Source organism: Cupressus sempervirens, chromosome 11 (genome assembly GCF_028749045.1).
Source record: "Cupressus sempervirens isolate cs-2001-9-10 chromosome 11, ASM2874904v1, whole genome shotgun sequence".
In the NCBI taxonomy this organism is placed as follows: domain Eukaryota; kingdom Viridiplantae; phylum Streptophyta; class Pinopsida; order Cupressales; family Cupressaceae; genus Cupressus; species Cupressus sempervirens.
This window is the reverse complement of record NC_143128.1, coordinates 689454319-689526407: the sequence shown is the minus strand read 5'-3', so window position 1 is coordinate 689526407 and position 72089 is coordinate 689454319. Positions and strand designations below refer to the sequence as shown.

Genomic DNA, 72089 nt, shown 5'->3' with positions numbered 1-72089 from the left:
GAAATTGGATCTTTCAAATTTTTTGTCTGACTTCAGGAAAGACATTATTAACAATGTTGCAACCCATTTGGATACAATGCAAGCTAGAAGGAAACATGAAGAAGGTTATTCTATGTTAGTTGAGTTTTGCCCTCATTGTTGAGAGAAGAAGAGGAATTACAAGTGTAATATGGTTGCTAGTTTGGAAACTCAACCACATCAGATGCCAATGGAGTTCAAAGAAATTGATGAAAATGGAGATATATTGTACATTTCTCAAAGAAGACCATGGGCTCAGAGACAAGGTATGCCTCAAGATCCTCTCCAACATTTTGGGAATTTTAATCATAAATGGAAAATTTCTAATGGAGTTCAAAGAAATTGATGAGAATGGAGATATATTGTACATTTCTCAAAGAAGACCATGGGGTCAAAGACAAGGTATGCCTCAAGATCCTCTCCAAAATTTTGGGAATTTTAATCATCAATGGTAAATGGTACCCTCCTTGACCTACTCAATATCAACCCATGTGGAATGAACAACCTTGGAAAAAACCTCTACTTGACCAATGGTAACAACCACATTGGAAAGCCCCTCCACAACATCAAAATTGGAAACAACCCAACCAAAATTGGCAAGCTATAATCCAATCAATGGAAAGCCCCACAAAATAATTGGAAATAGTCATCTCAATGGTGGCCTAATCAATAGTATAATTCCATGCAACAACCTTAGCAACAAGCCTTAATGCCACCTCCTCCTATAGCCAATACCAATCTACCCAGACAAACATAGTTACCTTCTTAGTCAACACCAAATCCGAATAACAAGCCTGCTCAAAATCAATTGTAATCTTCCAATGATACTTAGATTCAAACCTATTCAATCAATGATATACACCTTAGTTTTGGAACTACTCTTTCAAATCCTAAACGTCTAGTAATAATTCAGGTTACTTCTAAGGATGCCTCGAATGAAGAATCCCTTCCTATTCCACCATATTTTCCTATAGCCAAGTCATTGCTATTTCCACAAAGACATTCTCACCCATCAATCCCTCTTGAGAATCCTATTGTTGGAGAATTACTAACTCAATTGAAATAAATTTTAGTCAAAATACCATTGCTAGATTCCCTTAAGGAAGTCTCAGCATATACTAAAGCCATAAAAGAAGCCAGCATAAAACAACTTGGTAGGAAGTGCCAAGACCCAAAAATGTCCATGTTATGGGCCAGTTGTCCAACCTCATGTTGAATAAATCTATAACCCCAAAATATTCTAATCTAGGAAGGCTAGTTGTCACAGTACATATTAATAGAATGTAGGTACATAATTCTTTAATAAAATTAGGAGCATCTATTAATGGCATGAATAGGGAGGCAATTCTTCACCTTAATATCATTAGTATTAGAGAAACTCCTATCACACTTCAGCTTGCTAATAGTTCTACAGTCAAATTTGATGACATGATCGAGGATATCATAGTTACTTTGAATTCTTGGGAATATCTAGTGGATTTTGTCATTTTATCACCTAAAGCAACTTTAGGAGGTTATCTTATTATCCTAGGAAGACCTTATTTAGCCACAAAAAATGATTGTATTGCTTTCCATTTTATAAAAATGACCATATTTAATGGTTCCACTACTAAGAATTTGGCCTTATATTCTCCTTCTAAACCACTTTTGCAAGATAATCAAGTTGTGTGGCCTAATTTAGGGGATGATGAACCTAAGGTAAATTTATTAAGTTAACTCATGATTATTGATAGAAATCACTTTATAACTCCTCAAAATGATGATGATATCCTCACAACCATCTTGTGCAGAGAATATGGTGAAGATTTTGCTCTGTGTATTGACTAGAATTGTTCATTAGAGATAATTCTTCCTCCTAAAGCTATATCTAATTTTCTTGCAACCACTAGTTACCTTGTTACCTCATGAAATTAATTCTTTAAAATTCAATGAGTTAGATATGGTTGATAAATTCACTAGAGTTGAAGTGAGCCCAAGCAAGGAGCTTAATATTAGTAAGAGTCTTACTTTTGATAACTTGGAAAGTACACTTAAGCTACTATAGGAAAACCAAAAAGCATTTTCTTGGGACTACACAAACATGAAAGGACTAGACCCAAAACTCTGTACTCACATAATTTACATCACACTTGAATGTAAGCCTGTCAGACGGCCCCAACGAAGAGTAAATCCCACATTATGTGATATTGTGAAAATTGAACTACAAAAACTTCTAAATGTTGGGTTCATCGATCCTATTTATGATAGTCAATGGGTCTCACCTTTGGCAATTATGCCTAAAAAGAGGGGTAAATGGTGAGTATGTGTAGATTATAGGGAGCTTAATACAAAAACTAAAAAAGATCACTTTCCCCTACCTTTCATTGATTGAGTTGTTGACAATTTGGTTGGGAAAAAGTATTTCTCCTTCTTGGATGGATTCAATGGGTATAACCAGATTCAAATAGCACCAGAAGATTAGGAAAAGACAACTTTCACCTGCCCATGGGGAATATTTTCTTATTTAGTATTACCCTTTGGATTGTGTAATAGCATTGTTACCTTTCAATGAGTTGTGATAAGTATTTTCTCTGACATGTCTATTGACTATATGGAAATCTATATGGATGATTTCACTATTTAAGGATCTAATTTTGAAGAAGCTAAATCTAATTTGGAATTTTTTTTAAGAGATGTGAGGAATACAACCTTTCATTGAATAGTGATTTTTTTATATGATAATGGAGGAAGGATTTGTGTTAGGCCACTACATTTCTTCAAATAACATCCAATTTGATCCCCAGAAGAGAGAAGTAATTAGCACCCTACCTATGCCTAAAAAAAAAGATGCTAGAAGCTTTTTAGGCCATGTTGGTTACTATTGAATATTCATAAAATATTTCATCCAAATAGAAGCTCTACTATATAATCTACTAAATAAGGACTTTGAATTTTTGTGGGATTCAAAATGTGACAAATCATTTCAACAACTCAAAGATGTCCCAACTAAATCACCTCTACTCAGAGGTCCCAATTGGAATATTCTGTTTCATATTCATATTTATGCTTTAGATTATGCTATAGTTGTTGTGTTAGGTAAAAAGGAAGGGACAATAGAACATGCTATCTATTATATCAATAAAAGTCTACAAGGAGAAGAATTGAACTAGACAGTCATATACAAAGAGTTGTTAGTTGTGATTTATGCTCTTAAAAAGTTCAAATATCATATCATTGGCTAAGAGAACTTTATGCACACTAATCATGCTACCATCAAGTATTTCATAAACAAACCTGCCATATTAGGAAGACTAGCTCGTTGGTTATTTCTTATGCAGGAATTTGATATAAAAGTAATAGATAAACTAGCAAGGGCTACTGTAGTGGTTGATTTTATTTCATGGTTATAGGTACCTAATGATCCTATAGTCATTGATGATAACTTCCAAGATGAACATTTGTTCTCTTTAATTAAATACAATCCATGGTATGCTGATATTGCTAATTATTTCACTACAGGGAAAACTCCAACTCATTTCTCTCCTAATGATAGAAAATTTCTAGCTAAAAAGAGTTTCATTTTTTCTTTAGTAACTGGTTGCATGTTTTATATTAGACTTGATCAAATTATACATAGATATCTCAAAGAAGATGCAACTTGTGATATTCTGTTGGTCTGCCATGATGAACCATGTGGGGGAAATTTTGCAACTAAAAGGACGACATTCAAGATCCTGACAAGTGGATATTATTAGCCAACCCTTTATGAGGATGCAACAAAATGTACAAAGAAATGTGATAGATGTCAACGTATGGGAAGACCAACAAAATTAGATGAAATTCCCTTGTAGCCACAAGTAGTTGTTACACCATTTGATAAATATGGAATAGATTTTGTTGGACCAATAGACCCTCCATCAAAAGGAAAATCTTATATTTTGGTATGTATTGATTGTGTTACTAAATGAACTAAAGAAAAACCTATGAAACATGCTACAAATAATAATATTGTATAATTACTATATGAAGTCATTTGTAAAAGATTTGGTGTCCCTAGAGAAATAGTGATTGATCAAGGTGCCCAATTCATATCAAATCTCATTATTGCACTCTTGCATGAGTATACAATTCACCATGATAATGTTGGAAACAATTGACTAATTGTGTATTGTCTTTCATGTTACAACAAAATATCATATCATTTCCATTCGATGTTTGCTGCGCTCACTCGGACATTGAAGACAATTTTTTGTGTCTGCCGAGCATTCTAGAGTTTGCCTAACTCAAAAGTCAGTGTTTATCAAGTTCACTCGGGCGACAAAGGAAAGTCTACAGAAGTTGAGTGTTAACCTAGCTCACTCAATTAATGAAGGAAATGTTGGATGGAACTAGTGTTAACAGAGTTCACACAATTACCAAAGGAACTTTGTGAATATGCAATGTTAACCAAGTTTAATTGGTTAACACAAGAAAATTGCTTTGAGTTAGTATCTACCAAGTAGGGTTGGCTAATAAAGGATTTTATTGTTTTGGCATATTGAGTACAATTGAATTGTTCATTGGTTCTAGCTGACTGAGAAGATGAATATTAATTATTCTAAGTTTTATTCAAGACGACTTGAAAATGTGTAAGATATAAATATAAGGTCAAGTTGAGGATTGAATGTGTGGAACATAATTCAATTAGGAAGGATCAAGTGTACAAGCTAGAATTGAGATCTGCAATAAAAAATTTAGTTGCATTGGAAATCAGGTCATCTCATTGTTACCTTCTAACCATTTTAGGAGTGATCTAAATCTCTTAATAAAGTTGGCTTAACAGATATTTGTAAATCCTCTAACAAGGTGGCATTTCTATTGAAGCGTCTAAAGACCTCTAAAAAGGCCACTCCTAATAGGGTGATTAAATCCTCTAACAGGGTCACACCTAATAGTGTTTTTTGTAACCTTTAACATGGTTGGCTCATCACAAGGCTCACTTCAAAAGAGTGAAAATCAATAACTAGTTGCAATTGGTGGTTTTTCCCAAATTGGGTTTCCACATTAAATCTTGGTGTCAATTGTGTTCATGCTATTTCTTTTATGTGTATTCAACTAAGTTAAAGTACAATTAACCATAGATAATATCTTAATATTTTCACATTAAGCATTTGTCAAGTTATTTTAGTGTTTACCGAGTTACAAAATTTTGCTTGTGTTTGCCAAGTTTCACTAGAGTTCAAGTTTCACAGAGTTTGATTTATATTGACATCTAAGGGATTTGGGATTTATTTTTGTGGTAACTAATTAACCCCTCCCCTCTTAGTTACTCCTCTTATATTTCCAATAGGTAAATATTCTCCTTACCATCCTCAAGCTAATGGACAAGGTGAGATAACAAATAGAGAATTAGAAGCCATTTTGACAAAGATTGTTCAACTACATAAGAAAGATAGGGCATCCGAGCTTCTAGAAGCATTATGGGCATATAGAAAAATATGGAACACAACAATAGGGTTTACTCCATTTGAATTAGTCTATGTGAAAATAGCTATGATGTCAATTGAGTTTGAGTACAAAACACTCAACACTGCATTGGAACTCAACATTAATCTCCATGATGCTCAACAAGTATGCATCCTACAGCTGAATAAACGTGACAAGTTTCAAAAATCTACCTTGCATAATACTAAGTTAATTCAAAAACAATGAAAGAACAACATTACATATTTATTAAGGATAAGTAATTCACTGTGGTTGATTGGGCACTAATTTATGATTATAGGTATCAACACAATTCGAAAAAAATTCAAACCCGATGGTTACGACCATATGAAATAGAATCAATGTATGATAATGGTGCAGTATAGTTGGCAACAATAGATCCTATTTGATTCAAACTTCTGGTCAATGGTCATTGACTCAAAATCTACAATAAATTGTAGACTAGAGAAGATATCTTGTAGTAGTTCAATTTTGTGGATTCTCCTACAACAATGGCACTTGAGTCTTCCATTCAATGTGCCCCATTTCTTTGACTCCGATCAAAGTTCATAATAAATCATCACTTTCTTCATAATAAATACATTTCAATTTCTTTCTCTTTCACCCATCCATCTCATTTTGGCTCCAACAAACATGTATGCACTGATAACATATTTACACACCCTATAACAAAGGTTAGTACCATGCATTTTCCTATCCTTATTTATTTCCTTTAATTTCATGAATTTACATTTTTTACTGATTCAATTCTTTGCTCAAAATGCATGGTGGGACCCATGCCTTTATTTATGTTGGGAGAAGGGGGGATTGTGTGTTAAGTTTATTTTTCACACATAAAACCTCATTATCATGTGACAAGTAGTATGTTGTACTTTGAATAATTATTTGAAGATATGTGATATCATAACCTTTAAATTTATCAAGATGATGTGACGCTTGCCTTCCTTTTGGAAAGTACACACATAAAACTACATTTATGGAATGAAACAAGGTTGGAAGGTAAGTTTAATGATGACATGACATTATTTTATGGCATGTTGTTATATTGCTTACAGTTTTCTCAAAAGCTTTTTTTTTAAAGATTTTTTTTTAAATATTTGTTGCTACCTTAAAACATGCTATACAACTCTTGAAAATTGTCTTTCTATACCTGCATTTTTTTTTGGGAAAAAGAGGGGTAAAAATTTATTCAATCAAAGACCAAGAACAAAGCAAAGGCCCAAGGCCCAATGGAACCCTACAAACTCCTATCCTCTAGACTTTCTATACCTACATTTGTTCTTTGAGTGTAGAAGCATATATTTTGATGTTTTGCTGGTATAGCCATTGGGGGTGATTTGATACACCGTAAGCCTACAATTCATAGCCTTATTCTCTAAGACAATGATTATTGTCCACTATTTGAAAATTTTGGTTGACTCTAGTATTTTCAAAAGCTTACAGCTTGGAATGATGATTTTTTTTTTTCAATTCATGAATTTGTTGAGCAATGGGATAGCCATAGTTAAAGGGTTCAGGGTTGAATACAATAAGGAGATAATCATTGAAGTCTTAGGGCTACCACTAGAAGGAGATTTTTTTTACAAAGACATGGACCCATGTACGATAAGGGCTCAATTCACTTACACTCAGATAGGCCATTGGAAGTAGATAGGAAGCAAGGAACATGAAGGATTTATGTGCAGGAACCCTATACTCAGTGTGCTCTTTATATCATGAAGTAGATTAAATGTGAGGGATGATATTAGTGGTTACATGGGGTTCATTTCAAGCTTCACAACTATTTGAGGCATGATAATAGACCTGTCAACCTTCCACACTTTTGTTTCACTCTAAAGAAACAAGTCATCTATGTGTAAGAAGGTAAGGCTAACTCAGTCTCAAATGATTTCTTCATTAAATTGATAGCAGAGTGGGCTTTAGGTTAGACTTCTACTATTTCATGGGATGATTTCCTGTTCATGGATGATTTTTTTCCAACATTGGGGGGACCTTTGGGTTTAGGTGTAGGAAGAAGGGTTACTACAACAACTAGTACTATAAAAAATGTAGAACAAAATATATCTGATGAGCCCTCAGGTAGCCTTAAGTCATCTAGGAAGAAAAATAAGAAAATAGTGGAGAAATCACTATCTATCTTTGAAAAGAGAAAGTGGAAGGAAAAAATTATTAAAGAAAACCCCACTTCACCTCAATCTCAAGCTAGTGTAAAAATTAGGTCTTCTATACATAGGGTTGAAAGTGAACTAGTTTAGGAACAAGAAGAAGTTAGCTCAGATCACATATAAGAATCAAGGGATGTCCATGATAAAACTATCACTCCCTCACCCTTTTTCAAGAGAAAGATAATTTAGAAAGAGACTCTTGTAGTGTATGCTAAGGGAGAATCTTCAAAGAAAAGGAAGAAGGTTTGTAAACCTTCTGTTGAAAGATCTGTGAGGAGAAGTGAGTGGATTTCTAAGAATTATGTTTCAATAGATACCCCTATTGATAAAATTTCTCAAAAAAGTGTTCCTAAAGATAATGAAGGAATTTTTGAACATGATAACTTAGAAGAATTGAAAAAAGATTCAAGAAATAAGCCACAAAATTCTAGCTAGGCTCATGAGGATGTTGTTTATATTAGGGATGACAGTAGTGATGTGTTGATCTCTAAGCCTAAGTTTCCTATTAGTGTCTAACACTTAGTCATTTCCAAGGTAGTATTGGACAGTCATCACTATGATCAAGCCATCCAAAGAAGGCTGAGCTACAAAGTACTTGTTTATTTGTCAACACATGCCAAGCAAGTCAAATATTGCCAAGCACCCCAATTGAGATCGAGAAAGTATATAAGTCGAGTAACATAGTTGACACCAAGAAAGTAGAAAGTTAGTTATTGCCATGTGAATAGAATATATTGAGGCCATTGACAACATGAATGTTAGTTATGACCAAGCATTAGAACATTCAAGTACCAAGTAAACCAGTACTAACATATGTAGGATTAAAAATGGTATGCAAAACCCTAAACCTAAGTTTACTAGTAACTACCTTAATTGCAAGAAGAAAGGACACCGAGCACATGAGTGCAAAATAAAGAAAATTGATGCATCCACTACACCTAGATTTGAAGGACATTATTAGTACTATAAGAAATATGGACATAGAGCTCATGAGTGAAAATCTAAGGAAAATTCTAACTAGACACTTGAAAAGAAAACACATGCACCTAAGAAAGGTAACTCTTACAATTGGGATTATAACACATGGTATAATTGTCATTATTGCGAAGAGTATGGGCACATTCCAAAGAATTGCATAAAGACACATTTCAGAGGTAACTATAGGAAATGGTTGAATGGAAACCTAGTTTGTTTCAGTTGTCTTAAGGTTGAACATGTTAGTAAGAAATACAAGACCTAACCAGAAACACCAAACAATGGAAATAAAAAAGGGAAGGGAAAGTTGAGGAAAAGAAAAAATGGAAAGAGATAGTGGAAGGTGGAAGTAGTGGAGAGAGAAAAGCTAAGATCACAAAATCCAATGGATCAGGTGATCACACCTCATCTAATTGAGAAAAAGAAGGTATGTGAGGGACTATATACTTAATGAAATATCATACATCAAATATTAACAAGTAAATGGTTAAAATTCCATATTAGCATGAATCAAGACACATTAGGAAAAATTTGAGAGAAGTATTGGGAAATGAAATATGTTTTACTATCAACTATTGAGCATTATTAATTCAACCTTTACTAATGAAGCATTGCAATATGGAATGAAAACTTACATCGACTAAGCTGATGAAGTGACCAAGTGAATTGGTATTAACTAAGCAAGGTGATAGTGATTGAGTATTTGAATAGAGGCATGAAAGGGTAAGACAATTTTTGTGCACCTATTGAAGTACAAATACATTTGTTGTAGAGCTAATTGGAAAAAATTGATGGTATATATCAAATTTGGGTTTTTTTTTTCAGTTTACTAAGTGAATTCGAGAGCACAAGTGATTCAAAGATGATTAAGGAAAATTTAGCAACAAAGCAAGTGAATCACAGTGTGCCATTGGAAATTTGATATAATTTAATAAGTAAAACTTTTATTATCGAGCTAGTTGTTTTTTGAGGTTGTCAAAGAAAATTTTGTTTCAGAACCCTAGTTGAAATGCCATCATCTACAACTGCGACTGAAACGCTAAAGGAGAGCAATGCACAAATTGTGAGGAGCAATTAGTGTCCCCCACTTGATTTTAGGGATTCTTCAAATTTTGAAGCAATAAAAGATGAAATTGGCACTTTTTCATCAATTCCACCAAAGGTTCTAATAATTCAAGATGTATGAACTTGTTATATGTGCAAAATCAAAGAATTCAGAAATTTTGAGCTAAGAGCAGTTTATGAGAAGTTGAGTGATAATGGAGTACTAAAAGATGAGTATAAGATTGTTGCCAAGAAAGGGCTTTCCCATGCCCTAGGTTTTTCAAAAGTCTTCAAATTAGAGTGGATAAAAATTGTGTTGAGCCATATTCATGATATGAAGGTGGGCCAATTAAGATCAACAAGGCCATCATACGTCGAGTAATGGGATACCCTTGTAGACATTTAAAATCATCCCAAACACTATATTAATTTATTTAATATTTCCCTTGACATTGTAATTGGTTATTATTAATTAATTATATTTTTCATATTGATGCAATACGAATTTGGATGTACCCCAAAACAAGGTGATCTAGAAACCAACACACAAACACACAATGAAAAATGAACAAGAGGAATGAGATTTAGATCAAGAGAGACAATATTTCTTATATTCAAATCAAGAAGATTACATACAACATGCCCACTGTATGACCTTCTAGGTTATGATCATTACAAAGAAGAATACATCTTTGAAAGAAGAACAAATCTGCATAATCAAATGTGAACTTCTTTCTCCAAGCTAGTCAATGCTAAGAGTCCTCAACTAAAATAACTTCTTCATGACTCTCTATATTTCCTTGCTTCAACAATAATATTGCTTAATACTCTACCAAAGACCCCTTTAAATACTTGCATGACCACAAGTCCACCTGATGCAAATTACCAACTAAATAAACCCTTACATTAAATGCATAACCAAACCACAAGTCAACTCTAAAAAAAATTAAATACCCATCATGAAATTAAATACACGCAAAGTCAACCCAAATTGGAACCAAACATAAAAAACTTTGTTAAAGAAGGACCAAGATAAAGAATGACACTTGACACATAAATGACCACTCAACACCAACAAGATCACTTGACATATGAAGGAACCCTGGGCCAATACTGGATAACTCAGCAAACACTACAACTCAACAAACATTGGAACTTGACAATCAATGGCTACTGACCAACTCAATAAATGAAAGATCGCTTGGTCAACATTGGTAAAATAAATGGGATAACATGCTAACTAGTATGTTAACACGACATCAAAAGACTTCAACTTGGTCAATATTGAATATTTATTGGCACTCTGTAATGTCTATAACTTGGCAACAACCAACATAATCAATAAGATAACATGAAAAACATGATGTTCTTGCATCAGACTATGAGGGTAAATAGAAAAGATCTTAGATGCTCCTACATCATAATCCCTAGATAAATAGAAAAATGTGTCCCACATTTTGCTTCCAAAATAAAATTTTGCACTCAGCTTCATCTTCACCAAAGGTTTCCTCTCCATCAAAGAAAAGAGATCAAATTTGAAAATCAACCATCTTTGCTTCATCCATTCAAAAATAAGAATCTCCTCCAACCAATCAACATACTCATGAGAATAAATTGAAAATCATAATGTTCCACTAGTAATCGTTGCAACTTATCATCAAAATCATCCATAATATCATCCACATACATGAAAACTAGATCATCAACAATATCCAAACCATAAACCCCATCAACAACAACATATGAACTCAAATCCATAATATTAGCAGAATATAAATCTATAACATAGAAGTCCTCTACCAAATCAACAGTAAATGAATCCATATTAGGAACATGTAACAATAACCCTATGCCATCCATACTCATAACAATATATATATACTCATTCCTCCAGCAACATGTAGATTAGAAACATCATCAAAATCCACATCAGTAGTAACATCCATATCCTTCAGTATCTCAATAGTAACATATAAGTTCAGATCCATATCAACAACACCAATGTCATGTAAATCCACATCAATAACATCTTTGAAAACCTCAACCATATTACCAAAAAGTAAATCCATCTTCTTACCACAAGCAACATCCATATCAATAACATCCATAACAAAATTAACATGTAACTCTAGACCAACAATGACAACAACAGATAAGTCCTTAATCAAATCCATTTCAACATTAACATTATCCTAAATAATAACAACATCCAATTCCTTACCAACATAAGTGAAACTCTCCTCTTCAACAATCTCATTTCACACAACAAGACACTCTACAATTTCCATGTTAGATGTATCCATCTACTCATGAAAACTAAAAGATACTTCACCCATTTCAACAAAATCATCATGCACATCCATGATTTGTCTTCTTCTCTTCATAATATTTCTATCCAGCCAAACAACCTTCTTTCTAATCCTTAGATGCCAACTCAAATCATACTCTTCTAGATCATCAATCCTTTCATGTAATTCATCCCAAAAAGAATCATATTCATTGTTCTCAACATCATCAAGATGTCTTCTATGGTCTTGCGCTAAGTCAATAGCTTCTACTCTAGCTGTAATTTTCCTCAACATGTCAAATAATTCTAGATTTGTATCTCTCCTTTCATGAACCATCTTTCTAAAAATAATGATTGAACAATGAGTCCTCTGCAAGTACAGGCCAAATCCACAGATTTTCCACCTTACATCAAATTCACCAACGAGCTAGGAATTCTAAAATCAAAATCTTCTCAAATAAAATTCACCCAACCAAGGTCTTGGTATAAACTACCTCATACTTCGGTGATCTGCCTGCACACTCAAGAACAACTGAGCTCTGATACCATCTAATGCAATACAAATTCAGATGTACCCCAAAATGAGGTGATCCATAAACCAACACACAAACACAACGGTAAATGAATAAGCGGAATGAGATTTAGATCTAAAGAGACAATATTTCTTATATTCAAATCAAGATGTTTACATCCAACATGCCTAGTTGTACGAACTTCCAGGTTATGACCATTACAAAGAGAAACACATCTTTCAAAGAAAAATAGATCTCCAGACTCAAATGCAAACTTCTATCTCTAAGCTACTCCACGCTAAGATGCCTCAATTAAAATGACTTCATAATTCTCTATATCACCCTGCTTCAACAATAATAATGCTTAAATCTCTACCCAAGACCCCTTTAAATACTTGCATGACCAAAAGTCAACTTGTTACAAATTACCACCTAAAAAAACCCTTACACTAAATGCATAACCAAGCTACAAGTCAGTTCTCAACAAATATTAAATACCCATCATGACATTTAATACGTGCAAGGTCAGACCAAATTGGAACTAGACATAGATAACTTAGTCAAAGAAGGACTAAGGCAAATAATGGCCCTTGACACATACATGAACACTCAACACCAGTAGGATCACTCAAAATATGAAGGAACACTTAGCCAATACAAAATAACTTGGCCAACACTGCAACTTGGAAAACATTGCAACTCGACAAACACTACAACTTTATAATCACTAGCTACCAACCAACTCGGAACATGAAAGATTGCTTGGTTGACACTGGCAACATAATGGGATAACACAGTAATAAGTATGTTAACATGATGTCAAAAAACTTGAACTCAATCAATACTAAATAATTACTAGCACTTGACAATGTTTTTAACTCAACAGCAACCAATAATTCAGCAAGATAACATGATGAATCGGATGCTCATGCATCACAATTCTTTTGCTTATTTAATTAAATTTATTTAATTAAATAGGTTCACCTCCCTAGAGTATTTAAATTTAATTTAAATGCATCCGTTCTAATGTGTTAAATTTATTTAATGCGTAGTGCTCCATAAATTTCCTTTAAATAAATTCCAATTTATTTAATTCCCTCCACTTTATTAAATTCTATAGTCCTATGATTAAATTAAATCCTATTTAATTTAATCATAATCCTACCTAAAACCTAGTCTACATCCTTCTAAGTCTACCCACTAGTTAATCCCACCTAATTATCCTAAATACCTTCCTCAACACCTTTTAGCCCCAAAGTGGTTGCTCACACATGTGTGAAGAACTCAAAGCCCAAGAAAGCCCTCTTTCATTAATTCCTCCAAAAAGCCTCTTACACTCTTACACACTTGTCCCCTTTTCCTTTCTCCAAGGTTGCTCACATATGTGTGAGCACACCTTGAGCCATCTTAATCACAAAAAATGCTTATGTTGACCTTTGCATGGCCTGTCCCCTTAGCCTATGTGTCTCCCTTGTGGCACCTATGTGGATGCCACATAGATTCCACCTCCTCAAGACCTCTCTCAAGCCTATAAATAGAGCCTTTGTCTCAAGCATTCTGTATCTCCTCCATATGCATTGTTATCATGTTAGTTTATGCTTAGAGTTTTCTAGTGATTTTTATAGATTTTAGTACTAACCCCTTTGGTAGTTTGTTTACTTATTGCATTTTTTTACATATTCATGGTAGAGTTTCACTCTTAGATTTATTTCTTCCATAGCCATCTCTTGCAGTTTTCTTGATCATTTAGCATAGTTTCATACTCATCCTTGCATATCATTCATCATCTTGGGATTCAATAGTTGTGTTACAAGAGAGAAGATCCATATCCCTTACTATTGAGCACACCAACAAGGCCTCTTGTGGGTGCCCTTATTGAGTTGCTTCGAGGATGCGTGATGACTCTTTATTTTCGGTTGTATTAAGTTTTTAAAATCAAGTAGAATTAGTTGTATTTTGGTTTACTTAGATCTTTGATGTACATGAACAACTAATTTTTTCTTGTTTAGGCATGCTCTTGATAGGTTAGGTTTTCGCGTATACATTTTGGCATGCCTAGTGGGACCCATGTCCCTTTTTCACACCTGAATTTGATAAAAAAAAATGATATTTTCTGTAAAAAAAAAACCATGCACTATCATCTCTATTAGGACACAGTGTTGTCTGCGAAGACGCTTCACCGTCTCCACAAATCATCATCTCTGCAATTTAGCATCTTTTCCAACGACATATTTAATAACCATCTCAAACTTGCAAACATTTTTTTCTATTGTTTCCATTTCTTTGATGTCTCCATAGACTTGACTGCCATTTTTGTAGTTTCATATCTTATCATCTACATTGTGGGCGACTGAAATTTACAATTTTTGTAAACTATCATCTGCACATATTCTTATCTCATCATCTGCATTGTGAGTGATTGAAGTCTATAATATTTGTAATTTTTCATCTCTACAGATTCTTATTCTATCATCTAAATTATGGGTGACTAAAAGCCTACAATTTCTATAAACTATCATCTCTGTAGTTTCTTATTCCATTGTCTGTGTTGTGGGTGACCAAAAAATTTGTATTTTCAGTTGACTATCATATGTGATTCTTCTGGTGTCTATGAGATTCATCGTCTATGATCCTATTCTATTATCTATAATCTACAAGTGTAAGTATCAGGTCTATCATACTTGCTTCTGTTCTGCCATTTTTGTTCAATCGCCTCTAAAGTTTTGTCACCTACACATGCATTCCATCATGTTAACTTATTTATAGATTGACTAATTTCTTAATGCTTAACTCACTATCTGTTTAATGTACAAGGATTACTGATAAGATTTTTATTGTAGGAGACAAACTTTGGAAGTCTTTAGACTTAGAGGATAAATGAACTTGTATGGCTTAATCACTTGTCCTTGGAATGAATGTTGCAACTAATACCAAAATCCAAAGAAACTCTTGAATGCATTTAAAAGTAACATTGCACATGTACTCTGAAATGTCCTAAAGAGAATTTACTCACATTTCATTGGAATGGATGTTAAACACAATCTTGAATGCTTTAAAGGAATGAACAAGTTTTTCATTAGAATGGATGTGTAGAATAACAAAACACAATCTTGAGTGCCTTAAAGGAATTGACAATATTTTCATTGGAATGAATGGTTAGATAGTAGAGAACACTCTTGAGTGTTCAAAGGTTAAAGAAGAATGTGATGAAATATTTTGATTTGGGCTTAAAACATTCTCATACAATCTTGAATGCTTAAGGGACAAAGAAGCTTGCTATGAAACATTTGGACTTGGTGCTTAAAATGAACACACTCAATCTTGAATGACTTTAGGCAATTTGTTCTAATTTTATTTATTTTCTTATGTTGACGGTGATTGATTTATTTTTATTGATGAATTCTTAATTTAATTATGTTGATGATGCTATCAAGTTAGAAAGAACATTGTATGCTATAAACATGAGTGTCTTCAAAAGTAGATAGAAAATCTAAAGCTTCAATTGGAAAAGAATAAGTGTCTTTTAGACCTCAAGGCCACTTACATATTCTTCCCTCTTACGTCTTGGGGATGGTTGAGGGGTGGATAGAGCAAGATGCCCCATACTTAGATAAAGAATATGAGTATGAAAACAAAGGTAGGCTGACTATTGCATGTCTATGTTGTAGATGCCGATGGTGGCATTTTGGTCATGGGAGCACTATCTAGTGACTATGGTCCTAAGGGAGAGACTGACAAAGGTGGAGTGGGGACATGTGTGGATTTATGGACTCAAGCATGTCCACAAGTGGCCAAACCTAAGGGTATACTCAATGTAGCTATCAGCATTAGTGGAGCGGTGGCATACACCAACTTCAAGCTTCAATCTTCCTATAGGAGAGGCGATGGTGACCTTGTTAGATGTGTGGTAGATACTATGAGTTCCAATCTATGGGAGATATCTAGAGTACATATTGGGGAGTAGATCAATATCTACAAGAGTATTTTGGATGGAGGAGATAACAACTACTGATTCAGTGGTTGTGGTTGACATGGAGGGAGGCACTAGACTAGAGACTACCATGGCTAGCTCTTTACATGGCCTCACTAATATGGAGGATGGTACAGGACCTTGCTAGGCATGGATTTCTAATTAGATGGGTATCAGTGCTTAGCACTCTTCTATAGGATGATAGAGCAATTTTCTGCTGGGACCACACCATCTTGGCCCAATTATCAATATTTGTTAGTGTTTTGGGTGGAGGAGACAACAACTACTAATTTGGTGGTCATGGTTGACATGGAGGGAGGCACTAGACTAGAGACTGCCATGGCTAGCTCTTTATGCGGCCTCACTAATATGGAGGATGGTACTGGACCATGTTGGGCATGGATTTTCGATTATATGGGCACAAGTACTTAGCACTTTGCTATAGGATAACCAAGCAGTTTTCTGCTAGGGCCACACCATCTTGGCCTAGCTATATTAAGACTTACAGATGTCTACCTACAAGATGCAGAGGACCATAGGCCCAGGGTTGACTCTACTCATGGTATGGTCATGGGAGCTCATAGGCATGAGATGACCTATTACTCGACAAGAGACACGATAGCCCGTAGAGCCGTACACATTTTGATATAGGCACTACTACATTTAACCTCATTTTTTGACCAAAATTTTTGACCATCAACTAAATAAATTTAGGGTGGTCGAAATGTAAAGGCAAAATTTTCTTTTTTTTTTACATATAAGACCCATGTTGGTCAAAATTTTGACCAACACAGGGCTTATACATCCACAAAGGAAAAAAAAATTTGTCATTTTAGGTCTTTCCCACGCTCGATTTCATTTAGTTTTTTCTTTAAATTTTTGCATGGTTTTTGCAGAGGGTAGGGCTGGTCTTCAAAGTGAATTTGCCCCCTGCTACGACTATAAGAAAACTTGGGCTGGTCTTGAAAGCGAATCTGCACCTTGCACCTTGGTTGAGCTTCTTCTAGAAAATGTGGGCTCTCTTTCCTATCTACTCAATCCTCATTGTGAAGTTTATGGCGTTTGAGGAGGGTTAGTGCACTATTTGCCAAGTATTTCATTATCTTCATACCCATAGTTAGAATATAGAATATACAGTTGCACATTCTTTCCCTTTCTATAGAATTGCACTTAATTGGAGATTTAATTGCAGTGTTTTTCTGAGATCAAGTTTTTAAGTCAATTTTATCTTAAAAATATGAGAGCTTTTTAAAACAATTCGTAACAATTTGTTCATACTATTTCTATAATAGATCATAGAATATAATAGATCTTACACAATTGAACTCAGAAGTGTATGCTTATTACAATTAGATCTCTCCAGTGAACCATCATCAAAAAAAGGATGTGTCAAATATTTATTTTATTTACCATGGATTAAGTAACTACACACCCAAACATAATCAATCTACCTAATTGTTTTCAAAAGAATCTTGCAATTAGTTCCATCTTTTCTTGTTAAGATCCAAAACTTGCTGCAGTAATCTCCTAAATCAAAAATAAATTCAATTCTATTAAGGCATTAGCTATTAATTGGAAAGGTTTTGAATAACTAAAATTTCACCTGAAGATCACTGCAAAAAACTTAGGAAAATTCTTTGCTCAGATGTAGGTTAGAGAAAGACGTGCGCTTGAATTACTTCTGGACAAGATGCATAAAGCTTATTTGTGTAAGGAGTCAAAACATCTCTGTGATTGATATTTTATTTCTTGATTCCATTGCATCTTAAACAAGGATGATTATAAGGGATTGTGATGGTCCAGGTGACTCTTTTTGTTATACATTGTGGTGGGTGTTTCTACTACCTACTGGCATGGTGGTAACCTGACCCCAAAAGCACCTGGATTGGTAATACATACCCAAACTTCAAGAAGGAAGCCTCTAGATTGCATATGTCTCCTCCATGTATTGGTCTATAACAACCTTAAGCACTATTGGATATGGAGATCTCCATGCTAAGAACACTGGAGAAATGGTTTTCACTATAGCATACATGCTCTTCAATCTTGGGTTACAAGCCTACTTGATAGGCAATATAACCAATCTTGGTGTCCATGGCACTAGAAGAACATTTAACTTTGTAAGTATATGCAGTAATAGTATTAATTAGGATGTATATTAATAACCTAGTATATTGGTTTTCTATTTAATTGCTGATGGAGTGCTATGTTAGATGGGGTATAGAGAGATGCAGCAAATGCTACCTCAAATTTTTGTGATAGAAACAGACTGCCACATACACTAAAAGAACAAATTCTTGGACATATGAGGCTCAAGTTCAAAATGGAAGCTTTGCAGAAGCAAACTGTAGCAGGCCTTCCCACGACAATTTAGTCTGCCATAGCTCAACATTTGTTTTACTCAACAATGCAGAAAGTCTATTTCTTTCATGGAGTTTCAGATGATTTCATTGCTCAGATGGTAAATTAATCATGTTTTGCTAAAAATTTGTTAGTGTGGGTTTAGAGATTTCTACAATCTATGCTTATATCATTTAATTGTTTTAGAATTTAGTTTGTGTAATTTTTTATATCAACATTTCAGATTACATTCTATGATCTATTAATCAAAATGTTAAGAGAATGAAAGAATATGTAAGATTATAAGATTTTAAGGTTTACAAATAACAATCATTTGCTTTGCCTCATAAATGGATTAATGATTACCTCTTATACCAATTTAATTTTAACTATTCTCTATAGGGGAAGAGATCTAATAGCCATCCAGGTTAATTTTGAGCACTTAGATATCCTACGTTGTAAGTTGAATTGTGCTAATTTTTCCAATGTAGCTTTGTAGGTGATTCAAGAGTTTAAAGCTAACATTTTATGTTTGGGATCTCTTAGAAGCAATGGAGTGTGAAGTCATTGAAAAGTGTCATTTTAAAACACTTGTCCATATTCCAATAGCCCCTCACCAAAAAAATAGTACTTTTGGCACAACTAGACCAATCAACAACCAAGAAAGATAAAAAATGATCAACTATTAGTACATGTGTGATCGACTATTAGTACATGTATTATTAGCTATTAATATATATGTTATCATTTTTTGGAACTTTTTAAAAGTGACAATTAGGAAGTATCTATCACAAAACTCTCCTCATGATCAATGACCCCGTGGTGGCTACTAGATCTCTTCCCATATTTTTTTTCTAAGATTTGAAATGAATTTTATATTGTTACTATTCTCAATTTCTTGTATCTTTTTCACTTGTGGGTATTTGCATAATAGTCATATTGAAGTTATGTAAAGTTGTAAGCATTTATCTCTATGTGCATTCCTCTTTACAGGTGATAGAGATGGTGGCAGAGTACATTCCTTCTAGAGAAGATGTAATTCTCTAGAATGACATCCCATTTGAGCTATATATAGTTGTTTTTGGAGTAGCTGCAAGTTACATTCTCGCAATCTTGCATTCCTTTTCCATATCTATCACGATTCCTGCTTTGACACTATTTGGTAAGCATCTAAATTCTAAACTGGGACAGATATTGTATTTCAGGATTTAATTTTAATGAAGGATGGCCCAACTCCAGAAAAGGCAAGTTTTAAACTAGGTCACAAATAAGAATTTAGTGGATATTTGTATGAATGTCCATTGTCTTCTAAGATCTTGAGTGTAGGTTCTAGAGTGTTCCTCAAAGTAATTGAACCCAAAATTAGAAGAGGGTTACACATTTGTTCTAGTATTTGTGGTAAAACTTGTAAGCTCTTTTCAATGAGAACAAGGTTTTAATGAAGTCTTCTTTCATTTGATTATCTGGTGTCATTTCTTATATGAGTTAATGCACTTTATTGGCTCCAGGTTCTTCAATTAGTTGAATCAGGAGATATAGTTGGAGAGATCAGAATCCTGTTCAATATTCCACAGCCATTTATAGTCAGAGCAAGAAAGCTTTCTCAACTTCTAAGACTTAATAATAACGTTTTGATCAATCTGATACATTTAAATATTTCATATGGAAGGATTATTATCAACAACGTTCTTGAGGTCTCCAAACATCTAAGGCTCTGGCACATATGGTTTTTTCCTTTTTTACTGTTGAGATAATGGGTGTTGCACACATTGCATAATATTGTTATATTTTATTATTTTATTTTATTATGTAATGTTGTGCCTAGATGGGCGTGCAACATGTAAAGATTCCCATAGAATATTCTTGATGATTTGTATTGTGACATTGTGATAATATTGGGGAAAAGAATTAAATGCCCAATATTAAATGTGGGGTCAATGGGTTAGGTAGCACATGGTTTTAGCACATGGTTTATGTAATACCACTTAGTGGTTTTGTGGGACTTGCCACTATATAAGCAATCACAAGGGTAGTTGTTGTAGAGAGAAAAAGAAGGGAAAAAAAGGCAAGAGTCGAGTAGGACAAGGCTTTACAGGTTAGCCAAGGGAGCATTTGTGAAGGTTGGAAGCATGGCATGGGATGTGTGGATTCATGCTTGTTCACATAGTTTGCTCGAATGTGGCTATGGCCATGAAGGCTTCCATGGTTGTATGGCAATGGTATTTTTTGCTAAATAATATACGGTGATGGATGCTTTTGGAGGCTGGGTTTTTCCCTCAATGAGGGTTTCCTAGGGTATATCTTGTGTCACATTTTGTGGGTATGTTGTCTATTCTCTTGCATGTGGATTTTAATTCTGTGTTTATTTCAGATCTATTATGGGTTATGTGGAAACGGTTATATTCTTTGTTACCAAGTTTCCTTACAAGTGGTATCAGAGCTATGGTTTTATTGTTTGTAACCCTAGATTGAATCCATGGGAATGCATGAGAGGATAAAAGAAAAGGACAAGATATATGAATGATTTATTATAGATCTAAGAGCTTTGGGTTTTCTATTATGATGGGATGTTAAAAGATTTGGGCATGTGAAATTTTTTGGACAAAAGGATTTTTTTGGATGTTTCATTTAAAATGGGGGTTTTGGGGGGTAGCATGCAGAAATGACCTCCTCGGTAAAAATAGACCTCACCATTGGATCTGGGTCAACATTTCCATAAATTTTGATATATCATATGCCCTAGTTTGGCCATGTTAAGAGGAAATGAAAGAGTTTTTAGGTTTCAGCCCATGATGGCCGTCAAATTTAATCCTGTCAAAATTTTCGTCACAAAAAAAAATTAAAAAAAATGAAAAATCAAAGTGAAAATGATAAAAAGACTATCTTAGTAAAACGGCCATAAATTTCTCTCAGAATATCAAATTTCAGAGTTCTTATAGGCGTTGGAAAGCTAATTTAGAGCACTACAACATGGTGTAGGTTTGGTTCTATGATTTTAAAATTTTGTCAGATTTTAAGAGCCCTAAATTTAGATGTTATTTTGAGCACAAATTAGGGAATAACTTGGGCATACAAAGTCAGATTTTAGACTTTGAGTAGTCAACGAAAAGCTCTTGGAGAGCTCTACACATTGGTTCAGATTTGGTGCAAGTTTGGCATGATTTATTTGGTGATATATTTCATTGAACAGTTTATGGTATATTTTGACTATGGTAACATTGTGAGTTTATGGAATTGGAGATTTAAGTTTTGATGTGACTGTATACTCAGTTCATATTTCAGATTGGTCTTATGATGATATGGTTATCAATGTTTGGATTTGGATATGCATGATGACTTGTTGGATCTACAAGTTGTGTAGTGTTGTAAGCAGTCTATACTTACAGGTTGCATTTATAGCTTGGTTATGGGTTGTCTTTGCCCATTGATCTTTCATTATTGATGCATATTCAGATTGGTGGCTTGGATTTGGGTTGTCTATGCCCTAAGTCACATGATTTGCCAATTTTTTCTTCATGTAGAAGGGATGAGATGTTGTTACTAGGTATAGTCATGGTGGAGGATTGTGGTTGACTATTTTATGCTGACAGGTTGGACACTTTGAGAGATAGATGTTCGGTTCATGGATGTGATCATGATGCAATGGATTTGGCATGACATGATTGACTATATAGGTACACCCTTGATGTTCATTAGCTTGGATTTCTAATTTAGTTATGGTGGTATATCTTCTTGGTTGAGGATCATGGTTATTTGGTTTCTCTAGTCTTTATCTTCCTGGATGTTCGGTTTCACTTACATTGGATTTGAGATTGGTTGGAGATTGTGATCACTGGTTTGTGCTCATGTATGTCATGCGAGAGATGACATGGTTATTACTTTATCTCTTTCCTCTATTGGTTGTGGAGAATTTGGGAGACTATTGGAGACTTGTTATGAGAGTTGTTCTTGTAGAATACTAGTTTATGTATTGTGGATGTCCTTGATACTACATGGATTCACTTCTTTGAGACGTATTGAGTGGATTGGTTATAGATTTGACATTATCTTTTGTAGTGGGAGCTTCTTGGTATATATGTGGTAGGTTTTTCTCTTGAGGCTTGTGATTGCAGGTTATAGATTGGATATGTCGGTGATATGAGATTCACTTGTTATACCTTTGAGGTATGGATAGTTGGATGGGTTTGACACTTTGCTGTGGGTGCTATTTCAGCTATGGATATTTTGACAACTACGAATACATGTGATTACCTTTGGATCAAGTTATTTGTGCTTGGAATTTTAGTTGGTACAGGATTTTATGATCTTCTAATGCAACAGGTTGGGTGGCTTTCTCTTTCCATGGCTTCTATGTATGTCTAGTGGCAGTGGCATAATAGGAGGTGAGATCATTCATGTTTGAGATGCTGGATACTTTGATTTTATTGTGGGTACCTAGATGGAGCACTTGGTGTATTTTGATCCATGACAGTGGATGTGTTGGGAGGGATTGTTCCCTTGTTCATTTATGTGGCTACGGATTGACCCTATGCAATGTATACAACAAGTGGGAGATTTTTGAGATGATGGGTGTTGCACACATTGCATAATATTGTTATATTTTATTATTTTATTCTATTATGTAATGTTGTGCCTAGATGAACGTGCAACATGTAAAGAAATTCATGGAATATTCTTGATGATTTGTATTGTAACATTGTAATAATATTTCATGTAATTATTTAATATTGGGGAAAAGAATTAAATGCCCAATATTAAATGTGGGGTCAATGGGTTAGGTAGCACATGGTTTTAGCACATGGTTTATGTAATACCACTTAGTGGTTTTGTGAGACTTGTTACTATATAAGCAGCCACAAGGGTAGTTGTTGTAGAGAGAAAAAGAAGGAAAAAAAAGGCAAGAGTCGAGCAGGACAAGGCTTGACAGGTTAGCCAAGGGAGCATTTGTGAAGGTTGGAAGTATGGCATGAGATGTGTGGATTTATGCTTGTTCACATAGTTTGCTCGATTGTGGCTATGGCCATGAAGGCTTCCATGGTTGTACGGCAATGGTATTTTTTGCTAAATAATATATGGTGATGGATGCTTTTGGAGGCTGGGTTTTTCCCTCAATGAGGGTTTCCCAGGGTATATCTTGTGTCACATTTTGTGGGTATGTTGTCTATTCTCTTTCATGCAGATTTTAATTCCGTGTTTATTTCAGATCTATTATGGGTTATGTGGAAATGGTTATATTCTTTGTTACCAAGTTTCCTTACATCTGTAATTTAGTTTATTCAATGAAAACATTTTTTTAAAACATGAAGTTGCATTCTTTAGGCATATTGAGGGAAGCAATAACAAACCCTCTCTTACAAGATGGTGAAGATAATTTTTACATTCTCTCAATTTCGACAGCATCTAAAGCAACTTAAAGGAACGAATTTAGAGCATTTGCCATCCAAAATACAGGTTGCTTATACAGAAAGTGATGCAAAGTCTCCATTGCCAATAGGCCTTAACTATACAGCTTCAAAAGGGAATGCTAAATTCATGGAAGACCTTCTGAAAAGAGGACCCAAATCTAAAGATGCAGATTATTCACTTCTCTGGTTAGTCAAATTATTTATTACTCTTATTATCAATAGGCCAATGTTTTTTATCTTATCTGATATTTTGGAAAAAAACATATTAATAGGTTGAATCCCCTCGTAAAAGCTTTCCTCCTATAAAATTCTTATTAAGGAACATAGTAGCCTTAGAGTACAAAACCTAAACTAAATTCCATAAAGTATAACAGTCCCCCTGATCAGCAACCATACTAATCATTTGTATTGTAACTAATTCATTCCAGAATAAGCATATTGAAAAACTAGATGATTTTCACCATTCATTGTTTGGCATGTTTGAATGGGAGATGAGCATGAATTTTGCAATAGGGGATCTGAAAATTAACTCAATCTCCAACTCTTTTCATCCTCAATCAGTTGCAAGTCCACCCAAAAGAGTAACAATACACTTATCTCATCCAAGCACTTAGAAATCAGATATATTACGTGGAAAATTGATTGTTTTTCCTTCATCACTGGAGGAACTATTGCAAATAGCAGGTAGATTCTAGCAATTTGGCATTATATTTCGATTGCTTAGATGTGTTCATTTAATTTTATGAAAATTCTAAGTTTTTTTTCAAAATATTATCTCTTCAACAATATGCCTCATGTACTTGATAGCAGGCCAAACATTCAGATGCAGAGCAGCCATTGTACTAAACCCAGACACTAGTACATTTGACCCCATTTTTAGACCAAAATTTTTGACCATCTATTAAAATGTTTTAGATTGGTTGGAATATGGAAAGAATTTTTTTTTAATTTTAAATTCCTGCCTGTGTTGGTCAAAATTTTGACCAACACTTAGTCCATACTCATGCAACGATGAGCAAATTATAAACATAATCAAATCTCAGCCTGTGCTTTTGGTCACAAGTGCGGAAAGAGTGTTGGAGCTGAAGATTCAATTGCTAAGAGTTTTCAGCATTTGGAGGGAAAATCTAAGCGAAATTGTATTTGGGCTGCCTCAGATCTTAACAGCAAAGCTAGAAGTCCTCCTCTCCAACATTGAGCTTCTCAAGATTGTATTTTTGACAGATGATTTGTTGATCAGAGCAATTAGGAACTACCACTTTCTTCATGAAAAATGCTTGCAGAAAACTTTGGGAGGGTTTTGGGTTTCATGAAACAGAGCTCAGCATGTTTTTGTTGATAGATCCTCATGTTTTGAGGTGCAGTTCTATGACCCCAGAGCAATTTGATCTCATTCAAAATATTGGTGTTCACAAGGAAGGAAAAATGTACAAATATGTTGTGAGCATGGTGGCCATAACTCCTATTAAAGTGTTATAGGCTAGGATAGACAATCTTCAACTTTGCAGCCTCTCATAGGTAGTTAGGGTTTTCCCTTTGATTCTCACAATGCCAGAGGAAAGCATTAAGAAAAAATTGGACTTTATGCTCAATCACATGAAACTCTCTATAGACTTTGTGGCAAAGAATTCACACCTATTTTCAATGAGTTTGGACAAGTTAATCAGGCCCAGGCTTTTAGTTTTGCAAACTATAGAAGCAATAAATGGAGCAGGGTAGGTTAATTTGAATCATCTTTTTTCCATGTTGATGTTGTCCAAGGCCAAGTTTGTTGCCCAAATCATTCAAGTGCATTCTAAATCTGGTGCTCTATGGACTATCTATAAAAATGCAATGTCTCAAAAGCTCGTAGACAAATAGAATATAAGTTTCTTAGCAATTCATGTGTTTGGATTTGTCAAGCCTGTATGATCAGGCTAGTCCATCCAATGTGAAATGATGATGATACTAACCTTGTTCTTTCTGAGAGCACCAATAGGTGGAAAACATCTTGCTTCACAAACTATTATTTACAAATTGGGATTGTAATTACACTGGTAATAAAGGTATGCTTCTGCCATTCTACCCAAAAATTCCATTATAACAGTAGATATTGTGTTTTTCACAATTCTTCTGAGTTCTTTTGGATTCAAAGACTACTATCCTTGGATTGGAATTGTAATTGCACTGCTAATCTATGCTTGTTCTTTTGAATTTCCTACTTCTGCCGATAAATTAGGATTGTAATTGCACTGCTAATCAAGGTATGCTTCTGCTATACTACCAAAAATTTCTATTATAATTCAAGTTATTGTGCTTTTCACAACTCGTATGAATTCTTTTGGATTATGAACTACTGCCCACGAATTAGGATTTCAATTGCAATGCTAATCAAGTTATGCTTCTTCCATTGTACCAAAAAATTCTATTATAATACTAGTTATTGCATTTTTCACAATTCGTCCTATTGAAGCAATAAGGAACATATGCTACTTGCATTTGATTTTGCCAAATGTTATTTCTGATCACCTAAATAGGGAAACCATTTGATCATCATGGGACATCCCATAGAACAAAACCTTATGCTAGTTGTACTTGGTTTTCTTGATTCCACTCTTAAGTAAAGTAACTCACTTTGTAGTAAGTAGATGATAAGAAAAGTTGTCACATGGTTCACTATCCTACTTAGTTTTTTTGTATCCTTATTTAGTAGCAAATACATTGAATAATGCTTCTGGATTGAACAGTGTTTACATTTTTTTTTTATACAATCTTTTTTTTTTCTCTTCCTCTTGATGATGGATCACAAAGTGTAATCTGAAAAATTACTACTATATGTTGCAAACATAGTTTAATTCAGAACCATTATTCAATATAAGCATGAACTTTAGAAATCTAATGAAATTAAGCAAATGCATTGGTATACTCTTTTGCCTTGACTCCTCGATCAACTTAGTATATAATAAGGTAATGTGCAAAATTATTTAAATAATCCTTGGGCAATGTTCTGTTAGGGTGTATCAGTAACAACAGTGTGCATCTAGCTTGGAGTCATAGATTGTAGCCAAGGATAACTCATGTACCTAATGTTGTGCCCCCTGGCCAATTGATATTGCCCCTAAACTCATCACTTTACTTGCCATTAAACTAAATATTTAATATAAAATAATTGTATAACCTGAAGCATAATGGATTTTGTGATATCCCCATTTCAGTATATAAATTAATTATACATAAAGGGTATAATGTTAATAATCGATAATTTATATAGAATAAATTATAATTATTCTAAGTTACAAATATAAATGTTATATATTATATAATTATAAATATTAATTATATATATATGAATATTATTATCTATATATATAATTATAATTATATATTTAATTGTCATGCTATAAATTATATATATATATATATATATATATATATATATATATATATATATATATATAAACTATTTTATGTGCTATAGTATATGACATTATGCCTATATTAAAATAATATTATTATAAATAATTAAAGTGATTCATATATAATATATAATAATAAATAATTAATATAATAACATATAATATATAATCATATATAATTAATATTTATGAAAAGACACACCTCTATGAAATACTTATATAAATATGAGATATTGCATGTTGAAGAGGACATCATACAAAATATTACAAAAAATTATTGTAATCAGGAAGAAACTATCGAATGTCCTAAAAGGGGACATTACACATAACCCAAGACAAAATGAACACAATAGGAAAAAGGGAATATTATTATCATAAGTGATATGCTATCACATTTAGTACAATGAAAAAAGACTCAATGACGTGCCCTAGGGGATTACAATGTTGTCAGATTCTAGAGAAAAAACCCTCCTCACAATATCTTCTCCCACACTCCACCAAAACTACTTTTACAATGAATTGAAGTAAGCTAAATTAGGTTTAGGGTTAGGAATACATTTTAGAATATTCCATTTGGCATCCACCTCCAAATCAAAAGGTTCTAGAAAACACATTAGAAGTTATTGTAAAATTAGAAGAATCCAAAAATGGTAGTCCAACTTCCAAGTGGCATAAATTTTGATATGAGACTCTGATTGACAAACTATTTATATTTCTAGAAATCTCTCCAAGTGCTTTATAACCCTATGGACTAGCTATGCTTTTCCCCCATTTTTCATGCCTGTACAAGACTATTTAGTGCCTCAAATCTAACTTTGAAGCGTTCTTAGGGGGTCTCCAGGAAACTTTAAACTGTAATAACTTTCAATCCATAAAGCCTTTTGACCTAATTATTTTTTTGGAGTGCTTTAAATAACAAGTATAATCATCCCTCCAACTTACACCCTCTAATTCATCATAATTATGTCTCAATTACAAATAACAGATTTTCTTACATTGGCACATATCCCAAGGTGCTCAAAAACTCTAACCCAGAAAACCAATAGTAGAACTATGAGAGTTGGAATCTCTATTTGACCCAAATGGGTATCCAAAAATAAAGACATGTTAAAATTAACACTAAGCATTTTTTGGGTGATACAAGATTGCCCTTACACCATTGGATGCTCCTGCATCAAACTGTTAGCCCTAGTACACAATGGAAACTATATTTTGATGGTTCTTTAACATAGAAAGGATCGAGGCCAAGTACTTTGTTTGTTACACCATAAGGAGACCTTATCCCTAAGTCTTACAAAACTTCATTCCCTTGCACAAACAACATAGTTGAGTATGAAGGACTAGTAACAGGGCTACGTCAAGCTATCTGATGGAATATTAAAAGCCTATTTGTCTTCAGAGACTCTCAATTGGTCATTTGACAAGTTATAGATGAATATCAAATAAAGGATAAAAAGTTGTTTCCATATCGTTGGATAGTAGAAGATCTTAAACAACAATTCTCCGAGATAGTCTTTTAGTAGATACCAAGGACAAATAACAAAGTAGCAGATATTATGGCCACCATAGCCTCCATGATCACCATGCTTGAATACAGTCCTAAGTGTGAATTTCTTGTTGAGAATCTTTTTCTTCTTGCTTATGAGCAACATGAATTAGAGTTGGTGTGTGAGATTGTTGGCCCCTAGTCTCCATGTTACTCTAAAATTTTTGCCTACCTTTGTCATAAAACAATCCCCATTGCCCTTTCCACAAACCAAATTAAAACCTTCATCCATCACACTGCCTGATACACTATCTTATGTGACACACTTTTCCAAAAACACTTCAACAGAACCCTCCTCTGATGTCTCAGTTCAGGTGAAGCTAGAATGATGTTAGAAGAGGTTCACCAAGGAATTTTTTGTGCCCATTCTAGTAGACTTACATTAGCAAAAAAATTTCTCAGAATAGGTTATTATTGGCCTATTTCAGAATTTGATGCCTATCATTTTGTGAAACAATGTGTTCCTTTCCAACAACATGGAGATTTGATACATGCTCCTACCTAAGACCTTCAACCTACCATCACACCATGGCTATTTTCTCTCTGGGATTTCAATCTTGTTGGTCAAATATATCCAAATTCTGCAAATGGCCACAATTATATTATTGTTGCCACTAAGTATTTCACAAAGTGGATCAAGGCTATCCCTTTAACCTACACCATTGAAAAATAGATTTTGAAGTTCATCTTGAACTACATCATCTATCATTTCGATATACCCCAAGACATAATAACTGATAATGGAACTCCTTTAAAAAATTAGGAGGTCACCACATTGTGTAGGAAATTTGGAATCACCCAACATTTCTCCACCAAATACTTCCCCTTAGGCAATGGAAAAGCTAAAGCCACTAATAAAAACTATTTTGAAAATCCTAAAGAAAATCGTTGATGCAATTGGTTATGACTGGCACCAACAAATTTCTCCCACCCTTTGGGCCTATCACACCTCCATCCATACCTGCACATGAGCCACTCCATTTCCCCTTGTTTATGGCTCTGAGGTTGTATTAGTCATCAAAATTGAGCTCTCTTCCCTTAGAATCTCTCTCAAGAATCTAATGTCCAAAGAAGAATACCAAATTGCTTGCTTAAAAGAGCTGCAACTCCTTGATGAGAGATGCCTCGCTACCCTAAACCACCTCCACATGTATTAAAATTTCCTTCAACTCTAGTTTTACAAAAAGGTTAGACCTTAGGAATTTGAAGTGGGTGACCTAGCGTTGCAGCATAACATGAGAAATCTCCATGAAAAGAAAGGAAAGTTTGAAGCTAATTGGCTTGGTCTATTTATCATTACAACCAAATATGGTTTTGAGGCATATCAGATTGCCACTTTATAAGGAGATCCACTTCCTTAGCCTGTAAATATTCAGAATCTCAAGCGGTTCTATGCTTGAGTTCCATAGTTCTTGTATAGTGTTAAAGTTCTGCAAAAATCCCAAAAAATCAGAAAATCAAAAACTTCAATTTTTTTGTTAAAATGTTCAATAAGGTCCATTATCTATAAGGCTCATCTCATTCACCACATTTCTTGCATTTCATCCCATTTTTTGTGTAGAAGTCCTGTCTAGATTACACTTTTCATGCATCCAATAAAAGACCTCTTGTCTGCGAGGCCTCCATCCACTTTTATCTTTCAAAAGACCTCTAATCCATGAGGCACTTTCTTGTCAAGTGTTTGCCTTACCCACAATAGTGACTGCAAAAAAACCTAAACAAAATCACCATTGAGACTTAACAATTTGAGAAACTTGTTCTTTTCACGACTATTGCCAATGAACACTCATGAAAACAACTTAGACAAACAAAATTTCCTAGGATGACTCCTTCCTATACATGGCACTACAACCTTCACTCTTGGACTAACATTCTTGGTAGGAACTATGGACTGAATGACTACTTGGTCATGCAGTCTCTTTTGATTGATTTCATCTTTGCATGTTAGTAGTAGCCTTTTATAGTGTGCCTCAATATTCCATATCTTGGTATCACTTGAATGATTCAAACTGACTACATGTGTCATTTGTGGTATAATCTATTTTTGATGGTTTAGTACATTTATGTCAATTTCAAAGTTATGACTATGCACTACTCATTGGGGGCATTGGGTTAGCACACTTCCCACCAAGATCCCTAAAAAAGAATTTGGGTGTGCTTAGACCTCTCGAGTGGGTATATGTCATTTGTTCCATCATGACTATGAAAACTACATCTATTGTCCTAAAATCTCTATTTTTTTGAGAGTCTAGTCCATGCAAAGGAATTTTGTCATCTATGCTTCTATAACATTTGGTGCATAACTCCTTTTGCAAAACCAAACTAGGGTGTGCTATCCCATATAAACACAACTAAATCCCTCAATACCATGTAGTTAGGTTTCATATAGTATGGGATTTCATTACACTTTACTTGAGACAAGGGTTTTGTTTATCCCACTCCCCCTTTTATGCTAGGCTACTTGATTCCTATGAGCTAAAGTTTGACACAAGTCCATCCATTAGGTCTCATTCATATTACACCTTCATGTTTTACATTTACACTTTATGGTGCATCATTTCATTTTAAATTTTTATCTCATTCATGATTAGTGTGACTTATTATGTTACTAACTTTTTCATTTAGGATACATTCATTTTTCATATCTTGCATTCATTACACGTACATTATACATCCCATTTATTCTTCATCTTTAGGTCACATTATTTATTCATTGCATTAATCCATTAGGTATCATCATCACAATCATTATATTTATTCATATACATATCATGATACATCTACCAAAAATCATATAGTGAGTCCATACATATAAAACCAACAAAATTCATACATCACCATAGAACCTACATCATCCACACATTAACCATCGTATATGCATCATAGGAAACACTACATCACATCACACACATCCTACATCACCAATGTTAGTAGCAGTATCATAACATCATGCATCACATATAGTACTCATAAAACCTCATAAACATCATAAACATCCATGAAACACCATCATGCATACACATTTAGGATCATCAAATCATGTCATCATATATATCAAAAAATAAGTGTCCATGTATAGTTTGTATACAAAAAAATCATGTAGTACATCATCAAAAACTCGTTGCATCTACATATACATCACTGTGTCAAAATTGATTGCTCTAGGGATCATGTGCTTTGCTATGAGGGCCCTACCCCTCCTATCCCTCCTCCTTGTGAAGGCCTCCCCTGCCCAACTGATGGCTTTGATCTCTGACGGCCACCTGTGGCCCATGAGCTAGATGTCTCTTGGAACTTTGGTTGTCACTGCTCGGCTGGCATGACATCATGATACAAAGTCTGGTAGTAGCCTACCTCTTGCAAAGCTTGTACCTCATGTCGACATGTAGTTAGGGTCCTACATCACACTAACTATCACCTTATCCTAAGTCATCTGCATTGCGATGTCTCACTAATTGTGATACTCATCTACCCAACGCTACAAGGTCTCTATGTCTATTTGACGGGAGGCCAAATCCTATTGTAGAGTGTCTAGCTCTGCTATCTCATCTACATCCACATGTACCATAAGATCACTAAACTCACCAATGTCTATTCTCGCTTGCAATACTACCAGGGCCTCCTGTGCACTGTCTTCCCTAGCCCACTCTACCTGTACCTCCCCCTATAGTCAAGAAACCTCTATCTAGAGGCTATCCTACTCTGCCCTAATTGTATCTACACCCCCCTATTGTGCCAAAGGTGGCCCCTATGGTACTTGTGGTATCAACATTCTTTGTCGTTGGGGTCCCTGCACTAGTGGCGGCCCTGCTGGTGCCCACTCTCTCCTTCTACAAACTTGTTATCCCTATGGACATCATTGCGATCCCTACACTGGTAGTAGCCCTCCTGGTGCATGTCCCTCCTCTCCCCCTCCAACCCCATCTCCCCCGCCTTGTGCCTTCTTTATTGGTGGAGGTACCCTTGGTACTATTAGTCTTAGTGGTTAATGTGTTGCCCACTACTGTGTGTATGTTGGTGTCATCCGAGCATCTCCCTAATCCTACCCATGAACTCATGGCACCAACTACATACTATGCCATAAAGCCCTTGCCAATCTAATGGTGGTCCCAAATCCCCATTGTCTACCATAGTCCTCAGACACTACTAGATATACGAACCTATTTGCCACAACATCTTGAACCCATCTAAACTATCTCTGCACCCTAAAGGGCATTAGCACACTATGATGTGTACCATTTGGCTAATCAACCAATAGTCTAACTATACATACTACAAAGAGAGTCGATCCTTTGAATCATCCTCTAAACCCATAGGCAGTATAGCTCCCCAATACTTGCAGTCTATGTGTGGTGTCTAGTTGAACATAATAATCTTAAGAGTTCTGGTTTCTGGGTTAGATTGTGTGCAGTTTTTTAATCATCAACGTTTCGGATCATACTACATGATCCATCATCAGGATGCCAGAGAACAAGAAGAACAAAAAATGATGGATCCTGATGATGGATCATGTAGTATGATCCGAAACGTTGATGATTAAAAAACTGCACACAATCTAACCCAGAAACCAGAACTCTTATGCATGGATTGTGGAAATCTCATTGATCTCATAATAATCTTGTCCAAACATTGTCGCTAAAATTCTATCAACTCGGTAGATGTATACAAGATGGGTAGCCTTACTAGTACATTTGGGTTCAATTTTTGACCTTTATTGGTCAAATTTTTTTACCCAAATTTTGACCAAATTCGACCAACCCTTTAGTCGATATTTTTTTGGTCAAAATTTTGACCAACTCAATGGTTGGTTGAAATTTTGACCAATATATTGGTCGAAAACCCACCAAATCCATTGTCTAAGTTCATACAGGAATTGATCAAAATTTTGACCAATGAAGGTCAAAATTTTGACCAGCAAAGGTAGAAAAAAAAATTACGTGTTGGTGGAAATTTTGACCAACAAAGGTAGAAAAAAATTTAGGCATTGGTGGAAATTTTGACCAATAAAGGTGGAAATTTTGACCAACAAAGGTAGAAAAAAAATTAGGCGTTCGTGGAAATTTTGACCAACAAAGGTAGAAAAAAATTTAGGTGTTGGTAGAAATTTTGACCACTGAAGGTGGAGATTTTGACCAAAAAATGTAGAAAAACATTTAGGTGTTGGTGGAAATTTCCACCAACAAAGGTAGAAAACAATTTAGGCATTGGTGGAAATTTCCACCAAGGTAGAAAAAAACCCAAGCGTTGGTGGAAATTTTGACCAATGAAGGTGGAAATTTTGACCAACAAAGGTAGAAAAAACCCAGGAGTTGGTGGAAATTTTGACCAATGAAGGTGGAAATTTCCACCAACAGGTAGGTGTAAACTTTTTTTAGGCATTCTATAAAACAGTTCACATGTCTTGCCTATGATATGACATTTTACATGCATCCTACACTCTCTCATCCGGTTGATGGATTACGCAGAACGATATGAAACTATGATTCTAAAAAACACACACAATCAAATCCAAAATGAACTTGCACTACAAATGGATTGTGGAAATCTGATATTGTTAATTTTGCATGCATGTCTACCAGGACAAATATATGTTTAAGTTGTGATTGTCCTGGTAGACATGCATGCAATTTTACCAATATCATATTTCCAAAAATCCATTTGTAGTGCAAGTTCATTTTGGATTTGATTGTGTGTTTTTTAGCATCATGGTTTTAGATCAATCTACGTAATCTACGTAATCCATCATTAGCTGGATGAGAGAGAGTGCAGGATGCATGCAAAATGTCATATCATACGCAAGGTATGTGAATTGTTTTATAGAATGCCTAGAAAACACCGACAGTAACTAATATGAAGAATATATAATTAGTTATATGATTGAGAAAATTCATGTACTAGTGAGTTGGTCAAAATTTTGAGCAAAAAAATTTTGACCAATGGGTTGGTCGAATTTGGTCAAAAATTGGATAAAAAATTTGACCAATAAAGGTCGAAAAATGAACCCAAATGTACTAGTGCAAATATGCTCGCCAAGTTGACTCTTTGAGTTCAGTCATCAAGTCACCCCACTAAAGTGCCTCATCAAGGTCAATCTTTAGGTTTTCTCATTGAGCTTGCTCACCAAGTTAGCTCGCCATGTCCCATCTCTAAGTGGCCTCGCTAAGTTAGCTTGCCAACTTGCCCCACCAAGTTGCCACTTTAAGCCCACTCACCATGTTAGATGATGGAGTCAAGCCAAATAACAGAATGGACACAACAGGAAAGGGAAAACTTTATTAACTATGTAAATATGCTAATACATTCAGTATAGCAAAAATAGACTTCAAAACATGCCCTAAGGGCTTACAATAGTATAAATCTGGAGATAATTTCTTCTCCCAGTACCTTCTCTCTAACTCCACTCCGAACTACCTTTTACAATGCAAGAAATGTTCTTAAATAGACCCTAAAGGGTTAAGGATTAGGAATACATTCTAGAAAGTGCTAGTTGGCACCCACCACCCAAATAGAAGGCTCCAGAAGTCGCATTAGAAGTTAGCGCAAAATTAGAAGAGTCCAAAAATGGTAGCTAAACTTTTGGAAGGCATAACTTTTGAACTGTAGCTCCGATTGACGAATCGTTTACATTTTTAGAAAGCTCTCGAAGTGTTCTATAGCTCTATGGAGGAGTTTTTCTCATCCCCCATTTTTTGGCCCTATTTGAGATCATTTAATGCCCCTAACCTAACTTTGAAGAATTCTTAGGAGGTCCCCTAGAAGCTGAAAAATTGCAATAACTTTCAAACCGTGGGGCCTTTTGACCTGATTCTTTTGTTGGAATGCTCTAAATTATAATTACAATCATCCAACCAATTTACACACTCTAATTCACCAAAATTATGGCTCAATTACATACTCCTATTTTTTTGGCATTTACACGTATCCCAAGGTGATTTAAAACTCTAACCTAGAACACTAATAGTGGAACTATGAGAGTTGGAACCTTTATTTGACCCAAATGGGTATCTAGAAATGAAAACACATGAATCAAAAACTATATCTATATTTTATTTTTTTGGGTGACACAGGATTGCCCTTATACCTTTGGATGCTCTTGCATCAAACACCCAAGGTAGATTGAAAGTGACCCTATCACTTGATAGATGGTAGAGGAAATCCCAAATGGGAAACCTTAGCTGCTAATATCCAAGTTGAGTGCTCTATGGTCATCATTTCCATTTAACCAGGTACTCTTCATACTTCCTATTTTTGGTACTCCTACCCACATGACTATCCAGAATCTCTTCTATCTCCTCCTTCTTAGAAGTAGGAATTGGACATGGCTCGAGCATCAAACCCTCATCTGCACCATCATCATGATATTCTGTTAAGTTTTCAATGTTGAAGATAGGAGAAATGTGAATTCCATCTGGCAACTCCACCTCATACGCATTTCCTGAGTCATGTTTCTTTAGAATTTTGCAAGGGCCAAATTTCTTCATTTTTCAGCTTGCTGTAAGTACCTACTGGAAATATTTCTTTTCTTAAGTGTACCATGACTAGATCCCCTATTTGGAATTCTTTATGTCTTCTCCTTTGATCAGCCCTAGCTTTATACTGTCGGTTCATCTTGGTAATGTGTGCCTAGACCTCCTCATGTAGATGCTTGACATGTTCAGCAAATTCTTCTACTTCAGCACTTGTCCTCTCCCCTTGCTCTATCTTCCTCAATTTTGGTGCAGTCCTTGGGCTACTTCCATATACAATTTGGAATGGTGATCTACCAATACTCCTATTTATAGAGTTATTCTAAGAAAATTTCGCTTATGGTAGAATCAAATCCCATCCCTTGGGCTTATCCCCGACTAAACATCTTAGCAAATTGCCTAGACTTTTGTTTACCACTTCTGTCTAGCTGTCAGTCTGCAGATGATGTGTGGAACTGAATTTCAAGTCTGTTCTCAACTTCTTCCACAATGTTCTCCAGAAATACCCCACAAATTTAGTATCTCTATCAGAAACTATACTCCTTGGGAGACCATGTAGTCTTACCACCTCTCTGAAAAACAAGTCTGCAATATGGACAACATCATAAGTTTTGTGGCATGGGATGAAATGTGACATTTTGGAAAACCTATCAACCACCACAAATACTGAGTCATTACCCTTTTGTGTCCTCGGTAATCCAAGAAAAAAATCTATACTTATGTCCTCCCATGGCTTTGATGGAATAGGCAATGGCTGATATAGTCCAGTATTGTGACTAAATTCCTTGGCTGCTTGACAAACCTAACAACTCTATACAAACTTCTTCACATCCTGTGACAATTAAGTCCAAAAATAATGTTCTCTAAGAATGGCAATGGTCTTATCTCGACCAAAATGTCCTACCATCCCTCCACTATGTTTCTCCTTAATCAGATTTTCCCTCATGGAACTCCTTGGAATGCACAATTGATTGCCCTTGAACAACATACCATCCTAAATCAAATAGCCTAGTCACTTGGTTTTGTCTACAACAACAGGCTCTTTACAAGCTTTCCATGCTTGAGTAAAATTAGAATCCTCAAGTTACAGATTCTTGAGTTCATTAAACCCAACTACTTCAACCTGCATTACTGTAAGCAACAACTACCTCCTACTCAATGCATCTGCAACCCTATTAGACTTTCCACTTCTATGCTTCAACACAAATGTATAGCTGTGCAAGAACTCTACCCACTTCATATGCCTCTGGTTCAATTTACCTTGGCTATTTAGGTACTATAATGCTTGATGATTAGTATACAAAACAAATTCCTTTGGCAATAAATAATGTCTTAATTTCTTTGAGGCCTGAACTATTGCATAGAACTCTTGATCATAAACAGAATACTTCTTCTTTGCATCATTCAAATTTTCACTGAAATATGCAATAGGCTTACCTTCTTGGCTCAATAAAACTCCAATAGAACTACCACTAGCATCACAATCCACCTAGAACACCTTTCTAAAATCTGGAAGTGCCAACATAGGTTGTTCTATCACCTTCTTCTTCAGCAATTCAAAACTTCTCACAGCTATCGTAGTCCATTTGAACTCTTTTCTATCCCCTCTTATTGTGTCAGTCAAGGGTGCACATATGCCACTTAATGAACTTCCTATAAAAAATAACTAGACCATGAAATGATCTTACCTCAGTAGCAGACCTTGGAGTAGGCCATTCCAAGATGGCTTTTACCTTCTCTGGATCCATTTTAAGACCTTCAGGTGATATAACAAACCCCAAGTAGACTAACTCCCTTTTTGCAAAGATACACTTCTTCAGATTAATTAACAGTTTCTCTTCCCTCAACCTTTCAAGGACACTACGAATATGCAATAAATGTTCTTCCAAAGTCTTGCTGAAAATTAAAATATCATCCAAATAGACAATAACAAATTTTACCAAGAACTTCTTAAGTACCTCATTCATAAGTCACATGAAGGTGCTTGGGGCATTCATCAATCCAAAGGGCATGACTAGCCACTCATAAAGACCCTCCTTGGTCTTGAAGGCAATTTTCAACTCCTTCTCGTATCTGTATTTGGTGATAGCCACTTTTGAGATCTATCTTTGTGAAGTACTGAGCTCCACTCAAACAATCCATAAGATCATCCATTCTTGGAAAAGGAAACTAATACTTGATGGTTATCCTGTTTATAGCTCGAGAGTCTATACAAATTCTCCACTCTCCATCCTTCTTTGGTGCTAGTACTGTAGGTATAGCACATGGACTTAGGCTCTCTCGAATCAACCCCTTCCTCAATAGCTCCTACACCTGTCTATTTAGCTCCTTAGTTTTAGTAGGAGTCATCTTGTGAGCAGCCTTGTTAGGAAAACTAGCTCTAGGAATTAAATCTATCTGATGACTAATTTTCCTTACTGGTGACAATCCTTCTAGAACATTATCAGAGATGATATCTCCAAATTCACCTAATAAATTTGAAACTTCAAGTGGTATTTCACTACTACCTTCCTTATCTTTTTTAGGAATCAAAGCATAACACATACGCTGATGTTTCATGCCATCTAAAAACTTCCTTCCATCAAAAAGACACATTCTAGCACTACTACATACCTTTTTGCCTTCCTTTTTCATGGGCTTTAGTTTGTGGTTAACTCCATCCTTTGTTAGAGAGTATGTTTTTGTATGACCATCATGTACTGCATGCCTATCAAACTGCCATAGTCTTCCCACCAATAGATGGTAGACATCCATTGGAATAACATCACATAGAACTTCATCATGGTAACTCCCAATTTTGAACTTCACTAAACATTGTTCACTTACTAGGACCTTATGATCATCCTTCACCTAAGTGATCCGATAGGGTTGGGGGTGTTTCTCCCTCTTGAGCTTTAGTTTAGAGACCATCTCCTTTGATACCAAGTTCTCAGTGCTACCACCATCAATGATCACATCACAACATTTATCCTCACACTTGCACTTGGTACTGAATAGACTCCTCCTTTGTCCTGGTTCAATTTCACCACTTAGTAGGACCATTTCATTCACTAAGGTCTCTCCCCTTTCTGCATCCTTTGAATATAATGACTATGCATCCTCATCCACATGAGCAACCCTAGCTTGACCCTTAGCTCTCCTATCTATCCTTCCTTGTCATTTAGGGCATTCAAAGGCACGATGACCTTCTTCATTACAATGGAAAAAGGTACCATGGAAGCCTCCTCTTCCTCGTCCACATCCTCTACCTCTTCCTCCAAATTTTTGATCATGGGAGCGGTTGAAATCCTCGTTCCTCTAGTTCCTGCTAGTACTCACATCTTCATTTTTCTTTTTGGTCTCATTTCGGCCTCCAGATGACCTACCACTACCCCTTCCTCCTTGACCGTGCCCTCTTTGTCTCCCTTTAGACCTTTTATTTTGCTTCTTTTCAACTCGTAGGGAAAATTGGTATGCCTCCTTAACGTTGGTCATTCTTACCAGACTTAATTCCTCCTGGATGCTAGGTCACAACCCACTAATATAACGAGAAACCTTCTCCTTATTTGCTTCTACATGCCCTACTCTAATCAAAAGTCTGTAAAACTCCTCCATATATTCCTGGACTGATTTTCCTGCTTGCTTTAACCCATGCATCTTCTTAAACAAATCAAGCTCGTAATCAACAAGAATGAATTGCTTCTTTAGTTTGTCCACCATGTGATCCCACCTTGTGATCTTCTCCTTTCCTCTTCTATTTCTTTCCAATTGAACCTCTTGCCACTAGATTTTGGCATGGCCTTTCAGTTTGGCCTTTACAAACTTAACCCTATCTAGGTCCCTGCTATCCTCATACTCAAAGTACCCCTCCAGTTCATTGATCCAGTCGATCAACTCATCTGATTTTAGATTTCCTAAAAATACACCCACATCAATTGTAGGTATTTTTTTTAATTTAGTAATGGCCCTAAAAAGCCTCTCCTTTTCCTGATTTAGAACTTCCCCTTCAACTTCCCCTTCTAGTCCAATGTCTTCTTCTTCATTTTCATCCTCACTTTCGTCACTTGCAGCAACATTTGTTCCTCTACAGAGCTCCTCCTGCAATGCTTGAACCTGCCTTTGGAGGGCTCTAACCTCCTCAGGATTAATAGCTCTGGCCCTTCCACCATGCTCTCTTCATGGAGGCATCTTCTTAACTCAAACCCACAACCACAAGGTCCTAGTGCAAACTACCTCACAATCAACGCTCTATCTACACACTCAGGAAAACCTTGCTTTGATACCACTTGATGGAGTCAAGCCAAATAATAGAATGGACTCAATAGGAAAGGGAAAACTTTATTAACTATTTAAATATGCTAATACATTTAGTACAGTGAAAATAGACTTCAAAACATGCTCTAAGGGCTTACAATAGTATAAATCTGGAGATAATTTCTTCTCTGAGTACCTTCTCTCAAACTCCACTCTGAACTGCCTTTTACAATGCCAGAAATGTTCTTAAATAGACCCCAAAGGGTTAAGGACTAGGAATACATTCGAGAAAGTGCTAGTTGGCACCCACCACCTAAATAGAAGGCTCCAGAAGTTGCATTAGAAGTTGGCTCAAAATTAGAAGAGTCCAAAAATGGTAGCCGAACTTTTAGAAGGCATAACTTTTGAACCGTAGCTCCGATTGACGAACTGTTTACATTTTTGAAAAGCTCTCAAAGTGCTCTATAGCCCTATGGATGAGATTTTCTCGTACCCAATTTTTGTGCCCTATTTGAGGTCATTTAATGCCCCTAACCTAACTTTGAAGCATTCTTAGGAGGTCCCCCAGAAGCTGAAAATTTGCAATAACTTTCAAATCGTGGGGCCTTTTGACTTGATTCTTTTTTTGGAATGCTCTAAATTACAATTACAATTACAATCATCCAACCAATTTAAACCCTCTAATTCACCAAAATAATGGCTCAATTACATACTCCTATTTTTTTTGGCATTTACACGTATCCCAAGGTAATTTAAAACTCTAACCCATAACACTAATAGTGGAACTGTGCGAGTTGGAACCTTTATTTGACCCAAATGGGTATCTAGAAATGAAAACACATGAATCAGAAACTATATCTAGGTTTTTTTTTTTTGCGTGACACAGGATTGCCCTTATACCTTTGGATGCTCCTGCATCATTAGATCACCAGGCCGACTCTCCAAGTCAACTCGCTAAGCTGACAATTGAAGTATGCTCGCCAAGTCAACTATTCAAGTGCGCTTGCCAAGTTGACTCAGAGTTTGTTCATCAAGTCACCCCACCAAAGTGCCTCATCAAGGTCAGTCCTTAAATCTACTCACCAAGTTAGCTCACCAAGTCGCCTCACCAAGTCGACTCACCCACATGTCCCACCATGTCCCCAAGTCTACTTGCCAAGCTAACAATTCAAGTGTGCTCACCAAGTCAACTCTTTAAGTTTGCTCACCAAGCCCATCCCCTAGGTTAACTCTCCAGGTCAGCTCACCAAGTCACTCCCACCCAGTCACCTCAATGAATTGACTCTTTCAGTCAGCTCACCAAGTCTACTATTCAAGTATGCATGCCAAGTTGGATCACCAAGTCAGCCCACCAAGTCATGTCACCAAGTTGACTGTTTGAGTACGCTCACAAAGTTGACTCTTTAAGTTTGCTCATCAAGTCACCCCACCAAAGTGCCTCATCAAGGTCAGTCTTTAAGTCCTCTCACCAAGTTAGCTCGCCAAGTTGCTGCACCAAGTTGACTCACCATCTTGCCTCACCAAGTGGACTCGCTAAGTCGGCTCGCCAACTTGCCCCACCAAGTCAAATGTTCAAGTATACTCACCAAGTTGACTCTTTGAGTTTAGTCATCAAGTCACCCCACCAAAATGCCTCATCAAGGTTAGTCTTTAGGTCTGCTGATCAAGCTTTCTCACCAAGTTAACTCGCCATGTCACATCTCTAAGTGGCCTCGCTAAGTCAGCTCACCAACTTACCCTACTAAGTTGCCACTTTAAGCCCATTCACCATGTTAGATCATCAGGCTAGCTCCCCTAGTCAGCTTGCCAAGTTGATAGTTGAAGTACGCTCACCAAGTCGACTCTCTAAGTTCACTCACCAAGTCTTCCCCCTAGGCCAACTCTCTAGGTCAGCTCACCAAGTCACCCCCACTTGCCCTACCTACTCGCCACTTTAAGTCGACTCACCATGTCAGCTCGCCAGACTGACTCCCCTAATCAGGTCACCAAGCCAACAATTCAAGTATGCTCACCAAGTTGACTCTTTATGTTCACTCACCAAGTCCACCCCCTAGGTTAGCTTACCAAGTCACCCCCACCCAATCACCTCAACAAGTTGACTCACCCAATGGTTTTACCACCTTGCCTCGGCAAGTTGGCTCATTATGTGTGCTTGCCAACTTGCCCCATTGAGTTGCTTCTCTAAGCCCACTCACCATGTTAGCTCACTTGGTCGGCTCACCAAGTCGACTGTTCAAGTATGCTCGCCAAGTGGGCTCGCCAAGTCACCCCACCAAGTCATGTCACCGAGTCAACTGTTCAAGTATGCTCACCAAGTTGACTTTGATTTTGCTCATCAAGTCACCCCACCAAAGTGCCTCATCAAGGTCAATCTTTGAGTCTGCTCACCAAGTCAACTCACCAAGTGGCCTCACTAATTCAGCTCGCTAACTTGCCCCACCATGTTAGATTGCCAGGCTGGCTCCCCAAGTGAACTCACAAAGTTGACAATTCAAGTACGCTCACCAAGTTGACTCTTTAAGTTTTCTCACCAAGTTTGCCCCCTAGGTCAACTCTCCAAGTCATCTGTATCCCCTGCTGTAGGTGGACTTGATCTCTGGCAAGCTTATTTTGACTATATCTTTTATTTTCAACAATACCAATATTTTTAACTTGGCCTAGCCCCATCCTATTAGATGCTTGATCCATGTCACTTTGCCAGTAATGAATAAGAACAACATGTGTATTAAAGATAAATCACTTGAGCTAGAAACTGTATCCATCTTTATGAATCTAAAATATGACATAGCAAAAAGTGGAATAGTTCTGATGGAGAAATATTATGAATGAGCCAAATTCAGCATCAAATGCCTGAATAACAATCAAAGTATACCTCAAATTCATAATATTTGCAACAATATAGAGACCTTCCTCTTCGTTCACTATCTACATTAGCCATTTGATTAGATGTATTTTGAGAATTAATGGAATGGTTTTGAGACAGCACTGACCAAGAACCAACAAAGAAAAATCTAGGTAGGAAACAAACGACTGATAAAAATAATTTTGAAACTTGAAATAAAAAACAATAATTTTATCTTTGCCCCTAGATAAAGAAATAACTCTAATAGTAACAAAGATCAACATGCACTTTAGCTTAGAAAATTAAAATCCATAGAAATCAAATATTTAACAAGTTATAAAACCATAATAAGCTCAAGGCCATTTATCCACTGAATGATTATTTGACTACTCAATACATTGAATTAATAAGCCTAATTAGTCATCAGAAAACACACCAAATGCCGAGTGTGAATGTACTTGGTTGTGCTACCATTATCATTGACCAAAAGGAGACCAAGTATCTGCATTACAACTAAAATGACAGTTAAAATCTTATAATTAAGAGAGCTCAAAATTTAAAAGGAAACCCTCATATTATTCCTAGAATTGGCATAAATTATGGCTAATTCTAACCTTCACAGCATGTCAGTGAAGTTGAACTATGTGCAAAGGAAGTGTACCAATATTTTCCCCTTTTGCAACCATTTGAAGTAAAAGTTGAAGTGAATCATCTTCAATCAGACTTTGTGCTGCTCTGGGGCGACTAGCCAATGCCTTCATTATATGCACCATATTTCCTTCTACCTAAAAATGTTTAACCAATAACCACTATCATGCAGATCCACTTACAATTTTACATTAAAAAAATATCTACATATAGTGGATGCATGCATTTTCATAAGCAAAGGACCTCCCATATACATTGTGGTGTCTATACATTTGTCCAAAAATAAATATAAATCTATTAAAAGATAATATAAAATTGTCCAAAAGTCTAAATTATTACCCAAAGAAGATTAGAACATGATAAATTTTGAAGTCGCAAGATAAAATGTCTAAATTACTTTTAAAGTTTAAACATAAAAAATATGAGCTTAGTAGTTGAAGACATATAGCATAATCATTGAGTAGAAAATACACCTTCACAACTAGAACTCCTCATCCAACAAACACCCAAACTGAAGTTCTAATATTATGTTCTACATTATGCTCTCCAAGAACATCAAAGCTAGATCAATTTTGCTCAGCAGTATGATTGTCAATCCCATGTGATGGACTCAACTATCCAAGATGAGTCTCTTGCTTCTCAACTAATGATGACTATCTAAATGCACCCTAGGAAACATCCAACTCAAGATGCTCTACATAATTAATACTTCCATAGGCTCTATAAACACTTAAGAGTTAGAAAATTTTCATTCAACATCATTGTCATTCCTACATGATGAACTCAATGATACAAAATGAGTCTCTTGAACTTCAGTTAATGAAATCACCAAAAGTAAACCCAAATGTAATCTCACCCTATTTGCATTACTTCTAAAGCAATATAGACAGATAATTGCTCCATACATATTTATAAATTTACATTAAAAAATTCACTATGCAAAAACAATTGTAGAGTTGCATCAGAAGATAACCCAAAAAATGGGTCCCTAAAATAGAAAAAACATTTCATTTGTCATCCTCATTTGGTTATGATTTTGTTAAATAAGTTTCGGAAGGTTTATGTCAAATTTTCACACAGTATCCTGTACATTCTAAAAATTAAGGTTTGTTGGGCTCGTGTAGGTATGTTATCTAATATGTATCCATATCGTATCCATATGGATAGGATATGTGTGTCCAAGGAGGGGCAGATGTCTATCTAGCTACTGTATGTTTAGGAGAGAAAAGAATGTGTACTTTGTAACTACAGCCACCCCCAATTTGGCAAAAGAAATAGAAGCAATGGAAATGAATCTTTTAGGCTGTAGAGCTAAACAATCGAAGAATAGCACCCAACAAACCTTGTTTCCAAGCTTAAAACACTATTAGAGGAAAAGCACTCAAGCATATGGTCCCAACAAAACACTTGTACCTATCTGTTGTATCCAAATTTCCTGAGGTGCCTTCAAGAACATGTGTAGATTGTGTAGAAGGGTGTCATATTTGGCATCAAAAAGTGTATTTTTCATTTTATTATTTCACACCATGAGTTTGATTTTTGTAATAAATGTGACCATTCATGGGTGACTAGTGGTAGAAAATGCATGCTCCCATCCTCTTCTCTCCTTCCTCTTCAGGTAATAGTTGTAACTGCAAAAATGATTGTGGTAGTTGAGTTGTCATGCAAATGGGTGAATGGATCATATATAAGCTTTAGTTCAAGATTTTATAAGGGGAAGAAGCTTGCAGGAAAACCAAAGTATCCAACTTCCCTGGGGTGCCCTTGGGACCACTTGTAGATTTTGTATAAAATCATCATATTTCGCATCAAGGAAGGTGTATTTTGAATTTCAAGATTTAAAGCCATGAGTTTCATTTGTGTGAGTAAAGTGAATACTCTAGGGTGACGTATCATAAACTATACAAGTCTCCTTCCTCTTCTCCATACTCTCTAAGTTGAAAGTTGTAAATGCAAAAAGGATTGTTGTAATTGTGGGTGGCATTGCAAATATGTGTCTAGGTTATATTTAAGGTGTGTTTAGCATTTCATTAGTATCACAGAACAATATGTGGGCCCCCAATCCTTATTTTTATTTCAATTTCTTTTAGTAAGTGAGTGTGATTTCATATACTAGAACTGTGATTCCTTCTTGTTAAATCAATTAAAGTCATGTACAATGTTCCTTTCCCAATTGGAGGTTGAGGCATTGTATAAAAGAAGCTTTTTTGTTCGGCTCTTAAGTTTTTCAATGTTAGGTTTCAAAATTGCACACTCCATTTAAATGTGACTGAAGACATTTTGGCTAATCTTGGAGTCAGTCAAGATCCTTTAACTGCTCTCTACAACCACCTTTCAAATTAATGGGACAAATCAAAACAACATTTGTGGTATAAGCCTCCTTAAACTCTTCATTAATTATATTGTCCTAACAAATAGTGAAGGTTGGTGATTGTGTTTGTATTTGTGTTTCTTATTTTCCAATGTTGGACAATGTATTGTGGTCCAATCAGAGCCTTGTAGGCACATATGAAAAGGGATAAAATTTATTTAACATATTTGTTAATCCTATTTGTTCAAGTATTGGCTCTCAATGTTTGAGTCTCTATAGGTCTGTCCAGTGAGTTGGATGACAGGTGTCTCATTCACTCATTTCAAAAAGAATTTTGCCAAATTCATCTTAGAACTAAAAAAATGGATTCCAAATGAAAATCATAAATAGAAAATGTAACTTACGAAGTTGTATTGACAAGATGCATCACACATTGCTTGTAAGTATGACATTGTCCAACACAATCTATAATCACTTCCTACTTCAGACCCTGCATATTGTAGCTATTCCAATTAAAAATCTAATATGTCCTTGAAAATCATTATGTTGATATTTAATCCAAAAATCTACCCTCATATTATAAAGTATAAAAAGTAAAATATGCTCCCAAATGTTGCAACATATATTAAATGGAAAGCATCTACAAAAGTAGCCCTCAAGAAAAATACCACACAGCTGGCAAAATATGCTCAGGATTGAAGTAGAGACTTTGAGTAGCATAATAGCTATAAGGAATTCAGTCTTAACATGAAACTTAGTAAATTAGTTGCACTCGAACAAAAATGACAATATAATCCAATTATAGCTTACTCTAAGGTTTCCTGGCCTTTGCTAAATATATGTAAAGATGCCATAAAAACTATATTTCTCAAAGAGAAAAAATAGATCCAAACTTCATCTGGATCAAATGTGGTGCTAAAAGGACTAAAGGATTTTTCAACTTGCCAACATCTGAATTTATCTAGGATCATATAAGGCCAACTGATATTGCAGGGAATTCGACTGATAAAATTGATGAAATGAGAACAATTATAAAGCTGTGACAATTATAAAGCTAAGAAACCTAGACTTATTTGAATCATATCCATATTTTTTACCATAGTGGAAAAATAAATAAAAGTCTTAGGAAGAGGTTGAATACAATTAAATGCTGAAATCCATTGAATCAAACAATAGAATGACACATTTAATGAAATGGTTGAAGGGTGTATAAGAGAAGTTGAAAGAAGTGCTAAGTATGCACTTTTATCCTCTACAACACTACAATAACCTAGGACAATGCCTCCAACTAGATAAAAAATAAATCAATGTTTGATAATGGCTGCATGGACTATAGTGGACAACAATCACAAGTGCATGAGCTTATATAGGAAGTTCAAATGGGCTAAAATAACTTTTGTATGGAGCCCAAATGCACATGCAAAATATATGCAAGTAATAAAAACATGAAGGGAAAATTCTTGATCTTGAAAATGGAGATGATACCTTCTAACCCCAAAAAAATGGGGTATACTCTCTACTAACCCCAAAAAATACTTCGGAGATGGAATAAAGATAAATCTATTAATAACAAACACAAGACCACAATGCGAAGAAAGTTCTAAATTGATAAACAATAAAACATTTAGCACAAAAGGAACAAATACTCTAAGTTATGTAAACAACCAAGAACAGAAACTCTGTATATGCTCATATGTGTTCCTCTATAACATCCTATCAAATAAGATTATGTAAAAGAAGCATCAACAATTAAATTATCATTATTATCCCAATATAGGGAACATGGAGTGCTCTTCCTAAAGATTACTAAGATGAGAACATGTATATTTGTAGAGATTTATTCAAAAGATGGTACAAAAAACAAAGAAAACTGCTCTGCAAACACACTCAACAAAAGATAACCAAATTTTATCAGTCTAAGTAGAGAAATAGAGGAACCATTGAATGCAAAATTTAAATGAGGCAGTCCCTTCTTGCAGAGAAACTAACTCAAGAGAAAAAGAGGTATATATGTTGTAGTCTTATAGATAATAGAACAATAGACATCTATTTTGTTTTGACATTTCAACAGAATTGAGAAAAAAATGATACAAGAACATGAATCTCAATAGATCTCAATAAGCTAGCAGTGCCATGCATAACTAATATCACATAGCATGATGAAATTAAAAGCTAATATGCACTTCAAATCTAATCCAGATGACATAAACTACAACAAAAAAATTATCACATTAAAAAACTTTTGATATATGTAAGTCATGTGAACTATTTGACAGGATGTCTGAAGGTTCACAAACAAATTGAATTTTACCTTTACATCTCATCCATACCATCTAAAGTAAACCAACTCTAAACTATCAAAACATAGTTCTAAGTTTCTAACTTCTATGTAGTACATTATATGCATAAATTTAGATGCAATCATTTTTTACTCACGTACCTCCCTGGATAAATCCTGTGGCACCATTTCTTCTAGATCCCTTAAATTCTAATTCAATGCATCCTTGATCTTTGTGAATTTTACAAGGACAAAATCCCTAGTAACTACTTGAGAAAGCATGCACATATATGTAAACATCACATAACCTAAAAAAATTCAAAACTTATACACTTATCAGTTCAACTAATTAGTTGCTTAAGAATATGAAGTTGAATTGTGTGACATATGTTGGAAGCCACCCCTAGATGTCAATGATCTTAGCCTAAATGTTTAAAAAATGGCTTAACTTTAGCTTTGAAACAGTCCTATTAACAGTTTTAAGCCACTTTGGATACCATTTGTTTGCCAGAAAGTCTAGCTTGAAAGGAATAAAAGTACCTTTGGAAATAGAAGTAGAAAGAAAAAGAAAGCTATGAAGAGAATAAAAGGGTGTGTATTCAAAACTTGAGACTAGAAATAATATAACAGCTTGCAAACAAATGGACTCAAAACAAAATGCTCTCTTACGTCAATTAAATCTTCACAATGACTGAAATTATGTCACTAAGATCATGTTGTCCTCTTTGTTGGTTAGAAATAATAAGATTTAAGTCAAAATTTCATGATTTATTCTTTTGAGAAGGAAAAACTTCTATATATTTTCATGTGTTATGTTTTAATTTTAAGGTAATATGGGAAGCTTTCCTGCTTTAAGTTTAGGAGATAAGAAACACAGATTCCCAAGTACAGTTCGATAAACAACATATGTAATGGAAAGAGGATGAGCTATTCTAACTCTGGGGATTTTGGAATGGCATTTACTTTGGTGGATGTTGCTGTTATCATCCCTTGTACTTCTATTACTGAAAAAAGTAATATGCAAAAAGGGGCCATTTGAAGCCCAATTTGCAGAGAAGCCCAGTAGTTTGCCTTTTGCAAAGTTAGAGATTAATAGAATTGTTCCAAATTAAAAAATCAAGCAACATACTCAAGAAGGTCAACAACAAATAAATAAATAAAAGCAAAAAAATTTATAATTCTGAGTTGTTGCTATACACATTTGATTGTCTCCATACGGTAGGTAATGGCTACCAAAGAAAGTTCCTCAACTATTCTGGTGCATCCAATTATTTGTCTATTAGAGTGGAGAATTTAACTAAAGACTGACTCAGCTCAATAATGCCACAATATATAAATGATGATGAATCTTATATTGACTGGACTGAGGAACCACTTCTCGACCTAATGATGCCAAGGAGGCTAATGAATGCAAGCATGGAATTCAATGTGTTGTTTTTAACAACCTAGGAGTTATCAAACAAATAATCTGATTTACATTTTCTTGTGGATGCAGATTGAGAATGTAATGAAGTCAAAGGATCTTGATGCAAGTACTTGATGTTTCTAGTTTTTGGTTACCTAATGTTGGAGCTAAAATTGTATTTACATTATTTTTTGCAAATCTGTACATCAAGTACATCAAGTACTACCCCAAGACTAGACAAATCCAACTCCAATTCTTGGTTCTCGAATTCAATTGCCTATTTCAGAAAAGACCTAAGTCTTAGTTTATTATATATGCTTAACATCAATACATGACACAATTAAGTTGAGTCTGTACGCTTCCAGCACAAGAAATTGACTCGAAAATCTACATAACCCATCACTTAAGGATAGTGCAAGACAACTACTCAACTTCCAAAGAAACAATATTAAATTTAAATAGTATAATAAAGGAAGAAAAACTTTAAGCTAAAATTTATCATATATAAACTTATAACTAAATAGTAAAATATCCCAAAATTTTTTGTAAACAAATTAAAAATCATACCTCAAAACCAGTTGCATCATCTTGTCACCTCCCCTAATGCATCAGATAAGGGCTGAATGTATTCATTGGGACTCCTTAGCACCCTATGAGCTAAATCATGGCTGAAATTCCTTAGATCAACCATGTCTATAAGCAGGTGATGGCGACCTTGAGTGATCACGCCTCTGATCTTTTCCATGTACACACCTTGCCCCACCTACAAAATGTTGCCACAAACATGTTAAAAGGCTATGTCATGCATTAATGGCATCTACCATAGTACATTTGACTGGTAAATCTTTTAAAAGGCTAATGAGATGAAATGAGAGGAGAGCAAAGAAGAAATTTACATCTTGGTCTAGAAAGTCTATCAAAGTGTGCTTGTGCACCAAACTGGCTTCCTCATTGATATCCATCATCGGCAATGTAGCTTCTTATAGTGGGAAAATGAGGTGTTGCAAACTATTAATCCAAACCCCACTTGCAATCACCAAAATAGTACTGAACTGAAATAATATATACAAGATTAGTATTGTCGTTGTTCTACTACTTAAAAATTTTGACTGCAATATATACAAGATTAATATTGTAGTTGTTCTACTATTTTTGTATTTTGACTCCCTTATGTCTTCTGTAGCTTGTTCTGCTCATTGTAAAACAACAAATATATTTGTAGCTCTCTTGACAATCTACTGTCTTCTCATCTTATTCTCTTTGCATTTTTTCAATTAGAAACAATAGAGAAAATGTAATAACTAATAATTACATAAGCTTGTTGTATGCCCAAATTAAATGTAGCTTTTGAAGTCATTGATTAAAAATTATTTGTGTAGCCTTTAGCAGGGATTATAATTGCATTCCATTTGCTCAAGTAATGAACATCTATATCTTTCAATGCCCAAAAGACAAAGCTCATACAAGTCTTGCATGAAATTTGATAGAATAAGTAGAGCTAGCCATCATACTTCTGAGAACAAAATTTTGAGGCTTGATAGACTACTCCCTCTGATGTTTAAGAATTTGGTGAGCAGGACTATTACATAATTTCCAAAAATTAAAATGACCTCTGTTAATTTAGCCCTGAAAGACCTAGCTTTCTGGCCATTACAATAGTTGGTGGCCATTACAATAGTTCTTGGGGTCTTCTCAAACTGTATTTACTATGAGAAGAGGATTCAATTGTGATATTTTTGAGTCCATTGCAAAGGTATAGTGGAATTGGTATTTTCATTTTTGGAAATATATTTAGTATCTTTCATTATTGTTTCTACTGTGGTTAGAAAGACAATGAGTGTTAGGAATTACTAGCATTTTACATATGTACACTGGGTATTATTGTCACTGTGGTTTGGCATTAGCTGTCTTGACATAGCATGAGTGACTTTCTAGTTATAGCTGCATCTATCCCTATTTGGACAATTCTCCCATTAAGAATAGATGCCAATCTATTCCAATGCTCCCCCTTCAGCACAGGCATCCAATATACTGCTAAAGGTTGTGGTTGCTTCTTTGAATGTGTCTAGAGGCTTTTTGTTAAATCTATTATATTCCAAAATCATTTTAAGCCCTGAGATAGAATTTCTTTTAGCCATCAAATCAAAAAGATCACATGCCCTTTTCTTCCATAATGAAAAAGATATCACAATAAGCACTTCCCACCAAATATCACAAATCAAATGAACCTTGAATTCGAAATAGTTATTACATACTAGCATCATCTTTCTTTGAATCTTCCACCTCTTTTTTATCATCTTCAACATCTACTGCTCCATTCACAATGTCATATCGTTGCAACAGAATATTTTATTATAGGAATATAGACTACACAGTGTCGAGCAAAATCAAAAAGTTTTTACCCTAAGAGCTAAACATCTTTTACAAAATTTTGTACTAAGAATTGTAAACTGAAGTAGTTATTTTGTCTCTTTAATTTCTTACCAACATATTATTATCCAAGAGAAAGATTTGAATAAAATATAGTTTATTACAGATCAAGTTGCTCCTAAAGGATTATAAAAGTTCCATCTATGCTTTAAGGATGTCATGTCATAGAACCAAAAAGCATTTTCTATTATGATATTATCCTCTTTGCACTTGATTAGACATCATCCATTCTTCCATTTTCTTGTTCTTATTCTGGGATATTTTATGGTCAACACTGAAAACTCACCTACAGTGTAAATGAAGAAGACTCGCATCTCACAATATTTGTTGGAATGCATAGCATATTTAGTTGGGGATGAAATCTAGGTTATAAGAATGAAAGACATTATGAAACAAAATAGATAAGGTTATGTGGGAATCGTAGGATAAAAATAAATTCTAGAGAATGCTGAGGAAACTGCACAAGTGAAACAAGATATTGTTATTTAGGAAAATCTCTGTTATGAATCATGTGAACATAAGATGCAATAATAATGAAAAAATAGCATCTCAAAAAATCAAAGATACAACAGATTAGATCATATGGGAATCCTAGAGTAGAAAGACAATCAAGAATATGACAAGGAAATATTGCACAGGGGATGCTAGATATTGTGTTCCAGGCAAGTCGATCTATAATGAATCATGTATTGTCTGATCCAAAAACTGTAAATAATAAGAATAAAGTAGAAGTAGATAGCAACATCTGGTATAATCTATATAATGAGTACGAAGTACCTGATTTAAATTATCAACCTTTGTGGTAGCTTAATATCAACCAATTATCTAAATAAATATATACAAATTTGCAGGTTCCATTCCATTAGAATAAACCTATTTAAGTTTTAAATGGTTTAATGTACATAGCAAGAAGACAACAACATCAAGTAAAATCTCATAATATGAAAAGTACTTGACTCTCATTGTATATATCAACTACATGTGTGCAAACTCCTATGAGTAAGAAAGTTTCAATCTATTGGACGAAGTTTTTTGATAAAGATAACAATATACAACAGTGCCTGAAAATTCAGTAATTGCTTAGAAAAGCAAGAGATCAAGAGATTATATGAAGCTTTCAATTTTGAAAACCCAGAAAAAACACTAAACACAGATACCTTCTTGTAAAAAGGTTCATAAATCTTTTGATACTTGGCCTCCAACGCAACTTTTTCTTCCAAAAAATCGGTCTCTATCACCTTATGTTTACCCTTTATTGGCAACACAAAAATCATAAATCCCTTTGCATGAATATATTTACACAGAAAATCACAATCTAAACATATCAATACCTATAGATCTTGCAATGCCTCCAGTCGCTTCTTTACTTTGTGAGGAGGTGATTCAATGTAGCCTGATGAGGTACTGACAAGATTCTATAGCTTGTCCTAAAACATATCATGGAAGAGTTATAAATCCAGTGATAACTAGAAATTTCTATTATAAACTAGATTCTATCCAGCAAAGGCATTGCCAATTTATCGTGGGCCTTAGAAATTTTACTTCCACACAGAGATGGATGAACAGAGAAGTCACCCATGTTCTCACAATACAAAGACAACCATCCTTTAGATTTATGTTTAGAAAATATTTCCAACAAATTCTTGATATGATTATAGTATAAATTTCCCTTGGAAAATTTATTAATGCTATTGAGACACTTTGGTATAGAGATGTGTGATGCTCATATGAATTTGTATGTTACCACAAAAACCTGTTGATATTTAATTATAATACTCGTTAGGGTAGTTGTTATCATATAGCCTTACTATTTAATGATTATTAATTCATATTAATGTAATATCTAAACTAGAATTATCTCATATATGCATCAAAATTAATAATATTTTATAGAAGTTATCTTTGTAAATGAATTGCATACTCCAACTTAAGTTAAAATTGTTATTTTTGAGAAAAAAATCTGGAAGATCCCAAGAAGGAAGATTAAAATAAGAATAATCAAGAATCAGCTGTATGGGGTCTTCATACCGAAAAAATGGCATACTCATCTTATCTCCATCCCCATTTCCTAGTGACCAAGGGTTAAATATGTAATGTCCCCTTTTAGGACATTCGATAGTTTCTTCCTGATTACTGTAATTTTTTATAATATTTTCTATGATGTCCTCTTCAATGTGCAATATCTCATATTTATATAAGTATTTCATAGAGGTGTGTCTTTTCATAAATATTAATTATATATGATTATATATTATATGTTATTATATTAATTATTTATTATTATATATTATATATGAATCACTTTAATTATTTATAATATTATTATTTTAATATAGGCATAATGTCATATACTATAGCACATAAAATAGTTTATATATATATATGTATATGTATATGTATATATTAATTATTTATAGCATGACAATTATATATATAGATAATAATATTCATATATTCATATATATAATTAACATTTATAATTATATAATATATAACATTTATATTTGTAACTTAGAATAATTATAGTTTATTCTATATAAATTATCGATTATTAACATTATACCCTTTATGTATAATTAATTTATATACTGAAATGGGGATATCACATTATGCCTTCATCAAGTGGTATCAGAGCGAGTTTTCTTGAGTGTGTAGACAGAGCACCGACTGTGAGGCAATTTACACCAAGATTGTGTGGTTGTGGGTTTTGTAATAGTGAGAAGATGTCTCCACAAAGAGAGCATGGTGGAAGGGTTGGAGTTGTTCCTCCTGAGGTTAGAGCCCTTCAGAGACAAGTTTAGGCATTGCAAGAGGAGATCCATAGACGGATGAATATTATCGTAGGCAACAGAGTGAGGAGGAAAATGAAGAAGAAGGAAATATTTTGCAGGAAGGGGAAGGAGACAGAGAAGTCCTAAACTAGGTAGAGGAGAAGCTTTTTAGGGTCATTTCCAAGCTGGGAAAAAAACCTAAAATTGATGTTGACATGTTTTTGAGAAATCTAAACCTGGATGAGTTGATCGAATGGATTAATGAGCTAGAGAAATATTTTGAGTATGAGAATATTAGGGACCCTAATAGGGTTAAATTTGTGAAGGCCAAAATGAAAGGCCATGCCAAAATCTAGTGGCAAGAGATTCAATTGGAAAGAAATAGAAGAAGAAAGGGTTGCTCATGTGGATGATGATGCACAGTCATTACATTCAAAGGATGCAGAAAGAGGAGAGGTTCCAGTTAATTAAAGGGTCTTGTTGAGTGGTAAGACTAAACCTGGACAAATGAGGAGTTTGTTTCATACTAGGTGCAAGTGTGAGGTTAAATGTTGTGATGTTATTGTTGATGGTGGGAGCATTGATAACTTGATGTCAGAGGAGATGGTCTCAAAGCCAAAGCTCAAGAGGGAGAAACACCCCCATCCCTATCAAATTGCATGGGTGCAAGGATGATCATAAGGTCATGGTTAGTGAGAATGTTTGGTAAAGTTCAAGATTGGGAGTTACCATGACAAGGCTCTCTATGACATTATCCCAATGGATGTCTGCCATTTATTGTTGGGATGGTCATGGTAGTTCAATAGGTGTGCTATACATGATGGTCAATAAAATACATACTCTTTGATAAAAGATGGAGTTCACCACAAATTGAAGCCCTTGATAAAAGAGCGTGGAAAGTATGCAATAGTGCTAGGGTATGTCTTGTTGATGGAATAAAATTTCTCAATGGCATGAAACATCAGGATATGTGTTATGCTTTAATTCCTAGAAAGGATAAGAAAGGTAGTAGTGAAGTTCCACTTGAAGTTTCAAGTCTATTGAGTATGGAGATATCATCTTTGATAATGTTTTAGAAGGATTGCTGCCAATAAGGAAAATTAGTCATCAAATAAATTTAGTCCTTAGAGCTAGTTTTCCTAACAAGGCTACTCATAAGATGACTCCTACTGAAATTGAGGAGTTAAATAGACAAGTTTAGGAGCTATTGAAGAAAGGTTTAATTGAAGAGAGCCTGAGTCCATGTGCAGTACCTACAGTGTTAGCACCAAAGAAGGATGGAGAGTGGAGAATACGTATAGACTCTTAGGCTATAAATAAAATAACCATCAAGTACCAATTTCCTTTGCCAAGAATAGATGATCTTATGGATTTCTTGAGTGGAGCTCAATACTTCACAAAGATAGATCTCAAGAGTGGCTATCACAAGATATAGATACGAGAGGGAGATGAGTGAAAGACTACATTCAAGACCAAGGAGGGTCTATATGAGTGATTAGTCATGCCTTTTGAAATGACCATTGTGGCAAGAACCTTCATGCGGCTTATGAATGAGGTATTAAAGAGATTTTTGGGAAAATTTGCTATTGTCTATCTAGATGATATTTTGATTTTTAGTAAGTCTTTGCATGAACATTTATTGCACATTTGTAGTGTCCTTGAAAGGTTGAGGGAAGAGAAATTTTTGATTAATTTGAAGAAGTGTAGCTTTATTTGGGCTTTATTGTATCAACTAAGGTCTCAAAATGGACCCAAAGGAGGTGAAGGTCATCTAGGAATCGCCTACTCCAAGGTCTACCACTAAGGTGAGGTCATTCCATGGTATGGCTAGTTTTTATAGGAATTTCATTAGGAATTTCAATAGTATATGTGCATCCTTAACTGAAAAAACAAGAGGGGTAGAAAAGAATTCAAGTGGACTACAAGAGCTGCAAGGAGTTTTGAACTGATGTAGAAGAAGGTGATAGAGAAACTTGTGTTGGCACTTCTTGATTTCAAAAAAGTGTTCTAGGTGGATTGTGATGCTAGTGGTAGTGTTATTGGGGCTGTGTTGAGCCAAAAAGTTAATTCTATTGCCTATTTTAGTGAAAAATTGAATGATGCAAAGAAGTATTATATTTATGATCAGAAGTTCTTTGCAATAGTTCAGGCCTTAAAGAAATGGAGGTATTATTTGTTTCCAAAAGAATTTGTCTTATATACTGATCATCAGGCATTGTAGTACCTAAATAGCCAAGGTAAGTTGAATCAAATACATTTGAAATGAGTAGATTTCATACAAAACTATACATTTTTATTGAAACATAGAAGCAGAAGGTCTAATAGGGTTGCAGAGGTATTAAGTAGGAGACAATTGTTACAAACAAAAATGCAAGTTGAAGTGATTGGGTTTGATGAACTCAAGAATCTGTACCCTAAGGATCTTGACTTTGTAGAGGCTTGGAAGACTTGCAAAGAACCTATTACTCTAGATAGGACCAAGTGGCTAGATTCAATGATCTAGGATGGTATGTTGTTTAAAGGAAGTCAATTGTGTATTCCAAGGAATTCCATGAGGGAGAACTTAATCAAGGAGAAACACAATGGAGGGACGGTAGGACACTTTGGTCAAGATAAGACCATTTCCATTATTAGTGAACATTACTTTTCGACTCAACTATCACTGGATGTGAAGAAGTTTGTGTAGAGTTGCCAAGTATGTCAAACAACCAAAGGATTTAGTCAAAATACTAGACTTTATTAGCCATTGCCTGTTCCATCAAAGCCTTGGGAGGATGTAAGTATGGATTTTGTTCTTGGATTTTAGAGGACACAAAGGGGTAATGACTCTGTATTTGTGGTGCTTGATAGGTTCTCCAAGATCGCACACTTCATTCCATGCCACAAGACTCATGATGTAGTGCATATTGCAAATTTGTTTTTCGGAGAAGTGGTGACACTACATGGTCTCCCAAAAAGTATTTTTTCTAATGGAGATACTAAATTTGTTGTGTATTTTTGGAGGACTTTTTGGAAGAAGTTGAAGATAGAATTGAAGTTCAGTTCTACATATCATTTGCAAATTGATGGACAAACTGAAGTAGTGAATAGAAGTTTGGGCAGTTTGGTGAGGTGTTTGGTAGGAGATAAGCCCAAGGGATGGGATTTGATTCTACCACAAGTAGAATTTTCTTACAACAATTCTATGAATAGGAGTACTAGTAGATCTCTATTCCAAATTGTGTATAGGAGTAGTCCAAGGACTACACCAAAGCTGAGGAAGATGGAGCAAGGAGAGAGGACAAGTGCTGATATATAAGACTTTGATGAACATGTCAAGAACCTACATGAGGAGGTACATGCAAATATTACCAAGATGAACCTGTTGTATAAGGGTAGAGCAGATCAAAAGAGGAGACCTAAGGAGTTCCAAGTTGGGGATCTAGTTATCGTATACTTGAGGAAGGAATGATATCTAGTGGGTACCTACAACAAGCTGAAGATGAAGAAATTTGGTCCCTGCAAAATTTTTAAGAAACGTGATTCAAGAAACACATATGAGGTGGAGTTGCCAGATGGGATTCACATTTCTCCTATTTTCAATATTGTAGACTTAATATAATATCATGATGATAGTGTAGAGGAGGAACTAATGTGACAAATTCCTACTTCTGAGAAGGAAGAGATTGAAGATATTCTAGATAGTCATGTGAGCCGGAGTACCAGAAACAGGTAGTATGAAGAATACCTAGTGAAGTGGAAAGGACAACCAGTGGAAGATCCAACTTGGGTATCTACAATAGAGGTTTCCCATTTGGGTTTTCCTCTACTAGCTATAAAGTGACAGTGTCACTTTTTAATCTACCCTGGGTGTTTGATGTAGGAGCATCTAGTGGTGTAAGGGTAATCTTGTATCACCCAAAAATATGTTTAGTGTTAATTTTTATTTAATGTATCTTTATTTTTGGATACCCATTTGGGTCAAATAGAGATTCCAACTCTCATAGTTCCACTATTGGTTTTCTGGGTTAGATTTTTTGAGCACCTTGGGATATGTACCAATGTAGAAAATAGGTTATTTTGTAATTGAGCCATAATTATGATGATTTAAAGGGTTTAATTTGGAGAGATGATTATACTTTAATTTAAAGAATTCCAAAAAAAGAATTAGGTCAAGGGGCTTTACGGTTTGAAAGTTATTACAGTTTTAAGTTCCCTGGAGACCCCCTAAGAGCCCTTCAAAGTCAAATTTGAGGGACTAAATGAACTCATACAGGCCCAAAAAATGGGGGATAAGCATAAATAGTCCATAGGACTATAGAGAGTTTGAAGAGCTTTCCAAAAATGTAAATGGTTCATCAATCAAAGTCCTGGATCAAAAGTTATGCCTCCTAGAAGTTGGACTACCATTTCTGGATTCTTCTAATTTTACACCAACTTTTGACTTGTTTTCTAGAACCTTCTAATTTGGTGCTAGCTCTAATTTGGGTTACTTGAGGTCATTTCTAGCATTGTAAATGCAATTCTGGTGGATTTTGGGAGAAGGTATTGTGAGGAGGGTTTTTTCTCCAGAATCAGACAACATTGTAAACCCCTAGGACACGTTATTGAGTCTATTTTCATTATACTGAATGTAATAGCATATCACTTATGATAATAATATTCCCCTTTTCCTTTTGTGTTCATTTTTTCTTGGGTTGTGCCCTCATCATAGCCATAATTGTGACATATGGAAAATCATCTATGATAGGATGGTCTCCTTGAAGAGGAGCTTCTACAAGTTGATCAGCAATAACTTGTCCCTTAATGGCCTTGCGGTCTTCATAGATAATGTCAAATTCACTCAAAATCAAGACCCATTTTGCAACACGACTAGAAAGGGAAGATTTTGATAGCAAATACTTGAGGGGATCTATCTTAAGATAAGGTGTGTAGTATGATTAAGCATGTAATGGAATAGTTTCTATGTGCAAAAGACTACAAACAAACAAGCTTGCTCAATAGTAGTGTAGTTCAACTCATAGCCAACTAATGTTTGACTAAGATAGTAGATAACTTCTTCATTACCATTGTCATCTAGATATGTTAAAAGAGCACCTAGGGCAACTAAAGTGATAGAAATATAGAGAATTAATGGTCGGCTTGCAATTGGAGGGACTAGTATTGGTGGATTAGCCAAGTATATCGTAACTTGCTAAAATGCTTTCTAATAGAGGCAATCCAATTGAAACTTGGTATCTTTTTGAAGCAAGTGTTGGAGTAGATGAACTTTATCTACTAACTAGGACACAAACTGTCTGATGGACTGTAACCACTCTTGAAAGTTGTGGAGTTGTTTCAATGTAGTAGGTGGAGGCATTTCCATGATGGTTTTTAGTTTTGCAAGGTCTACCTCAATGCCTCTTCTTGACACTATGAAACCTAAGAACTTTTTGTATTGGACCCCAAAAACATACTTCTTAGGATTAAGGAAAAATTTGTATTTCTCCAACCTTTCAAATATGGTGGTAAGAACAACAATCTGGGAATCACGTGTCTTAGATTTTCCTAGGATATCATTAACATAGTCTTTCATTATTACATGTAGAAGATCATGGAATATTGTGGTCATTGTGTGTTGATAGGTGGCACCAACATTCTTTAAGCTAAAAGGCATGACTTGATAATAGAAAGTTCCCCATGGGGTCGTAAATGCCATTTTGTGTTGGTCTTCTTTTGTAATTTTGATCTAGTTGTAATTGGTGAAAGCATCCATTAGTGATAACATTTCATGTCTAGCCATAAAATCTAATATAATGTCTATGTTGGGTAGTGGGATATCATCCTTAGGACATACAAGATTTAAAACTCAAAAATTTGAACATATGGGTATGCCTCCAAAGGCTTTACCAACAGGATCAATGTTGGAAACCCACATAGGATAATCAATAGGTCAGATGAAATTTGCTTCTAATATTTTTTGTAATTTTTCCTTTACCAAGAGTGCTACCTTAAGATGCATCTTGTGTAACTTTTGCTTTACAGGTTTAATCTTTGGATCCACTACTAGGTGATGCACAAGTAAGTCTGTGTCTAAACCAGACATGTCTTTGTATGTCCATGCAAAATTGATTTTTCCTTTCTGTAGGAACTAGGTCATCACTTCTTGTTCTTCTGAACTTAGGGTAGCAACAATGTAGGTGATTTATGGATTGCCTTATGTACCTAAGTTAACTAGAATTGTATCTTCACTCAATATAGATGAATTTTCTGGTGGTAGAGTTTTGAATGGCAAGTCAAATTCTCCCTCTTCTGGCCCCTCTAATAGTTTTTTACCAGAAGATGCATCCTTTATTTTGTCTTTTTCTTCATCCAAGAGTGTTCTAAATGAATTTTAACTAGAGGATGTTTGTTCTATTTTTTTTTTTCCTTCTTCACTTTTGTGACTAGGAGAGTTGAATTGGCTACCAAAGTAGGCTTCCTCATTGTATTGGATCTCATGCTCATAATCTTGGAGATTCTTGAGGCCAAAAAGAGCCATCACTGCTTCATCAAAGTTACAAATATTGTGAGCTAGTGATGTGTCTTGAAGGTTCCGGTCTATCATGTCAGAGTTAGTGAGGGGTAAGTTGGTGAAGGAGAGGTCAACTATAGTGATGGTGTGAACATAGATATCTAGTTCATCCTCAATGTATTGGAAGGGTACTTCAAAGAAATACTCCTCTTTAATCTCAGAATCAAGTTCAATCATACAATAGTTGTCAGGAAAGGACACCTTGGGTTTCATGGAGTCCAAACCATGTCCTTTAGGATAGCTAGTAGCCTCAAGGAGTTGTTTGATTCCATCTTCTTTAGGTCCAAGGCTTGTATCATGATATCCCATGTTCTTAATGATGGGAGGAGCCTTGACATACTTATCTTTAGGGAACTCCATAGGATCATCTTTTCCACCATAATATAGCCTATCTAATATATTAGACTCCATGTGTTCATCACTAAGTGAACCCCAATATTCAAAGGTTATTTTATTAACATGTATAGTATCCTTATTTGTAGAAGGAGGTATTTGGGAAGGTTTGCCAAAGGATTAGGGGATAGTGGTAGTTGTCCAACGCAGAAGGCATTCTCAAACTTATGCTCTCATATTCCTTGATTAGCAAAGGTAACCTTCTTCATTGTAATATTGACCTTAATAGCTTCAACCTTCTCTTTTCTTTTACGAGAATTGGAATCAATATTCGATGACTTTGGAATTGTTGTGGAATGTGTTTTTATTATGGTGAGAGATCTAGATATAACCTTAGCAAACTCACTAACTGGATAAAAATTCATTGGGGCACCTTGCAATATCTTACAAAAAGAAAAAGGAAAATGATCTCTTGGAATCATGTCCTCTCTTCCATAATGGGGAAATTTCAAGCATTGATGATAAGTAGATGGGACCACTTTTAGTGTATGTATCCAGGGTCGACCAAGCAAGATGTTATATGGTAAGTCAAAATTTAGGACATGGCATTCAATGTTGATTACAACCAATTTGACTTGTAGTGGTAGCATGATAACCCCTTTTGATTCTCTTTCTCTTTCATCAAATGATTTAATGGTTATCCTTTTATTCATGTCTTGTATATCTTCTTGGAGCTCCAAGAAGCTTATCATGTTCAATGTATAGAGATTTAAACCAAATCCATTATTTATAAGGACTCATTTTATTTTGTGTCTCTATATAAGGACTATTGGAAATATAAGAGGAGTAACTGAGAGGGGAGGGGTGAATTAGTTACCACTAAAATAAATCCTAGATCCCTTAGATATCAATATATAAAATAAAATTCACTAAAAATACTGATGCTCGATTAATACATAGGCACTCGGTTTACACTAGTAAATGTTGTAACTTAGCAAACACTAAAATAACAATAGTAACTTGACAAATGAAGATATTTTTTAGTGATTATCCTTATTTAACTTAGTTGCATACACATAAAAGAAATAGCATGAACATAAGTGACACCAATATTTAACATGGAAACCCAATTTGGGAGAAACCACCAATTGCAACTAGTTACTAATTTTCACTCTTCTAAAGTGAGCCCTGTTAGAAGCCAACCCTATTAAAAGTTACAAAACATACTGTTAGGTGTGACCCTTTTAGAGGATTTAATCACCCTATTAGGAGTGGCCTTGTTAGAGGTCTTTAGACACTTCAATCTAGAAATACCACCTTTTTAGAGGATTCATAAATAGCTGGTAAGCCAACTCTATTAAGAGATTTAGATCACTACTACAATGGTTAGAGAGTAACAATGAGATGGGCTAATTTATGATGCAATTGAATTGCTAATTACAAATCTCAATTCTGGCTTGTATACTTGATCCTTTCTAATCGAATGTATCTTTGTAGCTCAACAAGGATCTTATGCTTATCCTTCTAATTTACTTCCTCTAAGCATCTTCAAATCTTTTATTACTTGCACATATTCAATCCTCAACTTAACCTTATGCTTATATCTTACACATTGTCAAGTTGACTTGAATACAACTTAGAATACTTAATATTTATCTCCTTAGTCAGCTAGAACCAACAAACAAATCAATTAAACTCAATATGCCAAAACAATAAAATCATTCGTTAGTCAACCCTGCTCGATAGACACTAACTTAGAAATGATTTCCTATGTTAACCAAGTGAACTCGGTTAATACTACATATTCACAAAGTTCCTTTGGTAACTGAGTGAGCTCGGTTAACACTGGTTCCATCCAACTTTTCCTTTATTAATCAAATGAGTTTAGGTAACAGTCAACTTCTATGAACTTATCTTTGTCACCCAAGTGAACTTGATAGACACTATCTTCTAAACTTGGCAAACTCTGGAATGCATGACAAACATAGGAAACTATCTTCATCGCCCGAGTGAGCTTGACATACATTGACTAGAAATGATATGAATTTTTTTGTAATGTCAACTTGATAATACACAATTAACCAATTGGTTTTAAAAATCTCCCTATTTGACATTGATGGCAACACAACATGTCATAATACAATGAAATTGTAGAGCAAGAATAAAGTAAGGAACATATCCTTAGTTTCATTCTAATTCTCATCCATGAGATCTCCCTCTTCCTTTACTTTTACCATCTGTCAGCAAAACTCCATCTTCAACATCTTCTTCTAATAGGAAACTCTCCCTTTATGATATCAGACCAAGTTCTCCCTCTTTGATATCTTCAAACAATTTTTTAAAGATATGATAGCAAACTCTCCCTCTTTGACATCTCATGCCAAAGACAATATTCAGAGAATATTAGTGTACCTCATGTATTGATTCATATGCAATGTGCCCTTTTCAATACTACATCAACTGATTATTCTTCAACATGCTCTAGTTGATGCATCACTAAACTTCATTTAGTGAGTTTTAGATAGGGAAATGACCCCTAACTTACCTCTTAGATACAAAAATGCATCCTTAGGTAATGGTTTAGTGAATATGTCTGTAATTTATTCTTTAGTATTCACATATTCCAATCTTAATTCTTTATCTTGTACCAATTCTCTAAAAAAATTATATTTTATAGCAATGTGCTTGGTTTTGGTATGCATCACAGGATCCTTTGATATATTAACTACACTAGTGTTATCACAGAATATGACCACTAGATACTTGATTTCTATCTTCATACCTACCAACAGTTGCTTGAACCAAACAACATTAGAACAATTAACTACTGCTGCCACATTTTTTGCCTTTGCTATAGACTGAGAAATATAATTTTGCTTCTTGCTTGTCCAAGACACTAGTCTTTTACCAAGAAATAATGCTCCACCACTGGTTCTCTTTCTATCATCAACACTTCCTACCCAATCAACATCTTTGAATTCTTTCAAATCCAAATTGCCTCCTTTCTTATACCATAATCCATAGTCTTTAGTACCCTTCAAATACCTCATGATTCTCTTGATTGCAATCATGCAATTTTCTTTGGGATTTGCTAAGAATCTTGCCACCATACCAACTACTAATGCAATATCAGGCCTTATATGCACTACATATTGCAATTTTTCAATCATTGATCTATATATTATTTGATCTACCTCTTTTGAATCATCATTTTTGGAGAGCTTATGTCCAGTAGACATAGGTGTTCCAACTAGTCTTGAATCTTTCATTCCAAACTTTTTTATTATCTCCTTGATATATTTGGATTAATTAATATAGATACCATCTTTCTTTTACTGGATCTGCAATCTAACAAAGAATTATATCTCTCCAAACATGGAAATCTAAAATTCTTTAATCATCTCTTATGAAAATTCCTTGCATAAATCATAATTTCTTATAAATAAAGTGTCATCCACAAAGATTTCAGCCAATACAATTTTCTTGTCTAGTCCTTCTTTGATAAACAAGTTGTTGTTATCATTTGTTTTATGAAAACCAATTTTTATCAAGTAGTTATGAAGTCTTTCATACCAAACTCTAGGAGCTTGCTTTAGACCATACAATTCTTTGTGTAATTTATAGACCATATCCTTTTTTCTAGGATCCACAAAACCTTTAGGTTGTTCTATGTGAACTTCCTCTTCAAGAATTCCATTCAAGAATGCAGATTTTACATCCACTTGATAAAATTTAAATCCTTTATGTGCAACATAGGTAAGTAAAGCCCTAACACCTTCTAATCTAGAATTAGGAGAAAGAGTTTCACCATAATCAATACCTTCTTCTTGAGAATAACCTTTGCATACTAACCTTGCTTTGTTTCTAGAAACTTCTCTATCTTCATTCAATTAATTTTTGAAAACCCACTTTGTGCTAATTACATTTTTATCCTTGGGTCTAGGAACAAGAGTCCAAGTCTTATTCCTCTCTATATGTTCTATTTCTTCATTCATAGCTTCAATCCAACTTTCATTATTCAAAGCATATTTCACTGATCTAGGTTCAAATTTAGCAAGCAAACACATACCTTTCAATTTGTTTCTTCTCATTGTTCTATCTGACTTATCTCTAATGATTTGATCGGGTGTATGGTTCCTTCTAACATATATTTCTAACACATGTGCTTTGGATTTTGAATTTGTTCCACTAACCTCACCATGATCTTATGTATCAAGCTCAGGTCCCACTATCTATAGTCAGGTCCACCAGGCTCAATTTTCTCTGGCAATAGCTCGGTAGCTTCTGATTATGACTCGAGTCCTTCAGACTATGACTCTGATTGCACTAGTTGGAACTTGATAGCTTTTGGAGATTTTGGGGACTCGAGAAGTAAAGTCTTCCGACTTCCAATTTATTTTGGTAATGTATTAGGTTCATAGTAAACAAACTTTATCTAATCCTCAAGTTCTTTACTGCTTTCTTCTTCACTCTTTTCTACAAACTCATCAATTCTTACATGTGCACTTTATATGATCTTATGAGTTGATAAATTCAAACATTTATATGCTTTTTTTTTTCCATAGGAGTATTCTAGGAATATGCCTTTATCACCTTTGACATCAAATTTACCTTTCCTAGATTCCTTCAAGATATAGCATTTGCTACCAAATAATTTCATGTAACTTACATTAGGTTTGTAGCCATACCATAGTTCATAAGGAGTTCAATTTGATTCTTTCTTCAATTGTACTTTGTTCAAGGTATGCACTACAGTATTGATTGCTTCTTTCCAATATTTGATTGTAACAATCTTTTCTATCATTAACGTTCTTTCACAATCCATGATGGATCTGCTCCTTCTTTCAGCTATACCATTCTGTTGTGGTGTACCAAGGGATGACACTTGTCTCTTAATTCTTCTTTCAATGCAAAATTCATTGAACTCATTGGAAATGAATTCATGACCTCTATCTGATCTCAAACACTTCATTTTTTTCCATTTTCTTTCTCTACTCTTGCTAGATAGTATTTAAACTTTTGAAATGCTTCAGAGTTTTCTTTTAGAAACATTATAGTCATCATTATAGAATAATCATCAATGAAAAGAATAAAATACTTATCTCCACAATATCTTTCTATTCCAATAGGTCCACATAAGTCTATATGAACTAGCTCCAAGACTTCTTCGGAATGATAGTCCTTGCTTTTGAAACTTGTCTTTCCCATCTTACCAATTTGACAATTTTTGTACCCATATCAAGTTTTCTCAAACTAGGAATACCTCTAACTCTTTTCTTCTTACTTAGTTAGATTATCAAAGTTCACATGAGATAACCTTTTATGCCACAACCAACTTTCCTCTACTTGAGCAATAAAACATGAACTTTCACTGAGATCTAGGTAGAATAGGTTACCTTTTGTTTATTTTCTAGACCCAACTAGATTTCCTTTTACATCCAATAGCTTGGCCTTCCCATTCATGAAATCTACCTTTAATTCAATGTTATTCAACTATTCCACACTTAGTATATTATTCTTTAGTTCTTCAACCCAATAAGCATTATCATATCTATGTTAATTGGTTAGTGAGATACAATCTTTTCCTTTTATGCAACACAGTTCATTATTTCCAAATCTCACACGTCCACCATCATAATGTTTCATATGTTCAAACTTTGTTTTGTCACTAGTCATATGATGTGAGCAACCACTATCAATAATCCATGTATCATTTTTGTTAACATGAGAGATAAGTGCCATTTTATCTCCTTCATAATTAGATTCATCTTTTACAACAATATATACCATTTCATCATCTTCACTACTATCTAAATATTTAGCCATAAAACAAGATTTCTTACCTTTGTCCTTATAGTCCTTGAAGTTATTGAAATCCTTCTTTCTTTTTTACTTTTTGTGCTTCTTTTCATCTTTGTCTTCTTTGTTTGGACATCTTGCAACAATGTGTCCAACTTCTTCACAAGAGAAACTTTTCCTTTGCCTTTGGGATACCTTCTTGCAAGAAATGCTTCAATGGCTTCAAGATCACTATCAAAACTATCTTCCTCTTCACTTTCAATTTTTTTTCTTTTAGATCTTTTAGCTTTCTTCTTGAGTGATACCTTGGCCTCAAATGCAGATTCAAGATTGTCATAGTCATCTGGTTCAAATGCAGTTAATCTTCCAACTAGAGCATCCAAAGTTATCTTGTTATTTGGATCACATCTCATCTCTTGAATAGAACACACTTTGATTGCATAGATAGGAAGAATGTTTCTGAGTACCTTGTTTACCACTGTTACATCTTCAGTTGTTCCTCCAGAGGCTTTGATAACACTGACAATGGCTTTGATTCTCTCAGCATATTTTGCAATGTTTTGATCCTCTCTCATTTTCATCTAATCAAACTAACCTTTCAATCTTTCTGCCTTGGATCTTTTTACATTATCATCACCTCCATAGATATCCTTTAGTTTGGTGCACATGTCATAAGTAGTAGCACATCATTTGACCTCATCAACTTTAGCATAGTTAAGAGATGATGCAATGTCAATCATCATGATGTTATGATTTTTCCTTTCAACAATCTCTTCTATAGTCAATGTTCTAGTAAGAGCCTTGTAAGCATTTTCCAAGTATTTCAAACCTAAATCGCTCATGGTTTCCAAGTGAAACTTCATAATTTCCTTTCATGCATGGAAGTTATCTTTGTTCAGCTTGGGAATCTATCTCCTATAAGACATCCTAATCTTTAGCTTAGGTCCTTGAAACCTTTCTCTGCAAGAACCAAGAAGCTTTGATACCAATTGTTGGAAGTATAAGAGGAGTCATTGAGAGGGGAGGGGTGAATTAGTTACCACTAAAATAAATCCCAGATCCCTTAGATGTCAATATATAACATAAGCTTCACTAAAAATATTAATGCTCGGTTGATACATAGGCACTTGATTTACACTAGTAAATCTTGTAGCTCGACAAATGGAAATCTTAAGATATTTTTAGTGATTAGACTTATTTAACTTAGTTGCATAACATAAAATAAATAGCATAAACCCAAGTCATACCAAGATTTAACATGGAAACCCAATTTGGGAAAAACCACCAATTGCAACTAGTCAATGATTTTCACTCTTCTGAAGTGAGCCCTATTAGGACCCAACCCTGTTAAAGGTTACAAAACACACTATTACATGTGACCCTATTAGAAGATTTAATTACCCTATTATGAGTGGCCTTGTTAGAGGTCTTTAGACACTTCAATCTAGAAATGTCACCTTGTTAGAGGATTTACAAATAGCTATTAAGCCAACTCTGTTAAGAGATTTAGATCATTGCTACAATGATTAGAGAGTAACAATGAGTTGACGTAATTTATGATGCAACTAAATTGCTGATTACATATCTCAATTATGGCTTGTATACTTGATCCTTTATGATGGAATGTATCTTTGCAGCTCAACAAGGATATTTTTCTTATTCTTCTAATTCGCTTCCTCTAAGCATCTTCAAATCTTCTATTACTTGCACATATTCAATCCTCAACTTGACCTTATATTTATATCTTACACATTGTTAAGTCATCTTGAATTCAACTTAGAATACTTAATATTCATCTCCTCAGTTTTCTAGAACCAACAAACAAATCAGTTGAACCCAATATGCCAAAATATAAAAATCCTTCATTAGCTGACCCTGCTTGGTAGACACTAACTCATTAATTATTTTCCTGTGTTAACCAAGTGAACTTGGTTAACACTGCATATTTACAAAGTTCCTTTAGTAACCAAGTGAGCTCAGTTAACATCAGTTCCATCCAAATTTTCCTTCATTAACCAACGGATCTCAGTTAACACTCAACTTCTGCAAACTTCTCTTTGTCACCCAAGTGAACTCTATAGACACTATCTTCTAAACTTGGCAAAGTCTGGAATGCTCAACAGATATAGGAAACTATCTTCATCGCCCAAGTGAGCTCAACATACACTGACTGATAATGATATGACATTTTGTGTAACATCAAAGACAATACACAATTAACCAATTGTTTTCAACAAGCACTTCAATGTGGAGTAACAAATTTTGGTGGTGATTTAGACCTTGGAAATCTTTGTCTATGAAGACAAGGTATTTTTGTGCGACAAGCTTTCCAATCATGGTAGTGAATTGGGATGCATTTATATTTTCTTGAATAGGATACTCTAAAAGAGCACTCTCAAGGATTTATTTATGGATAGGTGAGGTGGTAAGAAGCTTTAGAATGGAGATTTGTGCAGTAGTCTTCCCTAACTAAGATAGGACATCATAATGAGAAGTGGGTTTCTAAAAAGTGGATGGCACAGTAGGTGCATGTAGAACTGATGGATTGGTCAAATTGGGAGTGGAAGCTTGCAAAGTAATTCTTCCCTGTCGAGTGGTTGCACCACAATCAGTTGCTTGTAAGACAAGAGTATTTACATGAGTGTTGACTTCTTCAATGTGGCCACACATGGAATCAAATCTACATATTTCATTTATTTCTATTTTAACACACAACGAGTCAAAGGTTGATATGTGGTTAGTATAATAGTCATAATGGAGCACATTAGATGTGGAAGCTCGATTGACATTATTTGTATTATTGTCATTGTTATGGTCAAGGAATGACTTTTAAAAGATCTTCAATTTAGCACTTTTAGAGGCTTGTCCTCCTTCAACCTCAATTTTCTCATCATCAACAAGGTTTCAGATGAATATTTTGAGCTTGATACACTTCTTAGTGTCATGTCCTTTGATGCGGTGGTAATTGCAATATTCATTTTCCTTATACCACTTGGATTTGGGTTGATTTTCATCAAAAGGTTGTGTGTTGGGAAAAACCATCAAATTGTGATCCACTAGTTTCTAGAATATGGCATCTAAGGGTTCACAAAAGCTAGTGAACTTTCTATTTTAGTCATAGTCATGATTGTAGTTATTATTGGTATAATTGTTGTTGCGAGGAAAGAATTGTATTTGATTATGAGATTGTTGGTTGTACTGGTTGTTGTTTTGATTCTAATTCTGAGTATCATGATTTGAATTATTGTTGCTTTGATGATGATAGTTGTTGTTGTTATTGTCTCCACCTTGAAATTTTGTGCACTTTTGATATCAATGACACCATCATGGGTAATACCTTTATTTTTGGACCAAAATTTCATTTACCACTGTTGTTTGTTTCATTAGTTGGTGATGACGAGTTATAGTGTTTAATGGAACCCTTGTCTAAGAGTCCATTTTAAATGTTCTTTCCTTTCTTGACTAATGTGGAAAAGTCTTTAGGACTAGCCATCTTCATTTGGAAAGACATTTCTAGAATCAAAATTTTGATGAATATGTCTACAAGGTGGGAATCTTCAATTTTTTAGGGCATGCAATTGGAAAGTTGTATCCACCATTATAGAAAATGGGAAAATCTTTCACCAGTTCATTGTTTTGTGTTCTACAAATCACTCAAGGAGGCATGATGTTCAATATTGTATGAGTATTGAGATACAAATTTCCCTACCAAGTCATTAAAGGAGGTGATGGAACCTTTGGATAAGTTCATAGCCATTCAAGTGTAGGGCCTTTAAGGCTTCTTATGAAGATCCTCTTAAGGTAATCCTCATTGTAGGAAACTTCTTGACATAAGACATAAAACTCTTTGAGATGTGTGACAAGACATGTTTATCCTATGTATTTGTCAAATTTGGGAATCTCAAAGTTTGGCAAAAATGG

At 34.8% G+C, this 72089-nt stretch overlaps 1 pseudogene; it reads left to right on the top strand.

The window, feature by feature from the left end:
- The first annotated feature begins 16734 nt into the window (after nucleotides 1-16734).
- LOC149531586 (potassium channel AKT1-like) lies at nucleotides 16735-25492 on the top strand (annotated as a pseudogene).
- Nucleotides 25493-72089: the final 46597 nt, after the last annotated feature.